We start from the raw sequence: 72,089 nt of genomic DNA, 5'->3' as shown, positions 1-72,089 counted from the left end.
GTTGCCTTTCCAGGGAGTCCTGCTGGGCGATTGCGAAATCTCTTAGCACAGATCCCTCCAGGGCAGGGGCTGGGCATACCCCACAAAGATGGATGACAGGTCATGAGTTCTTCACACCTTTATAGGTTTGGTTCATTTGCATATCAGGGTTAATTCTCCAATTAAAGCTTCAGTTTAATGATGTAATTTCCCCTCTGCTGGCCCCCCTTAGAAGCTCTTTGGATTATACTTTTTGGGCCTAGGATGGTCTGGGTGACCTTGGAGAGCAGGCCCGGAGAGGCTTTGTTATGTCTACCTAGCACAGGTGAGCAGAAATAAGCAAGCTACAAGAAACCTCAGAGTTACACTCTAAGCAGTACAGAATCAGGAAAATATAAAAGTTAAAACCTAGGCATCGCATCGAACAATGAGCAGATGGACCGAGCTGCCAAGGGGTCTTGGGGTGACTTTATGATGTGTATCCCATATTGCTGCCCTATGCCCAGAAATTAATTTTTGTGCTTTTCTATGCCTTTAAACTGAGCCTGAGAGGGGGAAGGAAAAACTGAACAAAACTTTTCCAAAGCAGTTTGCAGCTTGTTCAAGGTCACACAGAGATAGCGACTGTTTTTCCCAGCTGCAGCAGGGGAGTGAGGAAGCATCCGGCTTGCTGCTTCCCGGTCAGCTTTTGGCAAGTTTTTCAGCTTTCTTTTTTCCTCTGGAGAGAGACTGAGAGTTGAACTTTTTTCCTTCCCTGGAATTTCAGATTTTCTCCCTTTTTCTGTGGACTGCTTCAACATCAGAACACATCGGGAGGACTTTCCACCAAGCACAGAGGGCCTGGCCCTGGGCCAAGCCCCAGCTCTGAGGAGACCAAAGGGAGGACTCTAACACTTTCTCAGGTTTTTTCTCCATAGCAAAATTTTATTATTTAGCATTATTTTCCTTTTCCCGTGTGTTTGGTAAATATCTCTTTCACTTTCCTTCAAGGAAAATTTTTTTCCTGAACCTGGTGGGGGAAGGGGTGGTTGTACCTTCTCTCAGAGGATATATTTCTAAATTTGACCAAACCGGAACACAAGGTGAAAGTATCACAGGTGGATCTGGACTGGCAGCACAAAGGAGAAGTATTTCCAGCTCGTTGGGCCCATGATGCCTCTGGTCATCAGGGATGAGATGCAACGTACAGATGGGCTCGTCACCGAGGGGTGGACTTGACCATGGACAGTATCTCACAGGTCATCCACAGCTGCGAGACCTGTGCTGCAATCAAACAGGCCAAGCGGGTGAAGCCTCTGTGGTACGGTGGATGATGGTCTAAGTATAGGTATGGGGAAGCCTGGCAAGTTGACTACATCACCCTTCCCCAAACCCACCAAGGCAAGCGCTATGTGCTGACCATGGTGGAAGCAACCATAGGTTGGAGACCTACACTGTGCCTCATGCTACAGCCCAGATCACCATCTTGGGCCTGGAAAAGCAAGTCCTGTGTAGACATGGTGATGCCTTAGGTTTTAACTTTTATATTTTTCAAATCCTGTACTGCTCAGTGTGTAACTCTGAAGTTTCTTGTAGCCTGTTAATTTCTGCTCTCTCATGCTAGATAGACATAACAAAGCCTCTCCGGGCCTGGTCTCCGAGGTCACCCAGACTGTCCTAGGCCCAAAAAGTATAATCCAAAAAGCCTCTAAAAGGGGGCAAGCTGAGGGGAAATTACATCATTAAACTGAAGCTTTAATTGGAGAATTAACCCTGATATGCAAATGAACCAAACCTATAAAAGTGTGAAGAACTCATGACCTGTCGTCCATCTTGGGGTACATTTTGGCAATAGCCTCTGGCTCCCCAGGGTGTACCTTTGAAGGTCTTTCAAATAAATACCTACCTTTATTCCCTTACTCCTGTCCAGTCTCTGTTTCTAGGAGGCCTCTTAAGGCATCAGTTCTTTGGCACCTCCAGAAGGGACAACGAGGCTTCTGAAAATCCTCTGGGACTCAGATTCAGCTCAGCTCCCCCCCCCTTTGTGGCACCCGGGGGGGGGGGGGGTAGTTGCTACAGTCCAGGAGGCAGAGGAGCCCCAAGAGCCCAGAAAACTCTCCAGATCCAGCACAGAGGTACGTAACTGAATAAAGGTGGTATTCTGTTAGCACCTGTGTTGGGTGTTAAGAGATCTCTTACAGTTTGTTTAGGGACTTGAAGAGTCTGGAGGGGGTTTCATTTGGTGTTTCCCCCTTTAGTTAGCTTGTCAGCTCGTGAGAGCTTGTCAGGGAACTCGTGTGAGAGTTCCAGGGAATTTAATTTTCCCTCTGTTGGTTTGTTGCTAGGTTCTGTCTAGCTCGCACTCTTTGGCATCCAGCCAGGTGGTGCAGCACCTTGGAGGCTTGAAACCTATTTCCAGCCACAGTTTGAATCCCCGGGGTTATGGGTTCGAATTCTACCTTCTCCAGTTTTCTCTCTTTGCTTTATAGAGTGTTTTTAGATCGCTTTGCTTTATTTTTGTGAATTTTCTGTTTATAAGCATAAAACCATGGGCTGTAATATTTCTTGTATGGGGAATGAAATACCACTAAACTCGCCTTTAAGTTTAGTATTAGAAAACTGGGGGAAATTGACTGGCAACGATAAAGCCCTTACAAAAGCAGAATTAATTAGACTTTCCACACTGATTTGGCCAGCTTATAGGTTAGATAACCGGCAAAAGTGGCCCCAATTTGGTAGCCTAGATGAAGAATTAATATTGAGTTTAATATCGTATCATCGAAGAGACCACTGTTTCTTAGAACTAGCGTATGCGAAGCTCTTCTTGGCTGCATCTAAGTTACAAATATCTAAAAGAGAGCATATACTGTTTTTTAGGAAAAAAGAGGAAAAGGTTAAGAAGTCTATGTTGGATCTGACAAAGGGGGAGGACGTGGAGATGGATCTAATAGCTCCTGCATTGAGAATGCCTCCCCCCCCCCCCCCCCTCCTCGGCCGACGTGGGTCCAAGGGGCGGGAAGGGGGGGGGGGAGGGAAGAGGCAGCTTTAGATGGGTTCCAGCCGGTGAAAAAGGAGAAGGGGGAGGCGGACTGGCCGCCCCCGCCGCCTCCCGCGGACCCGGGAGACTTCCCGGCCGCAACTCGGGCTCTGGCAGGGCCACATTTGAAAGAGGGTGAAGACTGGTGGCGGCTCTGGAAGGCGCTTGTGTCTTCAGTGGCTTCTGCCCAGAAGCCGCCCGGCTCTCTCTCTCCCCCCTCCCCTCCGGTCCCTCCGGGGGGGAGGGGCTGAGGGGAGGGGACAGCCAGAGTGTGCAGGCTACGGCACCGCCCTTAGAGGTGGAGCCGGAGGGCAGAACCTTCCACCAGGAGGGCGGGGAGGGAACCTCCCGCAGGGGGGGTGGCGTTTCTCCCTCTCCCAGGCATCCGAGTCTCCATGACAACGCCGCGCGCCGAGCAGCTGGCTTAGAGGATGACGTCATCGAACCGCGCAGGCCCAGGGACACTGCTCCGCCCCTGCGGCGGAGCAGGTCCCTGACAGTGATACCAGGTACCAGAACGGGCCGGGGCAGACCTGACACAGCCGACTCCACAGAATCAGACAACTCTCACCCAGGCAGTTCCTCTGAAGAGGAAGATGAGATAGCTGCTCTAAGCAGGCGAAAGAGGGGAAAGATAGCAAGAAAAGCAATAAGGGAGCGAAGCCCAATTGCTAAACGGAGCAGAGTGAAAAGGGAGCCAGTTTTACAAGCCCCTCTGAGACAGGCTGTGGGTAATCAAGGGCCAATCTATGTGAAAGTTCCATACTCCCTCATAGAGTTAGAGCAATGGAAGTGGGAAAATATAAAGAAAATCCAGACAAAGTGGCTACTTTGGTACAAAGAGCAATTCAAACACAGAACCCTGACTGGAATGATTTGGCAGCTATGATAGTGACATTGCTTGATCCCACTGAAAGACAGATGGTAAACAAAGCTATATAAACTCTGTGGAATCAGGCATAGCTAGCGGGATGTTCCAAGGTATGGTTGCAGAAATTTTTCCAACAGATGATCCAGGGTGGGACCCAAATGTGCCAGCAGAAATGCAAAGATTAAAACGGTATTGTCATGGTTTAGTATAGTTTGGGTTTTTAGTAAAGAGGGCATCAGCCACGGAAGAGATTCTCTTGCAAAGAGGTGCTTACAGCTTCCTCTATGACCTGACAGAACCTATCAACTGGCTAGTTTGAATACTGGCAACTTTTTAAGCCACTTAAGAAGCTTGACATGCCTCTGTGATCCACATTTAAGAGCGAACAGAGCCAGGGAAATCTCTCTTGTCTTCCGGCTTTCGGACAGGTAGCGGGGGGGGCCTGCAGGCGGCCCTGCGGGGCCGGGCCGGGCCTTGCTCGGCCCGGCCGGGTCGGCTGTGGTGCGGCCCTGTTCCATCCGTGGCCCCCCCACAGCCCTGCTCCGTGCAGGTGGCGTGGCCCGGCTCCCCACCCCCCCTCCAGTGCAACCGAAGATTCATCTGAGGCCGATGCCTGGCAAAGATCATGTGACCAACAGCGATAAGCAAACTCCAGCTGCAAGGCCCGGGTGAGATTAACCCTTTTTTAGTGCTGTAAGTTTCCTCCAGAACAGATGAAACCTGCAGACATCAATCCTCTCCCGAGTCAGAGGAAGAGGGAAGGTGAAGGCACGTGAAAAAATGCCATAAAGACACCAATGTCAGTGAAGAAGGAAGAGCTGAAACCCTGAGGGAGGAGAAAGAGGAGATGCTTCAAGCTTAGAAGCTGAAATTCTGTTGTAAAGCTATGGTGATGGACCATGATATATCAGAGTACCCGTTGTAATTTCATGAAAGCATGGGGGGTTGGAACGTTCAAACTGTAGTTGTGAGCAAAAGTACCTGTGCTGAAATAAGCAAATGACAGTAGCTGTAATTTGATGAGGACTCTTGCTCCCAGGGGAGGAGGAGGGCCTCTTTTCTTAGAGATGAAATGCTCCCAGAGATGGGTGAAGAGAATCTTTGTTTCTGAACAGCTCAACCTTAAAATGGTACCCCCTTAGCTAAAGATTGAACCCTCGGAAACAGTTGTGGGGAAAGCTGTAAGTTGAGGGAAGGGACTTTCACATGCAAGCAGAGAACCAACCCGGGCGGCTGTATTGCTGTGACATTGAAGCCATGAGAGAACTGTTTCTTGTGGAGATGTCTCCATAGCATGAGCAAGAGAGACTCCTCTCCCTAAGTGAACTGAAAAAAAGAGATTATTATAGAGGTGGTAAAGTGACTGAAAATCTCAAGGGCTGTCTTTTTACGTTGTCAGTGGGAGAAGGGAGAAAGGGGGGGGAGGAGAAGTGTTCTGAAGGTTTAGTCTGATTTTTTTTCCTTCTTTTAGGTCTGTTAATAAACTTCTTTATATTCTTTTAAGTTTTGTGCCTGCTTTGCTTTCTCCTAATTCTTATCTCACAGAAGCAAAATAAGTAAGTAATGGATATTTTGAACCAAACCACTACAGGTATCAAGATCTCATAGTATATGGGTTAAAGCATGGTGTCCCTAAAGCTCTTAACTGGGCAAAGCTTTATGAAGTGAAGCAAGGTCCTAATGAAACTCCTACTGATTTTTTGAATAGGTTAAGAGAAGCTGCTACCAAATAAACAAACATAAATCCTGATACAGCCGAAGGGGAAAAGCATCTGGCTTATTTGTTTATAGGTCAGGCTTCAAATTATATAAGAAGAAAGTTGAAAAAGTTAGAAGGGGTTCAAGACATGAGTAAATTGTTAGAAGTAGCCTGGAGAGTGTTTCGAGATAGAGACTCAAGTGACAAAGGTAACCCCTGTCCCAGGAAGAAGGATAGTCAGGAAAAGTCATCTAAGAAAGCCTCTCCCCCTAGGGACAAAGACACATGCGCTTATTGCAAGGGCATTGGAAAGCTGACTGTCCGATGTTGAAGAAGAAACCCTCAGTTCCCCAGCTCCCATTGGAACAAAACTCAGAATGATGGGGACCAAAGGCTTCTCTCCCAGCAGAGCCTTGGGTTATAGCCAAGCTGGGGAAAGATGATATAGAATTTCTGGTAGACACCGGCGCAGCATATTCTGTGTTAAATACTTTAGAAGGGAAACTGAGTCATGAAACTATTCATGTAGTTGGGGCAACAGGGGTAACCGAAACACAGCCTTTCTTCCAACCTTTGAAATTTAAACTCAGGAAGCACTGGGTAACTCATCAATTCCTTTATATGCCTAACTCCCCTAAACCATTGCTGGGGAGGGATTTACTGGAGAAATTGGAAGCTGAAATTAAATTCAAAAAAGGAAAGGGAGTACGAGTTATCATTCCAGAAACTAAATTTGTCGAAGTTGCTGCACTTTTTATAGAGAACTGTTGCAGTGGGGATCCTGCAACATACATATACCAAACCAGGAGTCCCGTGGAAAGGAAATATATATGGACAGACAGATTCTTGATAGCTGTTTCAGAGAGATATTTATTTCTCCAGCCGCATGGCCGGAGCTCTGCCGAGGAACTGTTACAGTCACAGGACCAAGGGTCCTTTTGCCCGCGCAGGGGAACACAAACCAACCAATGGGGAACGAGGCTGAGCAGGGGCAGGGAAACCCCGTGTCTGTCCCCTCAGGGCCCCTCTCCCAGGGCTACACAGCAGGGAGAGGAGACCCCAACACCTCACCCGTTTTATTTTAATAAAAGGAGAATGAAAACAACTGGATAAACATAACAAGAACAGTTTCAAAACAAAACAAGCCACCCTCCTGAGTCTTTAAACGTCCAAACAGATTCTGTAGAACATCTTAGGGCTGACAGAAGGGAGGCAGAACTCTCTGAGCATGCTTTGTGGGGAAACTGAGGCAGGAGAGGGTTTAACTTCTTCCCTCCCCCTTTTCATCCCCCACTCGGCATTGGAAAGGGATTTTTGGGGAAACAATTGGCAAAAGCATGGTTTTGTGAGGGAGAACATGGATGAAAAAACGGATTGGGAATACACTGGGGGTAATAGGACATAGGTGTGAAAAACGAGGTTCACTCTCCTGTTAGAATTTAAAGAGTTTAATATAAAGACAATAAGAGACACAGAAAATAAAGCAAAGGGATAACGGCCAGGTGCCTTGGCGCTCTGCCAAGAGCACACCTGATGCTCGAGGTGAGTCCTTTTTATACCATTTTTACTGTCTGTTCTCTATTCATATTTAAACTTTTCCAGGAACTGTTCTGCATGGCCACTCCTTGGTTCCGCCTTTTTAGAGCATGCGTAGTCTTCTGCCTTGCGGATTTATTTCTTTTGATTCTTGGGGTTGGGCCCGCTAGGTAAGAGTCGATGGTAGGGTGGATCTCTTAATTCTCCAGACAGTCAGGGCTGATTGCAGCTTTGGGCCTCTTTGCCCCCCGGGCAGAGCGGTGATAAGGGCTCTCGGACTCTCCTGGCCGGGCAGAGCAGCCTTTGGGTCCTTTTGTTCCCGGGACAAAGTGTTGATTAGCAGCTTCTCGGGCCTCATCCTCTGCTCGCTTGGAGGTTATCTTACTTGCTCACACTTGCTAACATTCTTGCTAAAACGAGAGAAAACTACATCCACACAGCAAACAGCATTTCTAACATTATATAATATCTACCTTAATACTTTGCGAGAAGCCAATACTATATGTTTATAACAATCCCCCCTTTTTCTATTTTATAAATCATTTGGCTTGAGCAATATTTCTTTTTTCTTGGCTTCTAATGTCTGTTCGTTCTTTTCACAGATTAATTTGGCTTCTTCGAGAGGGTCTTTTATATCACTCTGTCTTTTTAATACCATAATTTTTTGTGCTGTTCTAGACATAGCCAACTTTGGGTCAGTAGGCATTGCCACAACTTGCATGCCTTGAACTACGCTGGTGATTAGCCGAATAAAGCAGGGGATCAAGCAAGGGAGAAATATTAGACCAGCTGTAGCACATAAGAGGAAGAAGCCTAGCTTCTTCCACCATTCTTTCCCCAATATGCCATCCCACCAGTTAGCTGTCATCATCGATTCCCATTTTTGGACCGGTACATGGGCTATTTTTCTGATATTGTTGGCGATATCTAGAACGGCATCTCCATTGTCATCAATTTTTAAACAACAATCCGATGTATTGAACTTCCTGCACACACCCCCTTCTTCAGCCAGTAAATAGTCTAAAGCCAGCCTATTTTGATATATTGCAGCTCTGGTTTGGCGTTGCTGGCTGACTATTAATTTCATAGCCCCAGCTGTTTCATTGGTTATGATTTCTACAAGAGCTTGGAGTCTGATGATACGATTCAGCATGTAAATTGGGGTTCGATATCCCCAACTTCCATCTTGTGCCCAGGTAGCTGGCCCATATTCGTTCAGGGGGCCATTCCTCATCTTTCCATTTTTGGAATCCTTCAATTAAATCTCTTTTATTTCTTTTGAAGTCTTCATAGACAGGTATTCCTAATTGATCTCCCTTTGGTTCTGGTAAAAGGAAAAACCCTGGTTGAATGATTCCTAGTGTACAACTCCCTTTCTAATGTGAAGGGAGTCTTGGGTATGCACTTGTCTCGGTTTTGAAAGACAGGTGTCTGCTAAGGAAGGCAGAGGCCCCCCTTGAAGTGGCAGATATAACCCCTTTTCCCTCCAAGTTATTATATTTTGAAATCAAGAGCCTTTAGGCGAAGATGTGGGAAATAGGAATAACAGTTCTTTACTATATATATATATATGTATATAACCAGTCAAACGAAACAACAACAACTATGGCAGTAACAGCAATCACAAACCCAGTGCCAGCCTTCTCGGCTGTCAGGCTATTTCCCCTCGGGTGCAGTTCCGCTCGCAGCCGGCAGGGGCGCTGGCGGCTCCCGGTGAGCAGGGCAGGTGCGATGGTTCCCCCGCGGCTGCAGGGGGCGCTCCGGAGCGAGCTCGGGACACACGCGGCACCGGTGCTCCGGGGATCCCGGGAAGGGATGGAACAAAGGCTTCACAAACCGCTGGGCAGTTGATCCCGGGCTCTCAGGAACAGCAGGCTGGAACGGCAGGGACGAACGCAAATCCCGGGTGGCAGACGAGATGTATCCAGATGGGAAAAACCCACGGAGGCCCAGGCAGGCAGGGCGAGCAGGGCTACAGCGTAGCGAAAGCTCGAAGCAGCGGCGGAGCAGGGCAGCCACAGCTCGGTCTCCAGCAGGGCAGGGAAAGCGGCTTTTGGGGTCCCGGCGTTGTTTCCAGCAGGAAGAAAGAACGGCCAAAAAGAAAGAAGCAGCAGCTCCTTTCTCTGCAGCTTCTCTCTCCGGACGCTCAGAGCGAACTGACCCCACACCCAGGTGTAGACAAAGGAGTAGCCAGGTCCGCCCCACTCCCCTTTTGTCTTTCTTAAGTACAGCTATTTGTCCCCTAGCAACATGCATATGGGAGAAAATTCCTTTAACAGAGAAAAAAACAGACTAAACTAAAACCCCAACAGCACTTTTCCCACATATCTAAAATAAGCCATCTGGTGCTTTCCAATAATCACCTTCTTGTTCCCAAATTTTCTGTAATCTAATATTTTTCCCCTTTATGCATACAAATACCTAATTTGGACAAGTCATAACAGTGACTGTTGATATGGGTATGAGTAATAAGAAACAAACCCCGGTGTCTTTCCATGTAGAGCTTTCGATAGCATTTGTAACATGGTCTTGCTGGTGTCCCGAAAGGGACCAGGATAAGTGACAAAAGAAGGAATAACAGAGGTCCGGCATGGCTTATACTCCCACCTCCCTTGCCTATGAGGTTGCAACCCATAGCAGGTGTATTGGATCTTTTTGGTGGCGAGTACAGTGGCCAACCCGGTCTTGCCCTCTATTTCCTTGTCACTTCCTTTGTAGCTTTTAGGCAAATTTCTTTTGGCACCTTTTTTAACTGTTTGTATCTTAGGTATTTCCCATTCAACAGGCACTGGTAATTCCCATCTGCAGAGCAAAGTTATTGCTTTTGTTGCTTATGATTTTGTCTGGATAAGGGGGTTGATTTGTGCTTGACACCTTTTACAACTAGGGTGTCGATGATGTGAAATGCCAATTTCCCTCCAGATTAATTACTTATATTTGACCTGGCTGGCATGCCCCGTATTAGAATGATTCAAACAGGGTATATGATGTGGCACTGATGGAAGTTGTGATTCTCCCCCTTCTCAATACAAATCACAGGCTAGAATCAGAATATGAGAGTTCCCTGTTTGATACAGTCCCAACCCTTCCTGTTTGAAGTGAGAATATTCTTCTCCAAGATGTCCCAGAATTTGTCCAGGGGGCACTGATATAAATTTGGCTTTTACTTCTCAGTTAGGTGTGATTCTTTGCATATCCCTAGGATTATTTAGATTGTTCTAGTTTGTTGCCACCTGGCCTCTGTTTAAGAATCAATTTGATGTCACCTGGTTTGGATATTACAGTCCACTCTTCAGGTTCTTTTACAGGTCCTTTGATTATGCTGGCATGGATCCACCCTCGTTCCTTGGTCCGGATTGCGGCCTCAGTCGTCAGCAGTACCTGAAAAGGACCCTCCCATTGTGGAGTCAAAGATTGTTCTTTCCATGTTTTTACCAGTACTCATTCCCTTGGGTGGATATTATGAATTTTGAACTCCAAAGTTGTGGTTTGAGGGATCATTCCTTTCAGCCACAAATTTTCAAGTGTTCTGGCAATTGTGGTGACATATTTTTTGACACTTGCTTCTCCCACTTCATAAGTGGCTGTTTCATGTTGAGTGGTAAGGAAGGGTAATCCGAACATCATCTCATAAGGAGATACTCCCAGATCTGACGTGGGCTGCGTTCGGACTCTCAACAGAGCCAAAGGTAAGCATTTTACTCATGACATTTGAGTTTCAATCATTAATTTTGTTAAAGTTTTTTTCAAAGTCTGGTTCATTCTTTCTACTCGGCCTGAACTTTGTGGGTGCCAGGGGGTATGTAATTCCCATTTTATTCCCAAGGCTTGAGTTATTTGTTGTAAGACTTTGGATGAAAAATGTGTTCCTCTATCTGAGTCTATTTTATTAACCATTCCATACCTGGGAATAATTTGTTCCAGAAGGGTTTTGCATACTACATTAGCTGTAGCTCTGGTAGCAGGAACTGCTTCCACTCAATGAGTTAGATGGTCTACTATTACTAATAGGAACTTCCATCTTTGTACTTGAGGAAGTTCAGTAAAATCTACTTGGATACATTGGAATGGTCGCAGAGCTAACTCGCGGCCTCCTAATGTTGTTTTTCTCATTATTTTCCTATTCACTCTTTGGCAAGTTATACAGTTCTCAGTTATTTGTTTTGCTACCCCAAAGATTCCAATACACCCATAATTTCTCAGAAAATGATCACACAAAGCTTGAGTGCCCCAATGAGTTTTTTGATGCATATCTTCTAATATTCTCTTAGTGAGTGGCTTGTTAAGTAACTGTCCCCCATCAGGGAGTTTCCATTTTCCAGATTGATCCTGTTTTCCCCCTATCTTAAATAATTCTTTCTCTTCTTCTTTACTAAATTTGGGGATTTCCAATTCTCCCCTTTCTGGGGTCAGGATTAACATAATTCGTTTAGTCCCATTTTCTGCTGCATCTTTGGCTTCTTGGTCTGCTAGATTATTCCCTCTTATTTCTGGGGTCATCCCTTTTTGGTGTCCTTTGATATGCACTACAGCTATTTCTTCAGGCAATTTTAATGCCTCCAACACTTCTGAAATCAGGCCTTCATGTATCAGTTCCTTCCCCTTTGAATTTAGTAAACCCCTTTCTTCCCAGATCTTTCCAAAGGTATGTATTACCCCAAAGGCATACTTTGAATCAGTATAGATGGTCCCCTTTTTGTGTGCTAAATGCTCCAGTGCTCTCTTTAGAGCGTATAATTCACAAGATTGCGCCAACCAATTTGAAGGTAGTTTTCCTTTTTCGATGGTCTGCATATTTATCCCATCGACTAAGGCATATCCTGACATTCTTTTTCCTTGCAAGCATCTGGATGAACCATCCACATATATTCTTTCCCCTTCTAAGAGGGCTTGTTCTTCTAGATCTTCTTGAACTTTTGTTTGGTATTGAATAATTTCCAAGCAATCATGTGCCAGGTCATCTTTTGGTTCTCCATACAGGAATTGGGCCAGATTGAGGCTTTTGCTCGTTTCTATAGTTAGATCATTACTGTCAATCAGAATTGCTTCATATTTTAGTATCTTGGAGTCTGTTAACCATTTTTCAGCTTTTTGATTTAGCACATTTCGGACCGCATGGGGTGTGTATACAATCAGTTTACTTCCAAAGGTGAGCTTACAGCTCTCCTCCACCAAAATAGCAGTAGCTGCTATGGCTTGAATGCATACTGGCCAGCCACGGCTTACTGGGTCCAATAGTTTAGATAAATAAGCTATTGGTCTTCTCACCCCTCCCCATTCCTGGACTAATACACCATGAGCTACTCCATTTTCTGCATTCACATATAAATGAAAGGGTTTTTCTAGTGAGGGTAAGCTTAGGGCTGGTACCGAGGCTAGTTTCAACTTCAGTTTTTCTAATTTATTATCATCATCTTTGGTCCATTGTATATTGTCTCCCCCTGTTAATTTTTCATATCAAAATTTTACTGCCTGTGTATATCCCTCAATCCATAGTCTGCAATATCCCAGTAGCCCCAGCAGTCTCCTAACCTCCTTTTTTGAAGAGGGAGGAGGGAGGGATAAAATCCCTGTAATTCTTTCAAGACTTAGTTTTCGGCTACCTTTGCTTATCAGGTGGCCAAGATATTTTACTTCTGATTCCACAAACTGTAATTTCCTTTTTGATGCCCTTAGTCCCTTTTCCCCAAGAAAATTTAGAAGCTTTATAGTAGCTTCTTTAACTTTAATTTCATCTTCTCCTGATATTAGAAGATCATCTACATATTGGATAATTTGTATTCCTAGGGGAGTGGGGAAGGTTTGTAATATTTCTCCCAAGGCTTGCCCAAATAAATTTGGGGCCTCAGAATACCCCTGTGGCAGTTTAGTCCACCTCAATTGGTTCTTTTTCCCCGTGTTTGGATCTTCCCATTCAAAGGCAAAAATATTTTGGCTTTCCTCTGCCAGTGGGCAGGCCCAAAAGGCATCTTTAAGATCCACCACATTAAACCACTGATGTTGAGGTGGAATTTTACTTAAAAGAGTGTAGGGATTAGGAACCATAGGGTAGCAGGCCCGTGTTCTTTTGTTTACTTCTCTTAAATCTTGCACTAATCTATAATTTCCATCACATTTCTTTCTGGGAGAATAGGGGTATTATGAGGGGATTTACAAGGTTCTAGTGTCCCATCCTTTATTAATTCTTCTATTACTGGTTTTAAGCCTTTTCTCCCTTCTAAAGATATAGGGTACTGACGTACACGAATGGGACATTCTTCTTTTTCAATTGTGACCCTTATGGGGTCAATATCTAGTCCACCCCTATTCCCTTCCCCAGCCCAAACTTCTCTGTTAATTTTTCTTTCATCTTCTTGGCTAAGTTTTAACATTTTGGCCATTCTCCCTTCTTCTGGTATGACTCTAATCCCCAGCTGGATTTGTAAATCCCTTCCTAATAAATTGCTGCCAGCCCCAGGAACTAACAAAACATCCCCTATCCCTATTTTTGTTTCCCCTTCAATAACCACATCTTTAATGACAGGGACCTTAAATCCTTCCCCCTTTGCTCCTGTTACTTTTACTATATCATTACTTACATCACACCCTTTTGGAATATTCATCACACAAGTCCTTTCTGCCCCAGTGTCAACTATAAATTCTAATACTTCCTCTTGGGGGCCTACTTTTAAAGTTATCAAAGGCTCCAGATGGTGTTGGGGAAGATGAAACAGGAAAGCCTTATAAATATGATTGCTTGACAAAAGATTTTGGGAATATGAAAACTACAGGCAACATCGAAATGAAAGCCACTTTTGAAATACCAAGTCTTAGTTACTGAACAACTGGAAAGCAATGGTATGGCCGACTGAAGGTAATCCCCTCTTGATTGAACAATACCCTCTGCTTGCAGGCAGGTCCAAGGGTCAGAGAAGACCCTACTAGCTCAGCAGAAGGGGTCCAAAGAGTAGTTTTTAGAAGTTAAGATGTAACACTCTATGGTAATATAAGAACTCTTATAGGCTGTATGTAAATGCTATAGGATTTGTATCTTGTATTAGATTGGTTAGTGACAATTAGAATATTCAGTACAGAAGATGATTTATTGTATTGTAACCAGGACTTCACACACACTCTACTCACTCTCATTCCTCTCTTACTTATCTCCCGCTCGTCCCCGCTGTCCCAGCTCCCGCTCTGCCCGAACCGCCTGCCACACGGACTGCCGCCATCACAGCCTGCCACGCATCCCTGATGACGCAACCCACGCATGCGCAATTGCTGCAACCCCCGGACCAGCGATATCACTCCGCTCACACTCCGTCCGAACCCGCACCGAGCACCCCTCAAGCACCTACAGTCTGGCGCCCAACGTGATCGAAGGCACGGTTCAGCTTTCTCCATCTGTGGGAGACTTCTCCATGGACGGTAACTAAAAGACCAGTTATAGCCACCTAGAACGTGTCGTGAGCACGGCATACCGTTGCTGCGCATCGTAAAAGCCGGAGCTCTATAATTCTGCCGAGGCAGCCCTCGAGCACGGGGATTACCTGGAGCTCTTGGAGGGAATTGCCTGGCAGTCCTCGAGCACAGGCGGCCACTGCTGCGCAGCGGCTCCCTGGAGCTCTTTGAGGAAGTTTGCCGTGGCACCCCTCGAGCACGGACACGCTGCTAAGCAGTGCTGACCGGAGCTCTAAGGAGGGACCCTGCCGCGCGCCCCGAGCACAGGCGAGTAGTGCTCAGCACCGCCCGCACTGGAGCTCTCAGTGCGGACCCACCTGTGAGGTCCTGAGCACGGAAAGCCGTTGCCAAGCGACGCCTAAAACCGGAGTTCTGAGGAAGGACCCAAAAGCAGCGTCCTGAGCGCCGAGTGGAGTGCCTGGCCAGCCCCCCACGACAGACCTCTGACTAAGGACCCTGCTCCTGCGACATCTAAGTGAGTATCATACTGGTCTAAAAATGGGACAAACCCACTCTGCCCATGACAGAGATCTCTATAAGCAACTTAAGCATTTACTTATAAGCTCTGGTTCAAGTCAATTACCTAAACAGGAGCTAAAAAATCTCTTAGAATGGACTCTGATTAATTTCCCAAATGCTGACCGTTCAGCAGTCTACACCAGAGACTTTTGGGACTCAGTGGGAATCAAATTATTTAATGCCATATCACGCTGGGACAAGAGTACCGCAGAACTCATCCCGGCTTGTGCAGCGTTAATGGAACTATTCGCCGCGCCCCCCCCACCGCTGCGCAGCTCCGCCCCGCCCCCTCGCCCGCCGCCGCCTCAATCGGCCGTGCCGGAGTCACGGAGCCAGTCCCCCGCGGCCCTGCCGCCTCCTCGCCCGCCGCCACCGAGATCGGCTGCGCCACTCCCGAGCTCTGCCGTGCCATCACCGCCCCCGCTGGGCCCCATCCCCACGCTGCAGCCGCCCCCGCCGGGGTCCCCCGACACCGCGCAGCCGTATCCCTCCGCCGCCCAGCAACATCCCTCCGCGCAGCGCAGCCTCGCCTCACAAGCCGCGAGCAGGGAGGGAACGGGGAGCAATGATGCAGCTCCAGTGGCAGGGGAAACGGAGAGCCCCTCTGCCAGAGCTGATGCTTTAAATCTAACACAAGTAAACCCTGAAAAGCAGCCAGATTTGTTTGCAATGAGCCCCAGAGTCCCGCCAGCGAGCGGCGGGGATCTTGCAACCCAGAAAGAGAAAACGAGTTCTGAGAGTTTGTCAGCGCTACCTTCTGACTCAAAAAATCCTCCAAAGTGCTCAGATTATTCTCAATTAACAGATTGGCATGAAATAAGACTCCAAATCTGTAAAGATGAAAGTCTTAGTCTATTAGCTAAGCCTGTGATAGCTAGCCAACAGCCTGACAGTCCTAAAACGTGGGCTCCTATCCCCACTCTCGAAATTAAAGAACTAAAAAGGGCTGTAAGATACAGTGGCATTTGCTCACCGTATCTTAAACAACTGCTAAAAAGTACCCTAAAAGGAATACATCAAACTTTAAAACGCATTTTAAATCAACAGAAAGGGGGAAAAGCCCAGGCTACACCTCAAAGAAGGTTGAATAAAGCCTTGTATGTTTTTAATTTCTTGAACAGCTCTGCAGAAGAGCCTGACCCCCTCATTTTCAGACATTTCTTAAACAACAAAAAAGCAAAACTGAAAGAGCACCCCCCAGTTTTAATTAAGAATTTAGCGTCAGGAAAAATAGAAAGACCATATGATCTTATAATGTGGGGAAAGGGATTTGCATGTCTCTCCACAGGTGAAGGAACCAAGTGGGTTCCAGCAAAAAACGTGAAGCCATACCACTCATCAAAGCCTGCCGACGCCTCCACACCAGCCAGTGACCCTGCAAGTGGAAGCCAGGAAGCAAGCACCCAGACCTGGAGTGCGCAGAATCACCAGAAGAAAGCGATCTGCCAAAAACAGCTCAAGAAAAGAATGGAGTTTTCTCATTTGCGCGCGTGCATGTTGCTTTTATTCTTATGTTTTAGTTTTTGTAGTGAAGCTTTACCTGTAAATCAACCAAGGACAAATGTTTGGGTTGCTTTTAGCCAAGTCCGCAGGCTCCGACACCATCTGTTTATCCAACAAAAGCCCTGACAAACCTTTCTCAACTTATTGAGTGCCTTTCCCAGAAGGTTTTGGTAATGTTACTTTTGATAAATATTGGCCATATGATAATCATCACATTTCTCCAACTCCCAGCCATAGACACCAAACTTACATTGATTATCTTTTATTAGCACATGGGCATGGCTGTGAAGATTTTGAAGGATTATACTGTATGAACTTATCCGATCATTCTGTTTCTATTCACAAACAGCTACAAAACCTAAGGGATCTAGCTAACCAAATTACAACAGATGACCCGTCTCGGCTAGACAGTTTGTTTGATGGTTGGAGCTTTGCACCTTGGCTAAGGGAACTCTGTAAAATAGGCTTGATTATTCTAGTAGTAATAATTATAGTTTTAGTAGCAGTACCTTGTATACTTCAGTGTGTGCAAAAAATGACGAGTAGGACTATGTCTAATATCTTAGTTGTTCATCAGAACGGGGGCCTCGCCTGTTGGGGAAGATGAAACAGGAAAGCCTTATAAATATGATTGCCTGACAAAAGATTTTGGGAATATGAAAACTATAAGCGACATCGAAATGAAAGCCACCTTTGAGATACCAAGTCTTAGTTACTGAACAACTGGAAAACAATGGTATGGCCAACTGAAGGTAATCCCCTCTTGATTGAACAATACCCTCTGCTTGCAGGCAGGTCCAAGGGTCAGAGCAGACCCTACTAGCTCAGCAGAAGGGGTCCAAAGAGTAGTTTTTAGAAGTTAAGATGTAACACTCTATGGTAATATAAGAACTCTTATAGGCTGTATGTAAATGCTATAGGATTTGTATCTTGTATTAGATTGGTTAGTGACAATTAGAATATTCAGTACAGAAGATGATTTATTGTATTGTAACCAGGACTTCAGGCACTCTGACACTCTTATTCCTCTCTCTCTCTCTCTCTTTCTTTACTTACCCGCTTGCTCTCTTGGGCCTGCTCCGAGCTGCGTCTGGCAGCTCTAAGCAGTGCCCCTATACCCACGCCCTTTGCAATAAACCGCATGTTCCAAGATCTGACTTCAGAGATCTCTCGTCTCCGTCCGTCCCGACCGTCCGACCCACCCCAGAGCTCCCGCAAGATGGTATTTATCCCCCAAAAAATAGAGCCCATGACTTCCTTATTTTTCTTCTGTGTGTGTCTCTTGAAATATTTTCAGATCCCTCCAGACATATATATCTTTTGAGCTTCCCTTACTAGGTCTTGTAATGGTTTCTTATACCAGTCTTCTATTTTTTCCAATTTTTCCTAATATCTGGCCAGGCATGTGTGACAAAGTTAACTCTTAGCAGAGCTTGCCCTGCTAGGGACTCCGGGTCTATCTCAGAATATTGTTTCATATTCTTTCAGAGCTTCTCCAGCCACTCAGTTGGGGTTTCTTCCTTCCCTTGCTGCCCCTCAAAGGCTTTTCTGTCATTTTGTCCTCGGGGTGCCCCTTCTTTTATTCTCTTGATTATCAAATTACGATAATCATTCATATGTCCCCTCCCAGCTTCATCATTTTGGTTGTAGTTAGGAGGTGTAATGGGCATTTTCTGATTCCCGGGTGGACCTTGTTGGTTTTCTCTTTCCCAAATTTTTATTCCAGCAATTCTAATCATTTCTCTTTCTTCTTGGGAGAATATTATTTTCATTATTGATTGCATTTCTTCCCAAGTGAAAATGTTGGGACCTAAGAACTGGTCCAACTGTTCAGCTGTACCTATGGGGTCTTCTAATAATCCTTTAATTTCCTTTTTGAAATTCCTAACCTCTGTAGAGGTTAGAGGAGCATTCACAAAGCCGGTTCCCCCTCCTCCCATAGGTACTTCTCTTAATGGAAATAAATGAATTTCTCGGCTTCCCTCTGTTTGTTTAGCAATGGAGGGATTGTTGGGCTGCCTCTGAGCCTTAATGGCACCTCTTGTATTCTGGTATGGTGCTCCTTCGTTAAGAAGAGGGTTTATTTGGGAAGAAAGCACCAAACTCCCCTGGGGAGGAGGGGCAGATTCAGAGTCCGGCGCTGAAGCCGAATATTCTGCAGTGCAGAGAGTGGGGGTGGGGTGTGGCAGTGAAGCCAAATACTCCGGAGCACAGGAGGCGGGGACCGGCACTAAAGCCGGGTTTCTCAAGGCAGGAGAGGTGGGGGCTGAAGCCGGGACGTGTGACGTTCCTCTTGATTCAATTGAGGCTGCTGGGATTCCCGAGATTCCCGGGAAGGGTGGGATCCCCGGCATGGGCGGGGGCAGGGCTCCCCCCCCCCCCCCCCGCTCCATTGGGGCGGGAGAGCTGCCAGGGGAGAGGCCCCCGGAGCCGGCGGAGGGGGGGCTGATGGGGGAAAGGCTCCCGGAGCCGGGGGGAGTGGGGCAGCTTCTGGTGCTGGCGGCGGGGGCAATACTTCTAAAGGGTCCCACCCTCTTTTCTCTTCTGTTTGCTTTTCCTCTGGGGTTTCTGATATTTTAAAGACTTTGGTTCCCAGAGGTTTTGTCATTCTTGTCCAGCAAGAAGCATATTCTCCCTCCTCAGGGTGAGGTGGCTCTTTTGAATTTACAAATACATTTCGAGCCTGGCAAATCCATGCCTCATCAGACCCATATTTTGGCCAGTACACATGATCAGATCTGATTTCCTTTTTTACCCACTCTTTCATGCAGAATTGAATCTTTTTTACTTTATCTTTTCCTTTTGTGGAAGGATCAGTTTCCCAGTTCGCGAGTTTGACCCCAAGGGGACTGTCTTGGGGTATATCCTCTGGCACCCTTGAACTTATTTTATTAGGTAGTTGTCCCATTTTTCCAGGAGTTCTCTATTCCAACTTACTCAAAATACCAATTTTATCCCCCCCCCCTTTGAAATACTAATTCATTCCTTTAAAATACCAATCTTCACTGCTGTAAAGTACTACCCACCCTTTCACAGTACAAAAAACAAACAAAAAATGTATTACGGCCCACCTCCCCAAAAACAAAGTTAACTTCTAATTACACAGTCTTTCATTCACACATTCACTCCTTTTTAATATTTGTTCACTCATTCTTACTCACAACAGAATAATAAGGTACCTCTTTCAAGTCATTTGTTAGTATCCACCCATGGGTATGAAATAATCCTTAGGATTCTGGGTGCTCTTGGATTTCCCTCAACCCAGCACTGTTAGCATCCAACCCCAACTCCTCTTGGGGTACTTTTAGACCCTGGGTGCTCTTGGAGTTTTCCTCAACCCAGCATATGGGGGGGTAGCTCCCACTTTGCAACCCCTTCCCTGGGACCCCGTCCCAGTCACCCCCGGGAGATTCTTTCACTCCTCTTATCTCTCGCTTCGTCTCCTCGCTGGCCGCTGTTCTCGCGAACAAGACGGAACCGCAGCACTCAGAGACTGCCACACTCGCTTCGCAGATCTGGGGGTAACCAGTCCGCATCTCATTCACACACACTCATCTCCCGTAACCACCCCCTTTTTGTTTGGACAATACTTACCAGTCCTGTTTCTTTTCCAGTGTCTGTGGGATATTTGTCGAGAGCGCTCTCTTTCATTTGCTTTATTTTTGTGTCTTTCTTGTCCTCCGGGTGTTGCCCTGCTGCCACCAAACCGCGCCAGAGGATGCTAAGCAAGGGTCCTGCCAATTTGGGCAGGAGGCGCCTTACCCTTTGCTTCTTGAATCCTCCCACGCTTTTCAGAGGCGAGGTGTAGATCCCGGGCGAGGCCCCAATTGTGAAAAACGAGGTTCACTCTCCTGTTAGAATGTAAAGAGTTTAATATAAAGACAATAAGAGACACATAAAATAAAGCAAAGGGATAACGGCCGGGTGCCTTGGCGCTCTGCCAAGAGCACCCCTGATGCTAGAGGTGAGTCCTTTTTATATCATTTTTACTGTCTGTTCTCTATTCATATTTAAACTTTTCCAGGAACTGTTCTGCATGGCCACTCCTTGGTTCCGCCTTTTTAGAGCATGCGTAGTCTTCTGCCTTGCGGATTTATTTCTTTTGATTCTTGGGGTTGGGCCCGCTAGGTAAGAGTCGATGGTAGGGTGGATCTCTTAATTCTCCAGACAGTCAGGGCTGATTGCAGCTTTGGGCCTCTTTGCCCCCCGGGCAGAGCGGTGATAAGGGCTCTCGGACTCTCCTGGCTGGGCGGAGTAGCCTTTGGGTCCTTTTGTTCCCCGGACAAAGTGTTGATTAGCAGCTTCTCGGGCCTCATCCTCTGCTCGCTTGGAGGTTATCTTACTTGCTCACACTTGCTAACATTCTTGCTAAAACGAGAGAAAACTACATCCACACAGCAAAAAGCATTTCTAACATTATATAATATCTACCTTAATACTTTGCGAGAAGCCAATACTATAATATATGTTTATAACATAGGGTAAAAGGGAAAGGTGGGATTAGGAAAGGGAGACTGTAGGGGGGGCTTACAATGGAGATATTGTCTAACATGACTACGATTTTTTGCATATATACTGCCTTTTACAGGAACACCATCAGGCCCAGTGACCTGCGATGCTTGTAACCCTTTTCTACCTTGTATAATTTTGAATTCCACCACCTCTCCATCTCCCAAGCTTGGGATGCATTTTTCAGGGTTATTCTTTTTAATAGCAGTTCTATGCACGAATATGTCTTGCTGGTTGTCACACCTTGTTATAAAACCATAATTTTGCTTAACATTATACCATTTTACTATCCCTAAGATCTTAGCTGCTATGATCTTTTCCTTTTTCCGAGTGGCTGCTGTTTTCTGTCTCGCTGTGTCTTTGCTCTCTCTTTCGGTCGCTCCCATGTTGGAATTGTCGGAGCTGCTGGGGCTTGCGCGCTCTTCCCGGGGTCGCGTTCGGGGCTGCGCGGGCCGGGCCGGGCCGCGCCGCTCAGTTCTCCGTGCGTCGCCTCCTCTGGTCGCAGCTTCGCTGCCGATGCCAGCCGCTGTACCCATGTCTCGGCCGGGCCCCCAAGCGACGACCCCCCCGCGCCCTGCTCCAGCGCGCGTCTCGGCTGGGCGCAGCTCCGCTCCACCGCCACCGCCGCCAGCCGCCGCCTGCGCGCCGCCCCTCTCGGTCGGGCGTTCACGGGGCTCGGTCCACCACGCGCTGCGCGCGGCCGGGCGGGCACTGCCGGGTCCCGCCGCGCCTCGCTCTGCTGCTGACACTGCGGCTCGCTTGGCTCCGCCCGCACACGGGAACTGCCTCGCTGCTGCTCGCAGAGCGCTCGGTGCACGTGGCCTGGGTCGCACGGTCCCTGCGCCAGGCTTCCCTTCGCCAAGACACAGCTGACATTGCTCAACAGTCTCGGTAACTAAATAATATTCACGAAAATATTCTTCCATCGGCATATATTTTGACTCCAATATTAACTGTGTCCAAACGGTTTTCCAAAAGCCCTTCGTAAGAATTAAATCCCAAGAAACATAGAAAAAGTTCTTAAACAACCATGCCAGGAAGTGCTTCAGTTCTTTTTGAGCTTGAATCAAGCTAAAATTTACAAATCGTTGTTCAAGAATCATTTTAAGTTTAAGATAAATGTCCATATGCGGCTCTGAGAGCCAACAGTCTTCCCACGGTTCCTCCATAGTTGAGATATGGAATAGCAAAACAAAACCAAGAAGAGGAATCCAAAGTTTCCAGGGTTTACTCACACAAATCAGTTGCTTAGGAATCGGGGATCGTTCTGCCCTCAATTCCCCACCATTATGTTGCAGTGGGGATCCTGCAACATACATATACCAAACCAGGAGTCCCGTGGAAAGGAAATATATATGGACAGACAGATTCTTGATAGTTGTTTCAGAGAGATGTTTATTTCTCCAGCCGCATGGCCGGAGCTCTGCTGAGGAACTGTTACAGTCACGGGACCAAGGGTCCTTTTGCCCGCGCAGGGGAACACAAACCAACCAATGGGGAACGAGGCTGAGCAGGGGCAGGGAAACCCCGTGTCTGTCCCCTCAGGGCCCCTCTCCCAGGGCTACACAGCGGGGAGAGGAGACCCCAACAGAGGACAGATGTGGTAAAATCCCCATTGAAGTTGAAAATGCTGTCAACCCAATTGTGTGAGCCAGTGATGCTCCAGGAAGATCCAAACAGGCAGAACCAGTGAGCATTGCACTCAAACCAGGAGCCACACTGGTAAGGCAAAAACAATATCCTTTGAAATTAGAAAGTCGCAAAGGACTGGCACCTATAATTGAAACATTCCTCTATCATGGGTTATTAGTGCAATGTGAGTCCAGATATAACACGCCAATCCTTTCAGTAAAGAAAGCTGATGGTAAGAGTTATCGGTTAGTCCAAGATTTGAGAGCCATTAACAAAATTACAGAGGACATACACCCAGTGGTAGCCAATTCATACACACTTTTGACCACACTGACAGATGAATTAGGGTGGTTTACTGTTGTGGACCTGAAAGAGGCCTTTTCCTGCATTCCTGTGCATACAAACAGCCAGGAGCTTTTTGCTTTTGAGTGGGAGAATCCCGAAACAGGAAGGAAAAGTCAACTTACTTGGACAGTCCTACCCCAGGGTTTCAAGAATAGCCCAACAATATTTGGAAAACAGCTAGCAAAGGAATTGGAAGATTGGAGGAGACAAGAGCCAGGAGGGGTTATCCTTCAGTATGTTGATGACATCTTGATTGCAGCTAAGACCAGAGATGACTGCATCCAATTCACTGTAAGCTTGTTAAACTTTTTGGGACAGAGTGGGTACAGAGTTTCCAAAGACAAAGCACAGATTGCCAAGGAAGCAGTAGTTTACTTGGAACTTGAGATCTTCTGTGGACACCAACAGCTCAGCAAAGAATGGAAAGAAGCCATCTGCTGACTTCCAGAGCCCCACACCATGAGAGAGATGCAGGCTTTTCTGGGGATGGTAGGTTGGTGTCATTTGTGGATAGCAAATTATGGGTTGTTGGTGAAACACTTGTATGGAGCAATAAAAGCAGCTGAAAATGGCATTATAATTTGGACTGAAAGCACAAGGGCTGCATTTAAACAGCTGAAACTCTCTAATGTCAGCTCCAGCACTGGGCTTACCAGATTTGACTAAGCCGTTTGAACTTTTTACACATGAAAGACTGAATGTGGCACTGGGCGTATTAGTACAGCGCCTCGGAAGCCAACGGAGGGCTGTGGCCTATTTTTCCACGCAGCTAGACAATGTTAGCCAAGGGGGGCCTGGGTCTTTGAAAGCCATGGCGGCTACTGTCATCCTGATTCAAGAGGCCCGGAAACTCACCCTTGGACAACATATTGTAGTATGTGCCACATGCAGTAGCAGCAGTACTGGAACAGAAAGGAGGACATTGGCTGTCCGGCAACCGAATGCTTAGATATCAGTCACTGCTGTTAGAACAGGATGATGTTACCCTGAAAACAACTTCTGTTGTTAACCCTGCCATGTTTCTGTCCTCTACCTTAACTGACGATGTGCCTGAGCATGACTGTTTGCAGACAATCGAGGAGGTCTATTCCAGCAGACCAGACCTGAAGGACATGCCCCTAGAAAATCCAGACTGGAAGCCGTTTACAGATGGGAGCACCTTCATGAGAAATGGTAAATGAATGACAGATTATGCAGTAACAACCCAGGACAAGGTGATCGAGGTGAAGGCCCTGCCAGCAGATGTGTCATTGCAGAAAGCTGAACTGATTGCATTAATGAGGGCCCTGGACCTAAGCAAAGGAAAGAAGGTAAATATATGGACTGACTCTAAATATGCATTGTGTTGTCCATGCCCATGGAGCCAACTGGAAGGAGAGAGGACTGTTGAACGCTCAAAGTAACCAGATCAAACATGCTGAACAAATCCTTGCCCTCTTGGAGAGCATCAGAAAACCCACAGAAGTAGCTATCATGCATTGTAGGGGTCACCAGAAAGGGAAAACCACTCCAGAATTGGGAAATCGCTTTGCTGATGAAACAGCAAAAGAAGCTGCAGAAAAAGGTATTTTTGCAGTAATTCCACAAAAAGAGATTGATTTGTCAGGGTTCACCCCAAAATATGATCAGGCAGACCACAAGTTAATTAAGATTCTTAAGGCTGACATCACAGAAAATGGATGGGTTGTTACACCAGCCAATCAGGTTGTAGTCCCCCCTTCAATTCTTCGAGAGCCAGCTCAAAGAGAACATGAAAGCACACATTTTGGGGTTGAAAATCTCCTGAAACATCTGAAAAAGGTAGTAATAGGAAAGGGAATGACAGATATTGTACAATCAGTAGTGAGCAGGTGTGAAATCTGCTGCAAAAACAATCCTGATACAAGGAAAAGAGTTGTGTTAGGAGTAACAAAGGCAGGGGATCTTCCTGGAGATTACTGGCAAATAGACTTTGCTGAGTTACCATGCAAAGAAGGATACAGGTACATACTGGTGTTGGTTGACACCTTCAGCGGATGGCCTGAAGCTTATCCCTGTCACAGTAACACAGCCAAGGAGGTGGTGAAAGTTTTGCTTAATCATATAATACCAAGGTTTGGGGTTCCTTTGGGTATGTCCTCGGATAGGGGACCCCATTTTGTTGCAAATGTAATTCAGGAAGTTAGTTGGATTTTGGGAATTGCTTGGGATCTGCACACACCTTACAGACCCCAAGCAAGCGGTAAGGTGGAACTCATGAATGGGACCCTTAAGGCACAAATTAGCAAAATTTGTCAAGAGACATCCATGATGTGGGTTCAGGCCTTGCCTATAGCTTTACTGAGGATCCACATACAACCGAAGCAGAGGGATAACATCAGTCCCTATGAAATATTGTATGGCAGGCCATATCAAATTCCACATGTTCCAGGTGAAATTCACATGAGGGGGAAACTTGATTTACAGAGATATCTAATGGCTTTAGGTTCCACTTTGCAGAAACTCCAGAATTACATTGTGTTATCCAGACTGGACACTCCTGCACATCCCTTCCAGCCTGGAGACTGGGTCTGTGTTAAGTGGTGGGACAGTGACCCTCTACAGGCCAAGTGGAGGAGACCAGTCCAGATTTTGCTGACCACCCTCACCGCAGTCAAAGTCGCTGGCAAAGGACCCTGGATTCACTACTCCACAGTTAAGAAGGCTTCTGCTCCTGAAACAACTGAGAAAACAGAGACTGATACAAACAAAGATGATGTAGTTTAAATGATTTTTTCCTGTGCTTATTATCTACACGGTAACCCTGGCTCAGGTTTGGAACTAAATTTTGCATATGATTCTAGTCCAAATTGTATCCAAAGACATTCATTTGGATACAAAACTAATAATTGACATGTAAACTGAAGTGAAAAGATCAACAAAATTTGTTTACAATTTGAGAACTAACTTAGATCTTACATTGGATAACATTCAAAGCTGATTGTATCTTCCACACCCTGGTTTCATGGTTACCAAACTGACCCTGGATTAAAGATTTTTTATAATGACTGTAATTATAATTCTTGTTTATATATAATATTGTTAGATAGATATATACTGCTGTTAGACACATATTATTAGTAGATATTTAGAATATTTAGAATAGAGTTTCGACAAGGTAGAGACTTTGTCAAGCCTCTAAAGGGGGGGAATGATGCCTTAGGTTTTAACTTTTATATTTTTCAAATCCTGTACTTCTTAGTGTGTAACTCTGAAGTTTCTTGTAGCCTGTTAATTTCTGCTCTCTCATGCTAGATAGACATAACAAAGCTTCTCTGGGCCTGCTCTCCAAGGACACTCAGACCGTCCTAGGCCCAAAATGTGTAATCCAAAAGCCTCTGAAAGGGGGGGCAAGTTGAGGGGAAATTACATCATTAAACTGAAGCTTTAATTGGAGAATTAATCCTGATATGCAAATGAACCAAACCTATAAAAGTGTGAAGAACTCATGACCTGTCATCCATCTTGGGGTCCATCTTGGCAATAGCCTCTGGCTCCCAGGGTGTACCTTTGAAGGCCTTTCAAATAAATACCTACCTTTATTCCCTTACTCCTGTCTAGTCTGTTTCTAGGAGGCCTCTTAAGGCATCAAGCCAGCAGTGCCCTGGCAAACAGGAGGAGCAACTGTGTCTTGGGGTGCATCAGGCACAGCATTGCCATCCAGTCGAGGGAGGTGATTGTCCCGCTCTGCTCTGCACTGGTGCAGCCTCACCTCAAGTCCTGGGGGCAGTTTTGGGTATCACAATATAAGAGAGATATTAAACTATTAGAGAGTGTCCAAAGGAGGGCAACGAAGATGGTGAAGGGCCTTGAGGGTGATGCCTTTTCCTGGTCTTAAAATCAAGAGTCAAACACGGTTAGAAGGGGAAAAGGGATTTTACCTTGATATTTATTTTAAGGATCCTTAGGTGCACATGTCCAGGTCAAATGCACCGAAATGCATCCCGCAAAAATGCCCACCCCAAAAGATCTGGTATAACATTATAGGTCTTACTAATTAGCATATTGTCTTGGGGTGACCTTATGATGTATATCCCATATTGCTGCCTATGCCCAGAAATTAATTCCTGTGCCTTTCTATGCCTCTAAACTGAGCCTGAGAGGGGGAAGGAAAAAACTGAGCAAAACTTTTTCAAAGCAGTTTGCAGCTTGTTCAAGGTCACACAGAGATAGCAGGGTTTTTTTTTCCCCAGCTGCGGCAGGGGAGCGAGGAAGCACCCGGCTTGCTGCTTTCCACTCAGCTTTTGGCCAGTTGTTTCAGTTTCTTGTTCTCCGGAGAGAGACTGAGAGTTGAACTTTGTTTTTCCTTCCCTGGAATTCCGGATTTTCTCCCTTTTCTACTGGACTGCTTTCAACCTCAGAGCACATCAGGAGGACTTTCCACCGGGCACAGAGGGCCTGGCCCTGGGCCAAGCCCCAGCTCCGAGGAGACCAAAGGGAGGACTCTAACACTTTCCCAGGTTTTTCCTCCACAGCAAAAGATTTTATTATTTAGCATTATTTTCCTTTTCCCGTGTGTTTGTTAAATAAATAGTTTTATCTCCTTCACTTTCCTTCGAGGATAATTTATTTTTTCCTGAACCTGGTGGGGGAGGGGTGGTTGTACCTTCTCTCAGAGGATATATTTCTAAATTTGGCCAAACCGGAACACATATCTATCAAAAATTCTCCAATTAGAGGCTCGCATGAACCCCCCTCCCCAAAGAACCCTCTCCTGGATGGTTCTTAGTTTACAGAATGTATTCTGGAGGGGACATTGGGGTCTGGGGCACACTGATCCCTAGCTACGAAGCTTCTAAAATGTTTAGTCTCTCAGCTTGACAAACAAGTCCAAGAATGTAGGCAAAAAGCACTAAGAATACAGAAGTTGGAAAAAAGGTATAACAGGGGTGTAAAAGAAAAGGCAAAAAATCTTCATGGCATCAAGGGGAAGCCGTACAAGGAGCGGCTGAGGTCACTTGGCTTGTTCAGCCTGGAGGAGACTGAGGTCAGACCTCATTACCGTCTACAACTTCCTTGTGAGGGGAAGATGAGGGGCAGACACTGATCTCTCTGTGGTGACCTGGCCTGAAGTTGTGTCAGGGGAGGTTTAGGTTGGATATTAGGAAAAGGTTCTTCACTCAGAAGGTGGTTAGGTACTGGAACAGGCTCCCCAGGTAATGATCACAGCACCAAACCTGACAGAGTTCAAGAAGTCTTTGGACAATACTCTTGGGCATATGGTGTGAGTCTTGGGGATGGTGCTGCGCAAGGCCAGGAGGTGGACTCAATCCTTGTGGGTCCCATCCAACTCAGCTTATTCTGTGATAAGTATTCCTAGGAGCCAGCAATGTGCACTTGCAGCCCAGAAACCCTGTGTCCTGGGCCGCATCCAAAGCAGCATGGGCAGTAGGGCGAGGGAGGGGATTCTGCCTCTCTGCTCCGCTTTGGTGAGACCCCACCTGTAGAGCTACCTCCAGCTCTGGGTCCCCAGCACAGGAAGGACATCAATCTGTTGGAGCAAGTCCAGAGGAGGCCACCGAGATGATTGGAGGGATGGAGCATCTCTGCTGTGAAGAAAGGCTGAGTTGGGATTGTTCAGCCTGGAAAAGAGAAGGCTTTGGGGTGACCTATTTGTGGCCTTCCAGTACCTGAAGGGAGCCTACAAAAATGATGAGGAGAGACTATTTACAAGGGCCTGGAGTGACAGGACAAGAGGGAATGGCTTCAAACTGAGAGCAGGTTTAGATTAGATATTAGGAAGAAATTCTTCCCTGTCAGGGTGGTGAAGCACTGGAACAGGTTGCCCAGAGAAGCTGTGGCTGCCCCATCCCTGGAAGTGTTCAAGGCCAGGTTGGACGGGGCTCTGAGCAACCTGGTCTAGTGGAAGGTGCCCCTGCCCCTGGCAGGGGGGCTGGAACTAGATGATCTTTAAGGTCCCTTCCAACCCAAACCATTCTATGATTCTATGGTAGTGCTGCCTGGGCAGAAAATCTGGTTGTGAAAGTACGTCACGTAGGTGTTCATGTACTCAAGAGTCAGGCCACCGAAGAACATCGGAACAACCAGCAGGTGGATCAGGCTGCTGGGATTGAAGTGGCTCAGGTCAATTTGGATTGGCAACATAAGGGGAAGAGATGCAACTTATAGTTGCAGGGGTCAACTTGCCCATGGACACTATCACACAGGTTATCCATGAATGTGAAACATGCGCTGCAATCAAGCAGGGTCAAGTGGTTAAAGCCCCTGTGGTATGGAGGACAATGGCTGAAATAGAAGTATGGAGAGGCCTGGCAGATTGACTATATCACACTCCCCCAAAGTTGTGACAGCAAGTGCCATGTGCTTACAATGGTGGAAGCAACCACAGGATGGCTGGAAACATACCCTGTGTCCCATGACACCACCCAGAACACTGTCCTGGGCCTTGAAAAGCAAGTGTTATGGCAAAATCCCACACCAGAAAGAACTGAGTCAGATAACAGGACTAATTTCTGAAACAACCTCATAGACATTTGGGCCAAAGAACATGGCACTGAGTGGGTGTATCACATTCCCTATCATGCACCAGCCTCTGGAAAAGTCAAAAAATACAATGGACTGTTAAAGACTACACTGAGAGCAATGTCTGGTGGGACCTTCAAACACTGGAATACACATTTAACAAGACACCTGGTTAGTCAACACCAGAGGATCTGCCAATTGGGCTGGCCCTGCCCAATCAAAACTTTTATGTACTGTAGAAGGGGATAGTTCCTGTAGTGCACATTAGAAACATGCTGGGGAAAACAGCCTCGGTTATTCCTGCATGTACATGGTTGTCAGCTGGGGTTAAACCACACCACCTCCTACACTGTTTCCTCTCCCCTGTATTGTATTTTCAGCAGACATTGGGTAAGTTGAAGTCCCCTGCAAGAACAAAGGCTAATGCTTGTGAGACTACTCCCAGCTGCTTAGAGTGGTAGTGTGTACTTCAGGAGGACCCAGAGTATCTTAAAATGTGTTCAGAGGTATTGCTATATATTTCTGAAAAGAAAGTAGCTAACCAAGCTTTCCATGTATCTCCATCACAAATAAAGAAAAGTTCCCAGATATTTATTTCTGGAATTGTACACCAGGTATTAAAGTACAACAAATAGAAAATAATGCTAAAAAAAAAAATAAAAATCAGTGTTTATGTACAAATATTAAAACCAATGCAACAATAGCAACTTCCTCTTGAACATCTGATATTAAAAATCATGTCCCGATTGTCACGAAATTTGTTGTTATGCACAAGGTACTTTGAATAACTGGAATCTGTTTTATTAAGAGGACTATAACCATACCTTCTGTATTTTACAATTGATAGTATTTTCCTTCTTCCAATGAAAAATAGGAATAAAAAAATAGTAACCTTGTCATTATTTTATAAATTACTGTATTTAGTTTCCCCATCTGTAGACAATGTGCTTGTAGTGCTGGGCAAATAGTGTCCCTGTTGGTCAGTTTATACATTAGTTTACATTCAAAGTTGAAATACTTACCTAAAGACTTTGGTTAAATTAAGTACTATCATTATGTTCTATGTGATCTGATGTTTTCATACATTTTTGATCCTCAGTTTTAAAGGTTAAAACCAGGAAACAATTACACAATTCATTGACCTAATAGTACACAATTTAGTACTTTGACCATGGCAAGAGGAAAACTAAACCTTTAAAAACCTAACATGAGAAGATGACATATGAGTAACCAAAGTAAAAGTATTGCTATAATCACAGCACCAAGTTACACTTCTAAATGAATCAGCTATCCCCTTCAGATTCCCTGTATATTAAAAGGATACATTTACCAACACTGCAATTGCCCATTATGGATTTTTGGTTTGTTTGTTTGTATGAAAAACAAGTATAGCAGATGACAAAGAATTCATCACAGTTTGTTATAAGAATTGTGCTTCACCCTCAAAGAACCAAGGCAATATAATTTCTTCATATGGTTGCAATTCAGTTATTTTCATGCTGACTTTCAATAGACAATTCTTTTAATAAACAGTAACAAGTTCTCCATTTTAAATGTTTCAACTGAGAGAAAAATAATTAAGTCCAGCTTCTAAATGAAAAATTCAATAAATAGCTATTTTACATGGATAAAGTCATTGTGGTACAAATTTATGAATGTCACATCAAGCATGCACAAAAATGTTACTATACACACAAGTAGTCAGAAAATATTGAAATAGATATCTAAAAAGATATGAAGAATTAAATATTTACAAAATCTTGCAAATTATTGCCTCATTTTAACAAGGAATTAAAAGTAAACGATAACAGCTAGCTAGCCAACAAACTAAATAAGATCAGCATTTAAAAATCTATTAGACTAGCTGAAATTAATTTTTCTCCCATAATTTTCTGAATTTTGGTCAAAAGTCTTTATTAAATAACTAAAGTGTCCATTCAACTTGCTGACAACCCAAGCCTTAGACAAGTCTCTGTCTACATTAAGAGCCCAGCAATGCATAGATAAATTGAATATATTACTGCATCAGCTAATGAGAATGGGCATGTTCATTTAAACACAACTGTTATAAGCATTCAGTCATCTTTGTATGATTTTTATACAGATCAGCCACTCACTGTAAACCCATAGACTTGAATGTATAACAATGAAGGATTATGACCAGTATTTTACAAAATTACATAAAATATGTTGATTCATTAAGAAAAAAAACAAGGTACACAGTTCAGCACAAAACACAGCAACAAGAAGCTGACAACTTGGCTAAAAATGTCAGAGTACAACACAGGGCCAAGGCTATCCATTATTTACTGTGTACTTACTAGAATTCCATCTTTCAGATGTATAAGTTAAGAACTGATTACAAAATTATCTTTACTTTTGTCCACTGTGCTAAACTAATTTGTTTTAATATGATAAATGTGCTATTGCATAAATGCTTTAAAGTAATCTTCATTGCAGTGCTGTAAAGAAAACTCCATACACTGCATCCGTAACTCAGGATGTCAATGCAGTTCACAGTAAGCATAATAAATACCCTCTTCCCTCTCAAATATTAAAGTCACTACTTTCTAATTATTCAGCATAACCTTGAAGCAACTATTACAAATATCAACAATGCAAGCTTAATCACTTTAATAATCAAAACAACTTTGTGGCAATTAAATTTGTAATATGAACAGTGCAAAGAAAAAGCATGGAGGGAAAGGGGTAAACCTACTGATGTTCTCCCACAAGAATTAGAGCTAACATTTTCAAGAAAACTTCATGAATGGCTAAATTGCACTCAATGGTCAAAATAAAAATTTATTGAGGTTAAATAGTTGCTTTTATGGGAAACATTTTTACTCATCCTTTTCTATTTGACCAAAAGTGGTGAAGTGCCATTTTTGAGCTAATGACTTGCTAAACAAATAAATGCAATCCATACTGAAGAAAAGCTTTCAAATACATACTTCAAGGTTCTACTACTTCTATATAAACTAGATAGTCCCTCAAAACTGTAACACTTTGAACTGCAGTGCTCCAAACAATTTGTCTTCCAAAATGCAGACTGTTTGTTTAGTGGTAAATCCTAAGGTGTGCAGACTGTAGCTTTATACATCAGCTGTCTTAGGAAAGTTAAGTTACACAGGTGCATTAATCTTCAAAGTTGTGGACAAAACTCATCTGACTAAAACAGTCTAAAATATATCTGTTTAAGCCAGTAAGTTTAAAGTACACAGATACCTCTGGCAGCATAATTACTTCTGTGTAAGGTAGCCATGGCCTATAATTTTGCAACAGCCTCCAAGTGTAGGTCTTCATAATTTATTCATGTTATGTCCCTTGTGCTAGCTTCCACCAAGATGAAATTGCTGTTTTTTTAAACTGAAGTGCTCTAGTTTAGTATCACATGAGAGAAGGTTCCATTTAAAAAACATCCTTGTATGTTTGCACAGTTTAAGTTAAAGAAACCCATCCCTGTCTTTATAAGATAAAAAAAAATAAAATGCTACATTGAGCAGGGATCAGAAACTGTACCTGTAAACACTGTTATTACACTGCATCCATTATGGCAAAAGTAACTTTGACTAAAAAGCCACTCCAATCAGTTTAGAACTTCCATGCTGGTTTTGAAATGGTGGCCTCTCTCTACAGGCTTTAAAATAAATTTGAAACAGAGCTTAAAGCTGCACCACAGAGTTCTCTTAGTTCCAAACTCCGCTGAACATTTCCACATTTATGGACTGAAAAAAGAAATTACTCTTGGTAAATCAAGATATAGTTCTATACATAAAAAGACATCACTGATGTCAAAGTTCGAACTTCCAGTGAAAGACTAAGCAAACCTGATAGCTCCCATCAAGTTTACTACTACTGCATAAAGTACCCATTCTTTGTTTAGTTTTCCACAGTCATTCTGAGTGAAGGGCAGTATGTTGGTGAAGAGTATGGGTATTTATAAAACCATTTGTCTCATTTGCAGATAGACTGCTGAAGTCAGCCACTGAAACAGCCATTTTGGCACTGGTAATATGGTGTGCATGGTTCTCAAAGTCCACACCAAGGTTATTTACAGAGACATCATTCATGAAAGATTCTGGGACAGCGATCCCCATTTTCAATCTCTTTGCAGGTCTTTCTGTCTCCTCACTGCACATGTTCCCTGGGTTTAACTCTGAGTGATAAAAGCCAGTCTCAAATAAATTAAAACAATCACTTTCACCATTGCTAGGCAAGTTAAGCAATTCTTCTGTTCCAACAGGCACACGATTAACTGGTGCTCGGGGTAAGCTGTCCATGGGAGGGAAGGCATCATCCAGGCAGTTCACATCTGAAGTGTGACAGACTGTAGCTACACTGTTTGTCAGTGCTGGAAAAAAAGATGAACATAAAATGTAAATGAAATAGTTGTTTATATAGTTACAACAAAAAGTTTGTGGGTTTTGTTTGGTTTTTTTTCCCTTGATTTACCTGTCAACTCGTTGGCAGTGATAGAATTCAGAATGCTTAGCTGTTGATCAGGAATGCTTTCTGTTCGAGTATTAGATGTTAAGGCTGAAGAATGTACTGCTCCACCAAGAGCTTCTGCTTCATCTACCAAACGATCCATGTAGTCCCTTTAAGAATATGGCATTCATAATGGGTTATTTAACAGGAAAACAAGGCCTAAAAATGATGATGGATTTATTCTCAGTTGCCATAGCCACTGCAGCTTTACACTGCAATGATGGGAAGAAAAACTAATCTTTTACATTTACAATTTGCAACAGAAAACATATTCCAAGGACATTTTACTTACGTAACTCCAGGATGATGGTTATACCTCTTCTTTCCAAATCTTGTTTGCTGAGCAAAGTAATCATAACGTTCTGACTTTTTCCACATGTAATAGAAAGCCACACACTCAGCAACTGTTCTGGTTCTTACCTAAAAGAAGGCAAGAAGAATTGATAAGATAAATGCAAAGCATTATGTTTTTGTCATCTCCCCAGTCCCCATATTCCTGCAATATTGTTAGTTTTACTTTTCTAGTATCTGTAACAAACAAATTAAATCAGAAGACCTGAAAAAGAGATCTACGGTTTCAAATTTCTTTACCGAGAGGGTGGTCAAACGCTGAAATGGCCTTCCTAGAGAGGTAGTTGAGGCCTCAGCCTGTCATTGTTTAAGAGGCATTTGGACAATGCCCTTAAAAACATGCCGGAACTTTTGGCAAGCCATGAAGTGGTCAGGCAGTTGGACTAGATGATCGTTGTAGCTCCCATCCAACTGAAACAGTATATTCTATTCTAAATAATTATCACATCTGTTCTATTGTATGCATTATTGTTGTTTAGGTTTGTTTTTTAAACTAGATTGAAACTGTATCTACATCTGAAGTATTTCAGTTCATAACCTACATAGTAATTTTTTTAACTATGGGACAGACTCTCTTAAGAAGTAAAATGCTGAGCAAATGAATTACCCAAGAGAAATGAAGCAGAAAAGACATTGGGTACTTGGAAAATTCTGATCCATAGTGACAGATCAACTCATGTTTTGTTGCACTTTGGAAAAAATATTTTTAAATAATTTCTTTGTATCTCTGGTGAATTACTGTTTACGGGTAAGGTCCATTTAAAATTTGAACCACCCAGATATTTAGCATAGGACAGGTTAAGCCAAGTGTTGAACAGGATTATCTAACTGTTGTTGAACAGCAACCACAACCCTATGAAGTTTACCTGAAATACAACAAAAGCACCAGTCTCCTAAAGAAAAAACTTGTTGTGGTTTAAGCCCCATCAGCAACTAAGCACCACAGAGCTGCTTGCTCACTTCCCCCCCTCCAGTGGGATGGGGGGGGAAGAATTAGAAGGGCAAAAGTGAGAAAACTCATGGGTTGAGATAAAGACAGTTTACTAATTAAAAAAAATGCTAAAAAAGAGGAAAATAAAACCCAAGAAAAACAAGCAATGCATAAAAACCCAACTTCTCACCATCAACCAATTGATGTCTGGCCAGTCCCCAAGCAACAGCAGCCCCCACCCACCAACCTTCACCCCCAAGTTTTATTACTGAGCAGGATGTCATATGGTCTGGAACACCCCCTTGGTCAGTTGGGGTCAGCTGTCCCAGCTGTGTCCCCTCCCAACTTCTCGTGCACTCCCAGCCTCCTCGCTGGCAGGATAGTCTGAGGAGAAAAGGCCTTGACTCTATATAAGCTTTGCTCAGCAATAACTAAAACATTAGTGTCTTATCAACACTGTTTCCAGCACAAGTCCAAAGCATAGCCCATACTAGCTACTATAAAGAAAATTAACTCTATCCCAGTCACAACCAGTACAAAGCCTCAAGGTGGTATCAAAACATACAGGAGATGTACAGAAAGTTTGGAAACACCCATACTGACAACTGTACCAAATGATACATATACTTGATAAAAAAAAAGTCCAATTCCTATTCTTCAGGCACAGAGGAGTTAATCAGAAGCAATTCAGATCAAAATTAGAACTCCTTTGTTGGTCAGAAACCAGAGTACTGATGGATGACTACACTTTCTGAAAACACAAAGAGCTAAGCCCATTTCTGTAGAAATTACACCTTCTGAGTGACAAAAATAATTAAAGATGCATTTTCCCCTCTCACAGCCATGGTATGAAAATAATACACCTCTAGGAGAGGCAGACATTTTATCTAAATTATAACATAACTGCATATATGGAATTAATATAAACAGAAGTTGATTTCAAAGAGAATATATTGACTCATGTTGCAACACCTAGCTTTTCCAATGGCATCAGAGGCAAAATTAGTGTGGAAACACCAAGCTGGTTTTAATATGTTGGCTCTTATTTCACTCTTTTGCATAGCTTCTGAAAAAGGCATTGCTTTTACAAACATTCAGCATCATATCATCTACCAATTCTTCCATTTAACTGTAAAATACTAACCTTGTTTTTCTGTATGAGATGAAAGTCTTTTCCATAAATCAGAAGTGCATGTTCAAAGCTTCTGCATTCTTCTTCTGTCCATGCTGTCATCTCTTCTAGACAATTGCAAAAGTAGCATGATAAATTTATTTTCACTCACTAATCTGTGTGTTGCTAATGCCTGAACATCCACACACTCTAAAAAAAACTCCAACAGTTCAGTTATTTAGACCCATGTTCTTTCCTCTAATGTACAGATATTCTACCTGAAATCTAGTATTCCTGTTTATAGAGACTCATAAAAGACTGATTACTGAAGTATTTTACCCTGGAGAGCAAAGGACATTCAAAATACTTAATAAATTATTTCTTAAGAAGTTTGTCATAAAAAAACCCCCAAGTTTTGTTAAAATCATTATTTTTCTGAATATTCCTTTTTGCATCAGATACAAAGAACAGTGACTGTTGGGAAAAAAAAAAGAGTGAAGGAACAACCTCTGACTTTTTAAAGACAGAAGTGAATTTTAGTTTTACGAATTAAACAAAACAAAAAAAACACTAAAAAGGAATAAAAGCTTTAAAAAAAAGTAGCTCAAACTATTTGAGTAGGTCAGTTTTGTCTCAAGTATTGTTGCTTCCCTATCTTGATTCTAGCTTTGTGTCTATATATAACAAAGGAGGGATATTTCAGGCATCTTACATTCATAATAGTGATCTGTTCAGTTGTCATTTAAAGCCAATGGGGGTGGAGAACAAAAACCAACCAACAAACACATTTCAAAACATTTCTGGGAGCAGACACTGGAACAAAGACCTTGCTGCTTTCAGATGAAGGTGATAATCATTCCATTACAAGTCCATTAATTTTGCACTCCTTACTACAGAATTCTCAACTTCAAAGAGAAGATCCCCATGTAAAGCCTCACTGTTACGAAATTATCTTGGAAGATGTAGATTTTTAACTCCTATTGAGAATAGCAGTGAACTTCAGTGGGTATAGATCATTGCACAATGGTTATTCTAAGAGACAGGCATCAACAGTATTATCATCCTGCACCATTTTAAATGAGGATATAAACCCCATTTGACGTGGGGCCTGGGAGAGGATGAACACTAGTCCTTAGGACAGAATTTGGGTCTCTAACACACAATCTCTCATAAAAGAGCTTTCTGAAACACTGCTCTGATATTCCTTATTGTTTCCTTCAGTTTTATCTTAGATACTTAAGCTTTCACAGCACCAAACTCATAAACATTCTAATTCCCCTTGGATCGAGTTCTGAGTAGGGACTATCTGCCAGAATACAAACTTATACCAGGGTTCATAGTCCATTTCTGATTTATGGAACATGTGTCAAACTACAGGACAAAGAACTGTCTTTGCTAAATGATACACTGATTTTTATTTAAGGGAATAATAAAGTTAGGGATAAACAAGATTGTTTTCCACTGTAAACTCAAGCAAAACTCTCCACATTCTACCACAGACCTACAGAATTATACAGTAGAACCAGTTTAGGGTTGACATAGCACAATGTTAGCACAGTGATGAAGAGTGAGACTCACTCATATTATCAGCTATGTTCTCCTGATTCTCGTATAAATGTCATCAGATTATAATTGATCATAATCTCAAAAAGGTACTGTAATGTGGGGGAGAACTGCCTTATGGGAGCAAAATTACAACTCCTCCCCCTTCTCCTCAGTCTATATCATTCTGAAAATGGCAAAAAAAAAAGGAAAAAAGAAGGAAAGAAAAGATGCAAAATCTGATCCTGCAACCTTTATACGAACTGTAAACTTCCCTAGCAGAAATCTCCATCTGGCCAACAGATTATACCTAATCTGAGTTATATACACCTAATGGGAATTATTGAAAAACACCTGAAGGACAACGCAGTCATCGATCACAGCCATCATAGCTAACAGAGCTTCATGAGGGGAAAGTCCTGCTTGTCAAACCTGATTTCCTTTTATGACAAGGTTCCCCACCTAGTTGATCAAGGGAAGCCAGTTGATGTCATCTTTTTGGATTCAGTAAAGCTTTTGATACTGTCTCTCCCAGGATCCCTCTGGAAAAAATGTCCAGCCCACAGCTGGATAAACACATCATGTGATGGGTGAGCAACTGGCTCATGGGTTGGGCGCAAAGGGTTATAGTTGATGGGGTGAAATCAGACTGGCCGCCTGCCACTAGTGAGATTCTGCAGGGCTCCATCTTAGGCCCTGTGCTCTTCAACATCTTCATAAACAAATTGGATGCAGGACTGGAAGGGATGCTAAGCAAGTTTGCATATGATACAAAACTGTGAGGAGCTGTTGGCTCCCTTGAATGCAGGGAGGCCCTGCAGGGAGACCATATGAAGTTTAACAAGGGCAAGTCCTGGAATGTGCACCTGGGAGGGGACAACCCTGGATGTACAGACAGAATGGGGAATGAGATGCTGGAAAGCAGTGCCACAGAAAGGGACCTGGGGGTCCTGGTTGACAGAAAGTTGAATAAGAGTCAGCAGTGCCCTGGCAGCCAGGAGAACCAAATGTGTCCTGGGGTGCATCAGGCAAAGCATTCCCAGCCAGTCAAGCAAGGGGATCGTCCTGCACTGCTCTGCACTGGTGCAGCCTCACCTTGAGTACTGGGGGCAGTTTTGCTCATGACAGTATAAGAAAGATATAAAGCTAATAGAAAGCGTCCAAAGGAGGGCTATAAAGTTGGTGAAGGGCCTTGAGGGGAAGCCGTATGAGGAGCCGTTGAGGGCACTTGGCTTGTTCAGCCTGGAGAAGAGGAGACTGAGGTCAGACCTCATTGCAGTCCACAACTTCCTTGTGAGGGGAAGAGGAGGGGCATGGACTGATCTCTTCTCTAGTGACCAGTAACAGGACCTGAGGGAATGGCTGAAGCTGTGTCAGGGGAGGCTTGGGTTGGATATTAGGAAAAGGTTCTTCACTCAGAGGGTGGTTGGGCACTGGAACAGGCTCCCCAGGGAATGGGCACGGCCCCAAGGCTGCCAGAACTTGACAAGCATTTGGTTGGATTTTTGGGGTGTCCTGTGCAGGGCCAGGAGTTGGACTTTGATGATCCTTGTGGGTCCCTTCCAATTCAGCATATTCTATGATTCTATGAGTAATCTGTGCTAAAGACATAATGGAAAAGGGATGTGCTTATTAATCTTAATCTTACTCGTGTTTTCTACCCCCTCCAAAGACATGTTTCTTAAAAAGCAGATACTATCTCTTACCCTGAGATGCCTTTCCATTTGAGCAGTATCTCTCAATTGCTTCTTTAACATTATGGCTACTCTTGAGAAGTTCATATAGTGCCTATAAAATAGAAGTTGTCTTTAGAAAGAGTTAAAGTTTCCAAATATCCTATCTAAATTTCTGAAACAACCCTTTCAGTGAACATATCTAATGTAAAAAGAGGATATATCTTTATACAGGATGAAAATGTTAAAATAATCAAAAGCAAAACCATCCAAATGTTAAGGCAAGGTTTAATTAAGCAAATGTAAAACATTATATGTAATAATTACGAAAGCTGGATTTGTCAACAGCACGTCAACCGGAAACATCATAGATCACACTGCCAACATTCAAATACTCAATTTTAAGCATGTGTTTAAAATTAAAAATAAGATCCTGACCCCAGTACCATCCAATTAAAAAAAATATTGCTGCCTTTATAATACAAGGCAGAGAAAGAGAACACATTAATTACAAAGCAATGTGTCACAAATGGAACAGGATATAAAATATACTTGTTCATTGTCACGTGTATGTAGTCCTTCAGGAATTCTGCCAATCATATTTTCATTTCCTGCTCTTAAGGAGGTTTCAAAAAGGTATTCTTTAACTTTACTTTCTGAGATCACATCAGGTTTCCAAAGTAAATGGTCTTCATTTTCATAGGCTGTTAAAACAGAATTCATTTATGGCAAGTGTGACATTTTTAAGGCTAGAACATAAAAAGCTATTTCACAAAGAACAGGAATACAGAAGTAATCAAATCAAGCACTGTCATGCCACTTTCAAATTGCAGCTCATTTTTTCCCCCAAAAGCTTTAGTTTAGAGAGAGACTGCAGTGTGGTATGGTGAAGAGATTCAGGTTCCATGAGGATGAGATAAGGGACTGGCTCTTGAGACAATCTCTACAGAGGAGCAGCTTGTTGACAGCTAGATGATTCAAGTCAAATTATGCATATGTATTAATCTTCATATAAAAAAACTAGCAAAGCCACTCAGTTTTATTCAGCTGTTTACAACAAATAAGCTATAGTTTACAATAAAATGTGTACTTTAATATTTCAAATATTGCATATAAAATAAAAAAAAGAGGTGGCAGCTAACTGGTCATTTTCTACTAAAATTTGCTAAAACTTACTGTCTTGGGGTGACTTTGTGATGTGTATCCCATATCGCTGCCCCATGCCCAGAAATTAATTTTATGCCTTTCTATGCCTTTAAACTCAGCCTGAGAGGGGGGAGAAAAAAACTGAGCAAAACTTTTTCAAAGCAGTTTGCAGCTTGTTCAAGGTCACACAGAGATAGAGATTTTTTTTTTCAGCTGCGGCAGGAGAACGAGAGATAAGGGAAGCACCCAGGTTGCTTTTCTTTCCAGCCAGCTTTCGGCAGTTTTTTTTCCTCAGCTCCTTTTCCTCTGGAGAGTTGAACTTTTGTTTTCCTGGGACTTCGTTTTTTTTTTCCTTTTCTCTCTGCTGGACTGTTTCAACATCAGAATACATTGGGAGGACTTTCTACCAAGGCCTTGGCCCTGGAGGTGGGCCCACCACCCCGTCCCAGCTCCAAGGAGGGGGAGAGAGAGATCTACGGAAGGACTCTGAAATTTTCCCAGGTTTCTCTCAGCAGATCGAGAAGTTTTATGATTTAGCATCATTATCCCTTTTCCTGTGTGTTTGTTCAATAAATAGTTGTTATCTCTTTCACTTTCCTTTGAGGAAATTTTTTTTTTTCCCAAACCTGGTGGGGGAGGGGTGTTTATAGCCTGCCTTCTCTCAGAGGATATATTTCTAGATTTGGCCAAACCGGCACACTTACTTAACAGAATGGAAATCTAGGTCTCAATGTGGTAATTTCTTTTTCCATTCACTAACAACTGAATGCTGTTAACAACTTGTATGTTCCATATTTTACAAGCAATCAGGATGTATAGTCCTCCTTCATAGTATACTGAAATCATGTATGCACCCCTCAAGTAGCTTATTTGAAATACATTGGAAATATTTGAGAGTTGGCCTGAACCCTTGTCTATGCATACATTTAGATTCTAGATTAAACTAAATCCTTTATTCTGATCAATAGATGTGTTTACACATAATGCTTTATGTACTCTCTTGGCAATACAAATTAGAGTTATTAAATTCAAACACACCCAAGTATAACGGCAGTTACACTAGAGGAGATGAAGAAGATTCTCAAATCTCTCATATAACTGCAGGAAAGAATATTAAGCTAAGGTGAAGAATAAAATTACATCTCCTAAAGTTCTGTTATGACTTAAGAACATTGAAAGCTTTTAAACAGACATGTTACAAGTGTAAGGTTTATAGAAGAGCAAACTGCTTTCTAGCACAATTCCAATAGCTGGGACTTCACAGCAGAAATATAAGCTCCTGTTTGCCATCACAAACTCTTCAGGGAGTACAAAAAAGGCTTTTACAGAATCCTCCACTCTCTCCAACATTGCTGAGCTCAGCTTCAATCTCCATTATCAAGACAACCCAGCACTTTTTTGCTGGAATCCATGCCTGATATTCTCAAGAGGAACTCCTCAGGCTCTCCCATCTGGTAGCTACCTCTTTGCTCCTGGCTATGCCAGTGAACAATACTCTCTCTGGTTCTCTCTAGCACCAGCTTGTTCCAGAGAAAGTTGTCAGATTAATGCCTTCCTGATCATCCTCTGGTTATTGGCCCTTCTCTAGTTCTTGACCAAGGAGAAGTCAAGATGTGTAAATAGTAAAAGGACTATTCAGATAAAACTGGTTTTCACTCTTCTATTTCTTACAACCAGTAAGCATCATGCTCAAATCATAGAAAATAGAAAACTTCCATAGATCTCTTAAGCAACACAAGAGATGTTCACTTGCTAATGCTTCCAGCCAGTGAAGGTTTCTAAAGGTACCAAATGAAACTCTATTAAATAAAGTTATTTCTTCTACTCTGGCACAATTTCAGTTTTTAACCTAAATTTACACAGCAATAACATCATACTTAAAACATCTTTTTTTTTTAAAGACAAGGTATATCGAGACCTACATCATCTGCTCATGCTATGGAAAATTCAAATAGTTCATTGCTTTGTTTTTCATAACCATTTTGTAACCCACACTGTCGTGCTTGCTAAAAAAGAAGCAAAGAAAAATACTGAAGATCTTCAATGTAAACTTACATGTTCATAGCCCAGTTATGATACCCTGATGAAAATATTTACTTCTTGACCCACAGTTTGTCGCCTCCTAATATTACTAGATACTTCAGAATTAACAGTGTAATCCACTCTCCTATGTCTTCTCGAAAATATCCTCTCAAAGTTGTAGAATCACACTTTTAAGATATAATTATGTGGTTGCAATACTTCAGTTGACTAGGGGTTTTTTGGTTGGTTGGTTTGGTTTTTTTAACTAAGTCATTGAATTTATCTTATAAATTTAAATAACATTTTTCCATTAGCTGCTATGTATAAATATAAGATAAAAACTAAAACAGAATAACTTACCCTTTTCATTATCACTGTATCTGCCAAGGTAAGGTGGAATTTCAGCCTGATACTGTGAACCAAGCATTATTTCCTGAAGATGTAACAAAAATCATAAGAAAAGGGTATTACCTTAATATTCTGTGCATGGAAGCATTACAAATTCCATTAACATGGGATTTTGCAGATAATTTCAGAATTAAGGTACTATTTTAGATATGTACTATAAATTTTAATGCATTTTTTTAATAGTAAAAGTTTTCTTAACTTTTTCTTAAGATATAGTTATTACCTTTCTCAAATCTTCAGATGAATTACCATTGTCTGCCTCTATGTCTTCACCATCTGATTCCTTATCTCCATCACACGTAGTGTTTGCTTCAGACATAAATAAGTTGGTTTTAGCTAGGAAGAATTTTCAGTTCAAACACAGAACTACAAGATATTCTTTACTTTTGAGAGGAGCCCTGCTTTTATTCTGGAAGACACTCATCACCAGTCTGTTGATCTACATTTCTATCAAACTAGAATTAAGTTAGAAAGCATTGGTGATTTCATATTGCAGAACTGAAACATTTACCATTGTTGCAACTAAGACAATATTTCTAATAGTCAAAAGGAAATTAGATCATTTTTCTTCATTAATTTTCTTCAATAAATGCTTACACCTTATAGAAAAGGTATGAGAAAAACAGAAAACTTCCAGGGCTATGACTTAGCCATGGGTTAATCACAAAGAAAGTAAAGTTGAAGGCAAGTCTTTATTACCTACTGAAGCCTTTCATCTGAAGTTTTAATTGACATTCAAAACATTCCTTTAAACAAGGCTACTTCAGCAAGGACTAAAGATATAGTAGATACACAGAAAACAGAATAAGCAAAAGACAACAAAAGACTGCTTACTCCTCTTTAATATTTTTTTTCCTTAGGAAGAAATACAGCAGAGCACTCCAAGTAATTCAAATACAGTACTCCACAGAATAACTCATATTTTAGAATTTGGAACTCTGTGGTTCTGGGTTCTGAAGTAAATCTATTTTTTTATTTTATCCCCAGCAGAATGGAATCTATAGTTCTGATAAGATAAAAGCTATTTCATATTCTCAATTTTCAGTAATAACATGCTCACAAATAGGGTTTCAATTTTAGCTTCATCACAACTAAATAGAATCATCAACATCAAAGACAATATCCAAGACTATAGACTGAGGCTCCTCTCCTGTAGTCATTACTAGAATAACCAGTCTCTCTTTTTGCTGTTAGAAATAGCAGGCAAGAAGCTAACATGAATGCGTGAAACAGCAATATACCTGGATAATAATATGCAATTATTTTTTCCAATTAATCCAAATTCAACAAAATGGCCTATGTGTTAGACTTATCTTAAAATTGAATGTTATCTTAAGAGAAATGGACAGGGATCGGAAAAAAAAAAAAATGGAACTGTCAAAGCACAGAAAACTGACATTTCCCTCCCTGACATGGTAGATATTTGATTTTAAAATGCCCAATCAAAATTTCTAATAGAGAAAGAGCAACATTCTGATAGAAAAACCACGATAGCTGAAAGCAAAGATGACTGTTTCTTAATCCTGAGTAAGATGAAGGAGCTAATAATTCTTTCCATAAAGTTGCCACACTTTCAGTGTCATATTCATTAACAGTTCACAAACAATGTTTAAGTGCCAGAGAGATTGGGGTTTGCTTAACTAAAAAAGGGCACTATAATTTTTAAAGGTTTTTGTATCTCTCTCAAAAATGCCTTACATTACACAGTCAGCAGCATGCAAAGGGCTACAATTGCTGATGATTGAGACAGCACATGCCCTTTATCATCCCCTTTCTCTAGAGGGATGAAATCCCCCAGAAAATGCTCAAGATACTTGCCACATTAAAATTGTGATTAAAATCCTCCACATTGTCTATTGCAGTTCATTTGTTCACTGGTGTACTAGAGTTGGAGCAATGAGGAATATCTTGCCAAGGTTGGATAATTGAACCAATGGGTCTTGGATCTTTCCCATAATAGTTCCACAGGTAGTAAAATTTTGGTGGTCATGGGTTAATAGGCCCCATCCCATATAAAAACACTTTGGCTCATGAAGTCCTATGGAAAACCATTGAATGTGTGAAGGGAAATAATCACAAAGAAACCAAATTCCAGTTCACATCCATAGGCTGAATAGAGGAGTCACTGGCTTAAAAGTAGCAGCAAAAATTTTAGTAGAGAAACACTAATTTAAAAGAACATGTTACATATTCATGCCATTCACCAATGTACAGAAAATTACAAAGAGTGTTCCTTGACATACATTAACTATTAATTATGAAAAACGACTGTATTTTTAGAAAAATTAATTGTGCTTCTGCTTTGAGCTCCATATTAAATATAGGTCTTTTAGGTAATCAATAATACCAACCAAAGACAATATTCATGTACAACATCCTGCAAAGCACTGTTTCTCAATCCCACTCTGCAATTTTGATATTTTAAACTAGAAAGCTATATAGTTCATAGTATATGGTAAGACTTTATGAGTACTATTATAAAATTAGGTTTCCTACATCTTAATGGCCGAGGAAAGAAGTCAGTAGCCTCATGTGAAGTAACTGATGGTGTCAAGTCATCAGCAGAGGACTGCGTTTCTTCATCATCACCTGACAAGAGGTCTTTAGCTATTTCCTCCTGTATCATTAAAATAAAAAAATAAAACTTCAGACTATTAAATATAGACTGGTGAGCATTTAGATTCAACAAATTGCAAGTCTCATTAATTAAAATGAATTATTTTACCATAAGCAATTTTAGCAGACTGCTCACTATTAAAAAGCTAATCCACTTCTAATTCTCAGAACAAATATAACCATTCATTTCAGAGTTGAACACAGAGGTTTATTTCCCCCTTGTCTATTAAAATAAATGCACAAGTAGTAACCTCTGCAAGCATCAAATCTCAGATGTTCATCCAACTGCTTTTAAATAAAAAAAGTGAGTGGAAACATTTAAAATTCTGTCATTCTTTATATCACAGATACCCCTTAAATTCAGGGGGGAGGTGGGTAATGGGTGAACAAACAAAAACCCAAACCAAAGCCAGGCATTTTCATAGATTTTTCCTGAGAAGAATTACAGATAATAAACAAAAGATAATAAAGTGGAAAGTGGGGGGGGTGGGCGAGCAAGAGCAAGCAAAGGGGAGGGCAAAAGAAAGGGAGGGAGCGAGAATGGGCTTCCTCCACTACCAGACATGCTTGAACCCCTCTGTATAGTGATTAGGGAGGCAAAGAACTGTATTAGACAAGAAGCCAGCTACATTTCTGTAGCCTCAACACAATGGTGACTCCTAATGAGAATCAGATGTGCAGAGCCATCATTATACTCTACTTTCTGTGGAGTTTATAATTTCATCATACTTATGGAAAGCAAAAAAAAAAGACACGTACTTACTACCTACAGATTTTATAATACAAACTACTAGCTGCATGCCTTATAGCCAATTATCAGATTCATCTCAGAATTCAAAGTTAGCCTGTGAATCATAAAAACTGTAGTTTTGAGTTTCTATATTCAACAATGCGATACATATAGTAATTGCACAGAAAACAATCTCTCTCTCACCCTCCAAAGATGATATTTTTACAAATTATATGCATTTGAAAGAAACATTCCAAAGCATCCAGTAGTGCACTTTTCAAGTTATCCACAAAGGTTTGATACATGACATGTATATTCGAAGCCAGAATTATTATTTCTGGACATTGCATACATTAAAATAAAATACAGAACTTTTCAGAAAAAAATCCCACTTGTATAAAATAAAAAAAAAGGAAATCTATTTAAAGTTCTCTGAATGTTTTAGAAGAACCATTACCTTATTCATTTCTCAATTGTAATAATATAATGCCACTAAAGTTGCTATGCATTTGTGTGATAATTATAATTAAATTCAGATCCTAAATATCTTTGAAAAATAATTAAAAGTACAATCACAGAATCATTTAGGTTGGAAAAGACCTTTAAGGTCATTGAGTCCAACCATAAACCTAACACTGCCAAGTCCACCACTAGTACAGTAACTTAATTGTACGTTGAAATTGACAAAGATATGTATATTGTAACATCAAGAGATAGTGAAATATAAGTTAAGGTCACACGGATTTCTACTTTTAAACCGTAATACAGGGAAAAACAGTTTTGACTTACTTTATCTAGAGTCATATCTGGAAGCTCATCTGCAAGTTCACTTGGAGAGCTACCCACACTGGAACCAGCCATAACTGGAATTGTGGGTTCATAGCCATAGAATGCCAGCAAATCTTCCAATGGCATGTTTCCTTCCTATTACAAGAAGATTTACAAATATTTCAACATATTGCCAAATACTTGTAAACAATTCAGGCCTAAAAGGATAAGACATATTTTGAAAAACAAAAGTAAAAAACAAACAAGAAAAACTTAATTGAAAGCAGGAATCTTGATTAAAGATCTAAAATATTTTCAGGCATGAGACTGAAATAATTCATAACTGTGTCTCTTGGCATATAATGAAGTCCCATTAAACTATTGAAGAAAACCATTTAGTGGATGAAACTAAAGAGTAATTATTAAAAATTTGCTCCTTATCTGATTCATACTGTAGAACATGATTTGCCTATATTTCTTCAAGACAGAAGATAGACTAGGAACATTAACAATCCCCTTACAAGAAAGAAATGCAGAAAAACTTGAAAACTTTAGTCCTATATAGTTACAGCTGCAAGTGTGCAAAACACCACAGAAGTAAACCAATGTAGCAATCTTTTATCCCTCCTTTCCATCTTCTGCATATTTTATAATAACTGTAGAGAAGGTGGTGTAGTTTAACCCCAAGCAGCAACTAAGTACCACACAGCTACTCGCTCACTCCTCCCCAGTGGGATGGAGATGAGAACTGAAACGGTAAAAGTGAGAAAGAAACTCATGGGTTGAGATAGACAGTATAATCATTAAAAATAAACTTTTTTTTTTCTTAATGCAAGGAAAATAGGAGAAAAAAGAACCACAACAAAACAAAGAAAGAGGTATATAAAACCCAAGAAAGACAAATAATCCAAATGAAAACAATTGTTCACCACCAACCAACTGATGCCCAGCCAGTCCCCAAGCAGTGGCTCCCCACCACCATTCAGCCACTTGGCTTGTTTGATCATGGCATACTGACACTGAACCGTGCCATAAATCAATTAACATTTAACATTCATGGATAACCTGTGCAGTGGCATCAAGTCAAGTCCACCTCTCAATCATGAGTCCATTTGTATGCTGCATCCCTTCCTACATATCCTGATGTGCCATGGGCCCATCAAGCTATAAATAGGTCACCCTTCTGTTCCCAGTCCAGATCCACCTGAGCCACTTCAATCCCAGCAGCCTGATCCACCTGCTTATTGTTTCAATGTTCTTCAGTGGCCTGACTCTTGGGTACATGAGCATCTACATGACGTACCTTCACAACCGGGTTCTCTGGCCAAGCAGCAATATCTTGCCACAATGCAGCAGCCCAGATGGGTTTATCTCTGCACTGCCAGTTATTCTGCTTCCATCGTTGCAACCACCCCCACAGGGCATTTGCCACCATCCCTAAGTCATTGTAGAGATAAAGCATTGGCCATTTTTCTCATTCAGCAATATTTGTAGCCAGCTGGATGGCTTTCACCTCTGCAAACTGACTTGATTCACCTTCTCCTTCAGCAGTTTCCACAACTCGTGGTGTAGGACTCCACATGGCAGCTTTCCAACTTTGATGTTTTCCTACAATATGACAGGATCCATCTGTAAACAGGGCATATGGCTTTTCATTTTCTGGTAGTTTATTATATAGTGGGGACTCTTGAGCCCGAGTCACCTCCTTTGGCAACACTGAAGTTTCGACCAGTTCACAATCACTTTCAGAATTCCTGGGCGGTTGGAGTTTCCCATTCAAACCCATTGTGTGATCAGTGCAACCCACTTACTCCACGTAGCATCAGTTGCATGATGTGTAGAGGGGACCCTGCCTTTGAACATCCAGCCCAACACAGGAAATCGAGGTGCCAAAAGGAGCTGTGCTTCAGTATCAACTACTTCTGAAGCATCTTGAACTCCTTCATATACTGCTAATATTTCTTTTTGAGGCTGCCTCTTCTGATTTGCTCTCCTGCTTCTTGTTAGGAGAAGCTTCTTCATCTCTTACTAAACAAGTTGACTTCTGCTTCCATTGTTTCTGCCTCTTTGGAATAGCCAGGGAATCTTTTTTTTTCCCCCAAATAGTCTATCACTTCATCAGGATTCCGCACTTGTTCAGGACTGAAGTTCCAGACCATCGGAGGTGTAAACCTTTCTAGACACCTGTCCATATTCTCCCATGTGCCTTGCCACCCATAACCACACTGCCACAGGGCCTGGGTCATATTCTTAAATAGCTTGTTAACCTCATTAAAAACTGAAGCAATATTCCTAAGAAATACAAATAGAAGTATTTAGACTACCCAAGGATGTTCAAGATACTGAAGTTATTGTAACAAGGGAGAAAACATGACAAAAGGTGGTGGTGAAGGTGCCATTCTGTATTACCTCCACAAAAAAAATCTCTCAGAGGAAGAAGTATAATTGTTAATTGTCTCCATGAGATGGTACCTGAAGTACATTAATGGCTTCAGTACAGAACCCAAATACCAGATTAAGCTCAAGGCCAGTGTTTTAATAATAAATCTTGCAGGCAAAACATCACTAAGCACTACAGAGCATAGCAAACTGCAAAATCCAACACCAATCTTTAACACGTACAGCAAAAAAAGAGAGCATGGCATAGATCAGACAAGCTAATATCAAGAACAGATAAATCAATATCATGACCAGCAAATGTTAACAGATGTAAATTCTTCCTAATATGTTACGGTCAAATATGTTATCTCAAATCATTTGTGCCCTGTTGTGGCTTAACCCTGGATGGCAACTGAACACCACACAGCTGCTCCCTCCCTTCCCAATGGGATGAGGGGGAAAGAGAATTGGATGAGTGAAAAAGAAACTTGTGGGTTAATATAAAGACAGCTTAATATTTAAAAAGACATAATAATTTTTAAAAATTGTAAGGAAAAGAAAAAATAAAAAGAGGGGGGAAGTAAAGCCCAAGAAACACAAGTTATCCAAATGAAAACAATTGCTCACCACAAACCGACCAATGCCCAGCCAGCCCCCGAGCAGCAGGGCAGTGTGAGAAGCAGAAAAGGCCTTGGCTCTGTGTAAGCTTTGTTTAGCAATAACTACAACATCAATGTGTTATCAACACTGTTTAAGCACAAATCCAAAGCATAGCCCCATACTAGGTACTATGAAGAAAATTAACTCTCCCAGACAAGACCAGTACAGAAAGTAATAGGAGAAAAACAGCTAATGATACAGAAGCAAAAATCAAGAGAAAGGCTTGGTTTATAACTTCTTTTTTCCAACAGCTTTTGATCCAATTATTTTACTAAATATCATCATACTTGCATCCTAACACAATTAATAAAACAAACCATGGAAATTTTTTTAGTTACCTGATTCAAGTTATCAAATAATTAGAAATATTTTCCAATAATTTATACCTTTAAAAATTATGTTACCTTAAAAAATTTCTTGTTGAACTTGTACACTGATTAAATTACTTGTTTTCTTTAATCAACTAAGGTCTTAATTCTGCAAAGACTTTACACAATGGGTAAATGCAAATTCATGTCCAAGTCTTTCCAGGATTGGGACATAAAGTACTAAAGTGTTTAAGATGAGTGGCTCTCAGTTCTTTTTCCTTCTTTTATAGAAGCAATAAGATCATATTGTGGAGTACCAACTCCATTTTAACCACCAGACTTGGCAAGCTGCTTCGCTATTATAACTGCAAGTTCATAATTAGCAAAAATATAATTGTAAAAGGTAGCAAGGCAAAACCAAAACAAACAAAAACCCCAGAAGTTAAGAAAATTTGTTTTTAAATGGACTACAAAAGCACAGCCTCCTATTTAATGCTAAAAATTACACTTTCCTGGAAGTCTGTTGATCAAAATCTGCAGTTATGCTGAGTGGTGTAAGTGGGTCACTGAATGGTAATGCAAGCAGCATCAGTTTGTGGCTATTTAGCATTCAGCAGGCATTTAAAACGGGTGATGCACTGACACAGATGAACAAGAGGTAGAAACAGAAAAAACATGTAATTAAAGAATGTAAAAAAGAATAGGAAAAGCCAAGGAGCATGCTGGTCATTTTGTACACCCAGCAAATGCCAAACTGATGAAACTGAGACATGGAACTACAATTTATGTAGCAAATGAATGTGAAAAATGTGTAAAACAGGACTGTGCTTCCAGATTGGAAAACCAAAATCTGACCAACAGAATGAAACACAGCTAGCTGTCACTTAATGTACAATTTAAACTTATTTCCAACTTATAAAACTTAAAAGTGACAAGTGATATTAGATAAGACTTTAAAATCTGCTTCAGTAATTTCTTTTCCAAAGTGAAAAAGTTATTAAATGAAAAAGATGAATCTGAACTTAACACTAATAACTTTGAGAAGCTAAGGTCAGCCTTTTTGTGAGGAAGCACTGCTATATCCTAACCAAACCCGATTTTTTTCTTTAAAAAAAACCTCCAAAGGCATTTTGCAGAAAATTGCATTATACAATACAAACTAAAGAACAGGTTGAATGTTCTTTTCACTAAAAAGCTACTACATACATGGACATTTAGGAGAGAGCAAGTCACTCTTACCTTTTCTAAATCTTCAATTTCAGAGCTGAAATTTTTGTTTTCTTCCATAATTTCCTCCTCTTCGTCAAGAGTTCGTTCATCATCATAATCATGTACCAGCATTTCAGCAGAAGGGTCAAAGTCATGATCCTCAGAGGATAAAGAGCCAACTATCAAAAAACCCTAATTTGAGTAATTTTTTTTGTATACCAACACATGAAATTACATCACAGGAAAAAAATAAGGTTGCATGAGTCTTTACATACATAGTTAGAACTCTCAGTGGAATAAATGGAACAAATTCTTAACTACCTGAAAAATTCAACTATTTTAGCTGGCCTTCCCTTTTTGTATTGTAATAGGTGGTTTTCTCTCTTGCAGTATAGAGTACTTGGGAAAAGTATCTAAACTACTGAAACAAAGTTTCAGAAAGTACAATACCAAATTAATATTTTACTGAATAAAAGATTGTTTTAAAGATCCTGGAAATCATCATTAAAGTATAACATCCACATGTCACAAGATTTCAGATGCTGCAAGACACTGATTTATAGACTCATTCTATTTATATCATTTATATGGTAACTAGCATAGCTTTTCACTAATTAACAGCTAACTTAGGTTGCAAACTAGTTTCCTAACAACAGCAAAATAAGCAGCAAGACTCACTTCAGATTAGTCTCACAGATGAGATCTTTTAATAAAACTAATTTAATTCTTAGCAATTGATCTAAAAAGGAAGAACAAACATAGCAGTTTCAAGAAATATAGAGGGAAATATACCAGAAATAACAAAACATTTCTAATGGATCACAGTAATTAACAAGTCATTATGACAGCTCCATGGTCCAACAGACACTTTTTCATTACCCAAGAAGATACTCATAAGTCATAAAAAAGTACTGTTGTTATTTTAAGTGCATTTGTTAGAAAGCACTATATTAAACAAGTTTTTAAGATGCAAATATGCTGCACAGCAATGTCAGTGTTCTACAATGAAAATTACTGAAATGCAGGGTTGTTTTGTTCTTCAATGTTCACTTTCTTAAGACTTTCATGATGGAGAAAAGAAACAGACTAGGATATTTCTCTTTCACCTCTGGTTTCCCCTTCTAGTTCTTACAAACTAGTGCTCAGCCAGTGCCAAGAGCAGGTACACAGAAGCAAATGCATTCCCCAAATATTTCTCATGAGTAGCCCTGCTAATGTTAAATAGGCTTCCATGTGTAAATATTCCAAAGAACCTTAACAGCAGTTAAAACCTTAACAATTACATAACATCATGATTTTAAATGTTTTCTGATATTATCTAGAAATCAAAAATTTACACAACCCTGCAGTTATCAGGAACAGAAGTGATATCTCTCCAGGCTACATGGTTTTACTGAGATGCTGACTTAAAAATGCTACAAAACTTTACTTTCATTTTGGGTTCTGAGCAGCCAATTACTAACTGTGACCAGAGGTAAGGGAAGAACTCCACAGAGCACATCTCTTAAAAATCAGGCAGGCAGTTAGTTACTGAAAATGAAGCGTTAGGAGAGCTACGAGGCAACAGAAGGTAAGTTTGGAAAGGAGGAGGAAGAAGAGAGCAGCATGCAGGCAGCAGGCTAGGTACTGGGGCAGAAGGTGGGCAAAGACGAACCTGGGCTCGAACTCCCAAAAGAAGCCTGTGGGGAGAGAAAAGTGAGGTGAGACACGGGCTCCATCCAACCCAGCAGCAGGTAGGGAGTTTCCATTTCATGCCCCCTCCCATCCCCTCCCCATCAAGAGCTGCTCCCTTCCCCCGCCAGCCCCCGCCCTACTCGCCCCTCCATCGTGTTCACCCTCTCCTATCCCTCCTTCTCTCGTTCGTTCCCTGCCTGTCGCTCTCCTTTTTTCCTCCTCCCCTGGCAAAAGCCCCCCAAGTAACCTCGCCTGACCCGGCGCTCCCACTCCTTCCGACCCCGGCGGGACATGACAGTGGCAGGCAGAGGGAGCCGGACCAGCAGCCTCTTCCCCGCTGCCAGGCCAGGGCTCGCTTCTCCTCCCTCCCGCCGAGCGTTTCTCCATCGCCCGCGCTGCGGCAGCGCCGCCGCTGGCCCGTCCCGCACCCTCCATGGCTCGGTGCGGCGACCGCGCGCCCGGCCACGGCTTGTCGGCCGCCCGCGGGCGGCGAACTCGGGACCCGCGCTGCGCGGCACCCGCCGTGCGGCCTAGTCGCGCAGGATCCCAGTGTCCAGGCGTTGCCAGTCACCTCGCTGGCCACCCCGCGTCGCCGAGCCGTCCCAGAAGCGCATTACGGGGATGGTGAGGCGGGTGATGAGGGCCCGCCAGCAGCGGGACCCCGCAGGGAACCAGCCGAATTCCGACGCCCCAGCCCGCTTTCCCCGCTCACCTCCGCCATATTGGGACGATCGAGCTGAGCAACAGCGTTGCGCCGAGTGCCCGGATGAGGCCGCTAAGCCAATGGCAGCCGCCGAGTTCCAGCCGGAGACAGCCAGGGAGTGAAGAAACTGAGGGATCGGCAGGACTGAACTGGGGCGGAGGAGGTAGTGTCGGGACCCCGCCTCCAGCACCGCCGCGGCCTCCCGCCCTGGCTAGCGAAGGTGCTCTGCCTGCCCGGCCCGGAGAGGGCGCTGGACACCCGCCGCGGAGCCTAGGCTTGAGGGGCGCGGCTCCGGCCGCTGTCCTCTCCTCGCCTCGCCGCCCGCCTGGGGAAGCCTCGGCCAGCAGAAGCTGCCCGTCACGGGGCGAGGTGAGCGGCTCCGGCCGCTGGGGCCCTGAGGCTGGCTGGAGCCAAGGTAACTCGGACGTCCCCTGGCCTCGGCGCCGTGCCGCACCTGTCTGAATCAGCTTGTCTGTGACTGCCGCGACTCGCAGTCCTGTTCCGGGGCCGGGAATGCTGTGCGGAAACATTACCCTGCGGCCAAGTAATACCCGGGTTTGTGACCTACTCTTCACTCCGTATTGAGCCCCTTCCTAAGTGCTGGTGTGGAGTAGTTATGCTTACACCTTACATCCTAAGTGTCTGAAGCAGAAAACAAAATGTCAAAGCCTTCAAACCTTGCTGTTGATGATTGCCTGCTGTGGGTTAAACAGCGAAAGTAAAATTTACTTTGCAGTGGATATTGTATCTAAAAGTTGAGGCATTTTATGTACAAAGTAATATCTATTCCATTTTTAGTGGTTATTTTTTGTCCCAGTACACAGGAAGTGGGAATTTGGCCGTTTTCAACTTGATCCCAGGCTATAAATACTAATGCTTTTAACTTTAGAATTACATGTTTCTGCTTTTGGCCAAAATAGCATCTGCCATACTTGCTATATCGAATATTGATCTGCTGGAGGAATGGTGTGCATCACAGTGACACTCAGTTGCAATAGTGCCCCAGACTGTGTCCCATCCTGAGAATTTGGGAGGCTAAAGGCTGTATCCTGAAGTGAACAGTTTCTAAATTGGGTTTGCAGACAGTGCAGAAATTCCAAGCTAGTTTCAGTACTTAAGTAATGAAGCTCCCTACGGTTTAATTTATTCTGTTGTTGCTCTGAGAAACAGAGTAAATTAACTAGTGTCATGTGCTGCACTGCTGAGTCTAGCCTACTTCCAACTGTCCAAACAACACAGCAGCCTAAGATGTAGACATACCTGCTCTTGATATACCTAGGGGTAAGATGTTTGCAACATAAAAATCCCAAGACTTTGCAGAAACACATTTTCTAGGAAAGTTCTCACAGTCACAAGCAGCTCCAGCAGTACCTCATTCTCCGATCCCTGATCTGTCTGCCTTTTTCCAAAGTTGTATATACAGATTAGAGAGTTATCAGGTAAAAATGATCAGAGACATACAGGCTATGTCAGAGCGCACTGCACGTGCTCAAAAATTAAGGAAGATTTAATACTTTCCACCTTTGATCTGGAATGCCATTACAAACCTTATCGAGTCCAGAAACAAGCAGGAATCAACTCCGGGAACAAGGAGGCGAGCACGCAGATGTGAATCAGTGTCAACACTACTGTCGATGCCACAGACATCAGTTGTCTTTTTGTGCAAGAACTGTGGACTGAGTCTTTTGTAAAAAGTGGGAAAGTTAATGGTGTAAATTTTGTATATAAGAGTGTGTTTGAAGTTGTGTTACAGATCAGAGATTTCTATGTGGGATAAAGCTGTTGAGAATGAAGCTCAATCAGGCATTACGCTTGTGCCTTATCATCTCACTGATTGCCTTAAGCAATGGAGCTTTCCCAGTAAAACAACCAAAAGAAAATGTCTGGGAGACTTTGGCCAATGCATCAGGCCTAGATACCATTTGTCTAACTCATACAAGGCCAAAGAAGCCATTCTCAACATGTTTGGTCAATCTACCAGCAGACAAATGGCCACTTTCCAAACATGCTAATCTAAAACTTTCACGATTTGGTTCAAATCCAGTGGAAAGTTGGGATGTTTGGACCAAATCCCTTCCAGAGGCTCCTTACGAACCTCAGGAATTGGAAATTCTTGGTTCAATAAAAATGGAGTTTTGTGTAGTATTCAGTTCTCCAGGGTTGAAACAAAATAAAGACAAGATAACAGATGTCACTCCAAATTACGAAATGTATAGAAATGCAACATCTTGGTGCAATTCAACAGTAAAAATGAGCATATCGTTCAACCAGGCTCCATTGCAATTGCCACGAGGGATGTTTCTCATTTGTGGGGACAGAATTTGGCCTGCAATTCCCTCAAATGTCAAAGGCGGTCCATGCAGCTTTGGAAAGCTTTCTTTGCTAACGCCTAATGCAAAAATGATAAAAGAACATAAGAGAAGGGAGAAAAGATTTGTTGAGCAATATACATCTGATTGTAATGACAAATTTGTAGCTTGGAATTTTGGACAAAGGTTTTCTGCAGCTCTCCTTTTACCTGGTGCTGCTGCAGGAGCAGCCTTAAGACAATTGGATCAATTAGGCTGTTGGCTAAGAATTCTCATGCTGTCTCTCTCGCACTGAGCGATATGTTAACTGATGTTCAGAGTGTGAGACAAGCGACTCTGCAAAATAGAGCAGCAATTGATTATCTTCTGTTAGTGCATGGACATGGATGTGAAGCATTTGAAGGTATGTTTTGTAGGAATTTGTCAGATCATTCGAAATCCATCCATGAAAGTATACGGCAATTAGAGGATGGAATTGTAGAGGAATTCCTTGTGGAGTGGGGGCATAGGATACCCCAGGAGAGCTTGGGCATCCCAGGGCTCTTGCAGAAGTACCCCTGACGGGGCCTCAGGCTGAAGATAGGCTTGCAAGGCACCTGCTAGCCAGCAGCCTTGAACAGCCTTGGGAAAAGGTATACACTGGTCAGCTGCCCTGCTGCTTAGAGGCTTTCTCATGGGAAAGGGGCGTGAACTTTGGAAAGTATAACTTGGTGAAGGTAAACAATAAAACTGGAGCATGATGCTCAAATCGTATCAGTGTTCGTGTCGTGTCTCAGGCTGGCTCTCCGGCACCCGGGCCCCCCCCCCCCCCCCCGCCGCTAAATGGAATAGCTAAACTTGGAGAAGAAAGCGGATCATTGTTGAATGATTTGTTCAATTGGTTTGACCTTACACCCTTATGGAGAAAAATTTTGAAGATAGGTTTGTATGTTTTAACTATTGTTGTAATTCTTTTAGTATTTGTACCTTGTATACTCCACTGTGCTAGACGAGCCATGAACAAAGCTGCCAAGGAAGTGGTTTTGGTTCAAAGAGGAGGGGGAGATGTAGGAACCCAGAGTGCCGAGAATATTTCTCTGCCTGTTTTTAAGGGTTCTTACCCCCCTGAACAACACTGTTTTAGCCTCCAACCTTGGAAAAAATTACCAACAGTCAGACAAGAACTAGAAAATACAGTGGTGTGAATTAGGTGATAGACTACTGTGTAAGATTGTCACAGGGTGAAAAATTTAGAGGTTTTGGGCTTCTCTTTGTAGTAAATAGATAATAGTAAAAAATATCAAAATGGAGGATTGTTGTTGTTCTCTAAACCTTCTTCTTCTTCTACTACTCCATATTCTGCAGTAAAAGTAGTTAGGAATGATTGGATAGAAAATTCCACAGTTCCTAGTCGTGTTACTGAATAATTGGTAGGAAAGTGAAAATAGTATACATTTTTAGTAACTACTGGTTAAAATATCTTTAAAAGGCTATGTAAATCTTGATAGAGAGTCAGATGAAGCTTTCACTCCTGCTTTTTTGTGCTCTATGCTGTACCTGGGACACGCTAGTGGCTCTGTTCCTCTGATAAGACTTAATAAACAACTATCTGGAAGCATTGAAACTCAAGGAAAAGTCTCGGTTTATCTTTGAAACTCCTTGCAAGGACTTTTAGAAAATTCTCTCCCATCAGGAGGGACTTGATTTACGGCACGGTACAGTGTCAACCCACTAATGTTCCTTAGCACTTTTCAGTTTTGTTCCCTCCATGAAGAGCAGACAGATCTCCACTACTAAAGAAGTAGTAAAGTAGGTATGTTTATTTCCAGCGCTGGGACGCACGGGGGATCGCTCCTCCAAAATCATGCGTGCCAACAGCTGCATTCGGCTCGGTATTTATCGGGTTACAAGTTCCATATTCATTAAGTTTCGCAACACGCCTATACATATTCATCACCTAGCCCCGCCCAGCCTCGCTTCGTATTATAATGAACCCAAAAGTCATTTACATCCGCGTTGCGCTTGCGTAGTGTGGTTTGGTGGCTTTGGTAGGGGTCTTCCGAGGGTCTTTTTGATGAAGTCAGGAGTCTTCATCATCCTGAACTTTTCACCTTTCTTCCCTACGCATGCTCTTTTGTACCCCTGGCCTGGGTTTAAGCTTCGAGACTGGTTTGAGCTAGTTTTGGGTTGAGCGCAGGATGTCTGTCTGAGACTCCCTCTGCCCTTATCAGTGGTCTCTTATCTTTTCTTCCTGCCCTGGTATGCTGACCAAGCTGGATGCATTGTTCCTAACAAACTAATTCTCCTGCTTCCCATCCCCCTGATTCAGTCCCCCCTTTTCTAAAAAGTTAGTAAATTCTTTTACTAATACTTAAATTCTTTTTCTAATGAATTTTTTTGGTAGGCATCCCTTAATGTTTTTCCGTGTGCGTTTGACAAAGTAGTTAGAACTGATAACCTTTTTAGTACTCTATAGTTCCAAATTAGTAACGTGATAGACAGCACAAGGCAGACACTAACCAAGGTTAGTAAGACAATGATGGGGTGACATAACGTATTTAGGATGCCTGTTGCGGTAGGTGACCACCCGAAAAGCGAGTCCCACCAGTTATGGCTTGCGTCTTGTTTTACTCTTTGCAAGATTCTGCTGATTTCTTGTGTGTCATAATGGACGGTGATTAAGGTCTTTTCCCCATTTCTTTGGATTTCTCTCAAAATCTCCATTAGGTCCTGATGTTTCACTAATTGCTTTACTAATGTTAGGTCCATCCCAATAGGTGTGGGTAGCAATTTATGGTAAATGGTGTAGTTAGACCTTATTAATTGATGAGACACAACTGGTGCTAAATACGAAAAGTCACACCCAACAATTTTGGCAAAATTACAAATACAAAAATTAGAGTGATTCATGGCAGTTACATTAATAACATTGTCATCTATTATCATAGAAGTGCAGATAGTTCTTAAGCATACACAGCCTTGACCAATATATACAAGTACAGTTTTTGGTGAAGTGTCTGGGTGGATCTCAAAGTGACAAATGCCTTGTTCTGCATCAAGACATATGTCTCTGGCATCAAGTGTATTACTTTCACAGAGAAATCCTTGTTGTTCCCGTGTGATGCAAGATTCTAAATTCACTGTTTGCCATTTTTCTCCTACCATCCGAGCCCATACTCTATGTTCAGAGGGGTAAAAAACTGTCCCTTTATGGTTTAGTCCCAATGCAACAATAGGATGAATTACATAAACTGTGGCATTCCATATCGTAAGCACAAAGGCAGTAGCTATGTTAGTCATTGGGTCATAGGTGAAATTTACCAAGGTCCACCAGGATTGGAGCTTTCTTTCTAATTTAGTAGCATTGTTCCAAACAGCCTCTCGGATTTCAATAGGAAATACACCTCCATTACCTTCTCTTATGATTAAGGAAGCTGTGGACTGCATCCATAATTGAGCTTGTATGCAGCTAAGGGCTAATGAGACGTTGTCTTGAGCTGTGCCAAGTGTGTTTAATATCAGTTCGTGGTCCAGGTTGCTGAGTTTTGCTAGGTCTGGGAGTATTTTTGAGACTTGCCACTGGCTGTTTCCTAATGCTAAGAGGGAGGATTGTAGGGGCTGTTTTAATTTGGTCAGATCACTGGTCGCTGTGGCCAGTTTGTTCATCAGTATCTCTGAATCAATCCCATTTATGACTCCCAGTCCTGTTCCCAGCATGCCAGTCAGGCCTCTCCGCATTCTGCCTTTGAGGGGTGTTTGCTTCTGTAGCCAGGCCGTCCATCCTTCAAGGGATGTTTGAATTAAAGGGGAGCAGGCTGGTTGGATTTCAGAAATGTTAATTTGCATTAGTAGTTCTACATGCTTAAGAGACCATTCTGGATTAAACAGCAGTAATTGCTGGCCTGTGTTCCTCACTACATAAGGGCCAATCTCATAAACTTTTGGCTCAGACTTAAGTAATGTGACCTGGGTTTGGATCTGATTGTCAGAGTGGGTAGTAGGCCTAGCCATGGCATTTATCTGGAATTTGAATGAGAGTCTATTGCTGTCTTGGCCCCAAAGACAAACCACTTCCACAGTCTGTACCAATGTAAAATTATACCAACAATCTGCTTCACTTGAATAACTACAGATCTCACGGTGTTTGTCTGTAGGAGTAGTTGAGACACTGATTTGGGTTGCTTTTCTATGAGTAGTCCCGTTAACCATTCGGCATCCTATCTTGATTTTTTCTCCTACAGTCCCTTGGAGCTGCCAAGTTCTTTGTTTTTTCCATTCTTGCTTTGTATACACTTGGTTTCCGTGCATGACTACAGTCAACAGGTTTAAATCTTTTATATCAGAATATCTCCCCATGAGTCCAGTAACCCACATAAAGGCTTGGGACCATATGTCCTCTCTCCTATGAATAACTTCCCAGCTGAAGGTTACAATTATAACTGTGAGAAAAACAATTTTCTGGGTTATACTTGCGTGCCACCCTGACATTTTCATTTTGTTCGGGTGAACTTCAATTTCAGTTCATCATCCCCAGGGGTCACTTTCCAAGGGGCCTCTGGAGCCTTCTTTACTCGGGTATGGTGAATCCAGGTACTCTGTTCTCTGATCTTAATCGCGGTGTAAGTGGTGAGGAGCACCTGGAATGGTCCTTCCCACTGTGGTTCCAGAGTCTTTTCTGTAAGAGACTTAACATATACATAATCTCCAGGCTGAATGTCATGTACAGGACCGTCCAAACCTCGACTTCGGGTTCCAGCCACATGTTTTCCAATTTCTCTAAGCTGTTTATCTAAGGCAATCATGTAGGTGGTTAGCGTCTCTTCCCCTATTTGGGTAGATATGCCTTTCTGTACCCCATATGGTCTCCCATAGAGTATTTCAAAGGGACTTAACTTTTCCTTAATTCTGGGCTTGGTCCGAATTCGTAACAACGCAAGTGGAAGAGATAGGGGCCAGGGTAGGTTAGCTTCTTGCCCTAGTCTCACAATTTGATGTTTAATCAAATGATTCATTTTCTCTACTTGGCCACTCGACTGGGGGTGGTATGGAGTGTGGAGTTCCCAATCGATGCCTAAATGTCGGCTGGTTTGTTGTACCACCCTTGAAATAAAATGTGGTCCCCTATCTGAGGACATTGTGGCTGGAACTCCGAAGCGCGGTATTATTTCTTGTAGTAACACCTTGGTTACTTCTCGAGCCTTAGCAGTCCTGGTAGGAAAAGCTTCTGGCCATCCTGAAAAAGTATCTGTTAGCACTAATAAATATCGGTACCCCCCTTTTCTTGGAAGTTCTGTGAAATCAATTTGCCACTGCTGTCCAGGCCCATGACCTCTCCCAATCTGGCCCATTTTTGGTTTGGGGGTGTTTCTGGGGTTAGTCTGGAGGCAAAGGTTGCACTGTCGAGTTACTTGCACAACAGTTTCGTATAAGTTTCTAGCGATAATTTTCCCAATTAAGTAGTTATATAAGGCATTTGTTCCCCAGTGTGTTTTCTGGTGTTCTTCTCTAACTACGGCCCATAGCAAATGAGAGGGAATAACTACTTTTCCTTCTGCATTGATAGCCCATCCCTCTTGGTTAAATGTTCCCCTTTCATCTTTAATCAATTTCCTGTCTTTTTTATTATATGTTGGCTTACCCTCTAGGGAAAGTTGTCCATCTGGGATCAAGGCTCCAGTTATTGTTACCTCACCTTTTGCTGCCTCTTTTGCCTCTCTGTCCGCCAGTTCATTTCCTTCTTCCAATTCTGAGCTCACCTTTTGATGCGCCCTTATGTGCATGATTGCTACCTTCTCAGGTAGCTGGACTGCTTCTAACAGCTGCATTATTTCTTGTGCATGTTTGATGTTCTTTCCATGCGAATTTAACAGTCCTCTTTCTTTCCAAATGGCCCTGTGTGCGTGCACAACTCCAAAGGCATACCTTGAGTCTGTATAGATGTTTATTTTCTTTCCTTTTGCTATCTCTAAGGCACGGGTTAGGGCGATTATTTCAGCCTTCTGTGCAGAGGTGTTTGTTGGCAGGGCTCCAGATTCTATCACCTCGCGGCAGGTGGTAACTGCATACCCAGCATGCCGCTTTCCACTGATGATGTAGCTGCTCCCATCAGTAAACCAGGTCTCTGTGTTGTCTAAAGGGGTATCCTTTAGATCTGGGCAGCTGGAGTAGGTAGCTTCGATAGTCTCCAGGCAATCATGGCGTACCGGTTCCCCTTGATTTCCGCTGAGAAAGGAAGCTGGGTTGACAATGTTAGTTACCACTATTTCCACATCATCTTGTTCTACCATGATGGCTTGATATTTCAGGAACCGTTGTGGGGAGAGCCAGTGCCCACCTTTCACTTCCAGCACCACGGACACCGTGTGGGATACCAGCACAGTCATTCTCTGGCCCAAGGTGAATTTGCGTGCTTCCTGGATGTTTAGCACGACTGCTGCAACAGCTCTGAGGCACCCAGGCCATCCTTTGGCTGCTGCATCTAGCTGCTTAGAGAAATAGGCAACTGCTCTTCGGTATGGGCCCAGGTCCTGTGCTAGTATTCCCAGGGTGATCCCTTGCTTCTCATGGGAAAATAGAAAGAATGGCTTACTCACGTCTGGAAGCCCTAGAGCTGGAGCTGACATGAGGGCATTCTTCAGCTGGCTGAAGGCCCGCGTGGCCTCCTTTGTCCACTGGAGAGCTCTGCTTTCCTTTGTAATGAGTTCATATAGTGGTTTCACGAGCAGCCCATAATTGTAAATCCACAGTCTGCACCACCCTGTCATCCCCAGAAAAGTCCGTAACTCTTTCACTGTCTGGGGTTTCGGGGTTTGGCATATCGCTTCTTTGCAATCTTGCCCCAAAGTTCGTTGCCCAGCACTGACTTCATAGCCCAGATAGATCACTTTTTGTTTCACCACCTGAGCCTTTTTCTTGGATACCCTGTACCCTTGGAGTCCCAGGAAGTTTAAAAGGCTTACCGTCCAGGCTACGCAAGCTTCCTCTGTTCGGGTAGCTATTAGGAGATCATCCACGTACTGCAATAGCTTCTCTTCTCCTGGTGGGGCTTCCCAGGACTCTATGTCTTTTGCGAGCTGTTCTCCAAACAGGGTGGGGCTGTTCTTAAATCCCTGAGGCAACACTGTCCATGTGAGCTGGGTTTTGCGCCCACTCTTAGGGCTTTCCCATTCGAATGCAAAAATTTTCTGGCTGGCTTCATGGAGAGGGAGGCAAAAGAAGGCATCCTTTAGATCTAAAACGGTAAACCAAGTTAGCTCTGGTGTTAAACATGTTAACAGAGTGTAAGGGTTTGCCACCACAGGATAGAGGTCCTCAGTTATCTTGTTAACAGCCCGTAAATCCTGTACCACCCGGTAAGACCCATCAGGTTTACGGACAGGCAAGATAGGAGTATTGAAATCAGACTGGAACTCTTTTAGCAATCCCAACTGCAAGAATTTTTCAATTATTGGGCCAATTCCTTCCCTGTCTTCCCTTTTAAGGGGGTACTGTTTAATTCTAACTGGTTGTCTCCCTTCTTTGAGTTTGATCTGTATTGGGGTTGCATTTTTGGCTCTCCCAGGTACATCTGTGGCCCAGACTCCTGGGAACACTTGCTCCATTATCTCTTCCCTGATTTCCTCTGCAGGGTCTTTGGTTGTTAATATTAGGCTCAGTATTTCTACATACTGTTGGTCATTTACCTCCAGAATAACTTCCCCATTCCTAAAAATAATGGTTGCTTGTAATTGTTCTAATAAATCTCTTCCCAAGAGAGCCTTTGGAGAATTGGGTAAATATAAAAACTTGTGAATACCCCATTGTTTCCCAATTTTATATTTTAATGGTTTAAAAAAATAAGCTTTTTCAGATTGGCCAGTTGCTCCATGTACCACAATATAGTCATCCCCCACAGGCATTAAAGCTTTATTTAAAACTGAATATGTTGCCCCTGTATCCACCAAAAATTCTATTTCTTTTTCCTTTTCCCCTAGCTTCATTATAACCAGTGGATCTGCTAGGGTGGAATCCCCCAGTCCTCTTCAATCTTCTTTCACGTGTGCAACCACCCTCCCCCTTCCTCGGTTTCCCTTGTTCTGGTGGTCTTCTTGTCTTCTTTCTGGGCACTCGTTTTTCCAATGACCAAACCTCCCACAAATCGCGCATTGGTCTCTACCTAGCCGGGGTGGGCCTTGTCTGGGAGGTCCTCGTCTGGGGGGTCCTTGTCTAAGCTTTTCTCTATTCCCTTCTTTTACTACTGCTACTAATTTCCTCATCCCTTGCTTGTAACCTTCTTCTCGATTACTGAATACCCTCCAAGCTGCATCCAATAGAGTTTCCAGGTTCCTCCCTTCTGGCCCCTGAAGTTTCTGCAATTTACGTCTGATATCTCCTGTGGATTGTCCTAGAAACAAAGATACCAGCTGTTGTACCCCTACCTCAGTCTCAGGATCCAGCGATGTGTTACGGCGCATTGCATCCCTCAGACGATCCAGGAATTCGGATGGTGACTCGGAAGGACCCTGTCTTATTGCGTACAAAGCTGACCAGTTTAGGGTCTTGGGAATAGCTCTTTCCACCCCTTTTGCTATCTATTCTTGATAACCTTTTAATTTCTTTAATTCAGCTGTTCTATTCGGATTCCAGTGTGGTTCCTGGAGTGGGAAGTAATCTTTTACATCTAACTGTTGTGTTTTGTAATAGTCCTCTGCCAAGTCTCGAGCTGTTTTCAAAACTAGCTGTCTTTCTGTCTCTGTTAGTCCACCCAATAATAATTGTATATCAGCCCAATCTGGATTATGCTGTTTAATTATAAGTCGCAAGCGCTCAGCAGTACCTACTGGATCACTTCGGTAATTTTTGGCAACGTTATACCATGCATCTAGGTCAGCAGTAGAGAAAGGTACTCTAATTAACATTGTATCCCCATCAGGTGCCACTGCCTCTCTCAGAGGTGCCATCAGTACCTGTTTCCTGGTTCGAGATGAGACAGGACTGCCCGGGGGAGAGGAGGTTGGCATTGGTGTTCCTTCCGAGTCCGCATCCTCTTCCTGTCTCCTAAGGGGAGGCTTAAGCAAATCGGTTAATTCATCATCATCTTGTCCCTGAGCTGTTGCTTGATAGACTTTGTCTGACCTTGTGCATCTCTGGCCGATGCTGCATGACGAACAGCATCGTTTGATTCTTCTTCGGCCCTTATTATTTTCTTTTTCCAGAGCTAACACCATAGGATCACTGGGGGGTTTGATTCCACAATCTCTCTGCCATTCAGGGTGTTTTCGGAGAGAAAAAAATGCTTCGGCATAGGAAACTTCTTCCCATTTACCTTCCCGCCTCAGAAACAGCATTAACTGAAGCAAGGTATTATAATCTAAAGTTCCATTAGATGGCCATTTGGCTTCATTTTCTAATTTATACAGTGGCCACCACTGGGTACAATATTTTATAAGGGTTCTTTTATTTTCTGTGCCTCCAGCTCCTACTATCTCCTTCCAATGTACCAGAATACAGCCCAGCGGGCTTGCTCTGGGGATTTCTTTACTTTGTCTGGTTCCCATACTGTGCCACCCCCTCCGGGTCACCTGTATAGTGTATAAGTTACTCTTTATAAATTCTCTTGTGCCTTCTGCCAAGCCTGCCTTGCTGCTGCTTGAAATCCCCTTTTTCCACACTGTCTCTCAGTTCTTTCCCAATTTCTTCCCGAAATTCCTAAATCTCAGGTACCAAATGCGACTTCCCACACACAACCTTTAAAATCTCAGGCTCAAAATCAGCTTAATAGCACTGAGAACACAGGCTCTGCCGTCTGGCAGAAGAGCAGTATCACCTCCTCGTACAAACTTTACACTGTATTAATACCCATGCGACCTGCCATCCTCCCGTTGAATAAAAGGTTCTGACACATCCACAAAAACAAGTGATTCCACGTACTCTTTCAAACTCTAAATTCTCTGCCACTAATCCTTCTGCAGAGGTTCTCCCAGCCACGATTCTAAATTCAACAAGCAAGCACTCCCCCAAACAAATGTCTCAGTATCACACTCTCAAACGACACACGGCAACACGCACGCTCCCGATTTACAAACGAATAGGTGACCTAATACACATCTACACACATAAAAGCAGTCCGACAACAACCAATATCCACATAGACATATAAGCAACACAACAGCATTCAAACCAGCTACTAGTAGCAAAAATGTTCGCAACACTCGCTTGTAACAGTTTCAGGGTCCCGCTTGTATTTTCCGACACGGTAACAAGTTCCGGCGGGACCCCCCCTTGGAATCACCCGATCCGCTCCCAGGATCGCTAGCGGCCGCTCTATCGGTCGGCGATTCCCCCTTGCCGGCTGCAGTAGCGGGTTGCTTGCAAGCCCCACCTTTACCCTCACAGGGACTGCGCTGAACGCGGGACGTCTCCTCACGGCTTACCAGCAGCCCTGGCCACGCGTACGACTTACAGGCAACCTAAATGCAAAACATACCGTTTATCCGCAGTTCCCGGTCGTTGTCTGTCCGCCGCAGTGAGCGAGCCGAGGGGCGGAGATCCTCCAGGAAAGCTCTGGGGCGTGCCTAGGATGTCCGCTCCTCAGCCGATCCTGCAGCCGGACAGAGCCTGGCTGGCTCACCAAATGAAGAGCGGACAGAACTCCACTACTAAAGAAGTAGTAAAGTAGGTATGTTTATTTCCAGCGCTGGGACGCACGGGGGATCGCTCCTCCAAAATCATGCGTGCCAACAGCTGCATTCGGCTCGGTATTTATCGGGTTACAAGTTCCATATTCATTAAGTTTCGCAACACGCCTATACATATTCATCACCTAGCCCCGCCCAGCCTCGCTTCGTATTATAATGAACCCAAAAGTCATTTACATCCGCGTTGCGCTTGCGTAGTGTGGTTTGGTGGCTTTGGTAGGGGTCTTCCGAGGGTCTTTTTGATGAAGTCAGGAGTCTTCATCATCCTGAACTTTTCACCTTTCTTCCCTACGCATGCTCTTTTGTACCCCTGGCCTGGGTTTAAGCTTCGAGACTGGTTTGAGCTAGTTTTGGGTTGAGCGCAGGATGTCTGTCTGAGACTCCCTCTGCCCTTATCAGTGGTCTCTTATCTTTTCTTCCTGCCCTGGTATGCTGACCAAGCTGGATGCATTGTTCCTGTTTAGTCGGCTGCTTTTTCCTTCTGCCGGAGAAACCCCGGGATCCCAAGCCGGTCTTTCCCTGCCGTGCTGGGAGCTGGGCCGTGGCAGCCCTGCCCCCGCCATTGTTTCGAGCCTTTGCTACGTTGTAGCCCTGCTCACCCTGCCTGCCCAGACCTCCAGGGGGTTCCCACTGCAGCTCCACAGTTTGGATACATCGCGTCTGCCACCCGGGATTTGTGCTTGTCCCTGCCGTTCCAGCCTGCTGTGTCCCGAGGGTCTGGCCAGACACCGGGATCGGCTGCCCAGGGGGTTTGTGAAGCTTCTTTGTCCCATCCCTTCCCGGGATCCCAGGGCACCAGTGCCGCGTGCTCCCTGAGCTCGGTCCGGAGCGCCCCCTGCAGCCGCGGGGGAACCATCGCACCTGCCCTGCTCACCGGGAGCCGCCAGCGCCCCTGCCGGCTGCAAGCGGAACTGCACCCGAGGGGAAGGGCCTGACAGCCGAGAAGGCTGGGACTGGGTTTGTGATTGTTTGCTGTCACTGCCATAGTTATTGTTGTTTGTTTGACTTGTTATACACATAGAGATATATAATAGTAAAGAACTGTTATTTCTATTTCCCACATCTTTGCCTGAAAGCCCCTTGATTTCAAAATTATAATAACTTGGAGGGAAAGGGGGTCGCATCTGCCATTCCAAGGGAGGCTCCTGCCTTCCTTAGCAGACACCTGTCTTTCAAACCAAGACAGATAGCAATATCCATAGTGCAATTATGTTCTGTGCTGTTACAATGCGTTTTACCTCCCAGTGGTTTTCACTGAGTACAGATCAAGATAAAGAGTGAGGATGGTGAAGTAAGCTTGTTTGAAGGGGATGGAAAGGAACAAGGATTGCACCGCCTCTTTCTCAATTAGCATTTTTCTCCAGAAACGGGGGACAGTGTGATGGGCTCTTAAAGTGTAGCTTGGAAACTGAACTACCTCATGCTTTTCTAGAGTCTGGTATAGCACTGCATCATCCGGAGCTTCCACTGGAGCCCAGTGCTTTCTTTCATGGGTGTGCTTCTGCTCTCTGCCTCACTTCCATGAGCAGAAGGGCAACATAAGATTGCTCTTTCCATTTTACAGGGATTCTGAATTAGAGATAGCTGAACAAAATATGCATATGCATGTATACGAGTCAAATAGCTACATCAATGCAAATGCAGTTTTCCATAGCTGATGGGCATGCAAGAATGTATGGAGTTCTATATTTCAAGGTGTCTTTTCTCTTGAATTGGAATCAAGAAGATGGGACAAAAATCTGCCTAAACTGTTCCTTCTGAAATAATGGAACAAGATACATTTTGTATCCATACTTTGAATATACTTTATCATCCACGTTTATCTCAGATTAAAAAAAAAAAAGGAAAAAAAATGTTTTGCAACAATCAAAAAAAGAAAGAACTAAAATTAATTAAAATATAAGAATAAATCCCAAAACCAATAATGAAATGAAGCTGAACAGTTATAGATGAGGAATTGTAAGATAAAGCATGTAGAAGCTCTAGAAGAAAATTTCTTGTGATCTGTAGCATTTTTCTCCTTTACCCTTAAAGAATGATAAAATTAAGTACTAAGTCTTTTGTCTTTTACATTCTGCACTCTTAGGTCTATGCTATCATGGATACATCCAACAGATGTATGATGTTCAGAAAATACCATTACCATGTCTCCTGGTTCTGGCCAGGACAGGCTTAATTTTTGCAGTAGCCAGGAGGGGGCATAGCCAGGACCCGGAGGTTATTCTATACCACCTCACGTCATTGCTGGGGGCAGGTGGAAGGGAGTCTCCTCTGAGGAGAAAGGGTTCCTTCCGGTCAAGTAAGCATAGCAGAGGGAGTGGTGGGGTGGCCCCAGCTCCGAGCTGGAGGGGGTGGTGAGGGTAGCGTGGCAGAGGGAGTGGCCAGGTATCGTCTATTGTTGGGGGTTTATGCTGTGAGCAACACCGTTTCTTTTCTTGTACCCTCTGTCATTAGTATTGTTGCCATTGCTGTTTCTTATTTCGTTGCTGTTTCCAGTAAATTGTTCTTATCTCAACCCATGATCTTTACCTTTTGTGCCTCCAATTCTCCTCTCCAGCTCACCACAGGGGGAGGAGTGAGCAAGCATCAGTGTGGTTTGGAGAGTCTCAGTGGGACCACTAAATTGGGGAGTACCGCTCCTAAACTACGCCACCATGTTTGATGTCTTGGTCTTGTATTTGGGTGGCATAAATGTTGTGATACTTTTTCACTTCAGTCCACACTCCTTCAATAAACCTGTTACCCAAATCCCTAGATTAATGGCATGAAATAACCCTTTTCTGTAGGCATAATAAAAAAAAAGTAAATTCTGTTTGTTCAGGAAATGAAGTTGGTCTTAGACCCTTAGGCTGTATCTCTACTAGTAAATTAAATATGCTCAAGGATGTTTCCTAGACATTAAAACCACCAAAAAGCACAGAACTGCACCCATGTCTGCTAGCAAAACCTCTCCTTCCTTCAGACGCTGCCTGTTGCAGGTGGACTGTTAAACACAATAACTCCTGAAGGGTACTGAACAAGGAGGCTGGTGGGAGCAGGGCACAAAGCATGTGGGGGTAGTCCTAAAAATTTGATGTTACAGATGACCATGTTCTAGCACTACTTAATTTACTGGAAAAGCAGAGAGTATGTTGTAAAAATACAGGTCACCATCTCCTGCAAATGTATACTCTGCGCTTTGACATGGAAAGAAGGAAGGAACCCCATTACTGACATCACTTACTACTGCTAATCACATTCTTGTTCAGATACCATGGTTTTGTGTCACTCTTGAGACGGACATGACATACACACACACCCCGACAGCTCCAAGCAAAAAAGCTCCCTTTATTACTACACAGCTTCTTTTATACAATTTCTTAGCATTCATGCTACATGTTCATTGGCTATTAGCTTTTATCTGTTTACATAGTTTTAAAGCATAGCAAGCATAATTTCAACCAACCATCATACACCACGATGTGAACATGCGATGGTCACGCAGCATGCTTTTCTACCCATAATTCAGTTATGTCTCTTTCCCACAGTCCTCTACTTAGCCAAAGTAACAGGTCTGAGCCATGATTTTACAAAGGCAACAAGGCTTTCATTTTATAAGGCTTTACCTATATGCAACAGTTTTGAGGAGCATATTTGCAGTAAAGAACAGACACGCAAAGTAAGTTTTTAAATCCCCTAGTTTTATCTATCTTCCCGTGCTTTTTCATGAGTCCAAGTAACACAGCTTTCTGCAGTACCAACTGGACTTCTGTATAATGTTGTCATGATCCAGTTATTAAAGTTATTAGAAATGCCTCTGCCCAAATTAAGGTGCAAATGAGACCATGTGCCAATTGTATGGGTTTTATTTGATAGTAAATATGAGAGAGAGGGAGAGAGAAAAGAAAGAGATAGAAAATGGGGGGGGGGGGGGGGGAAACAGAAAGAGAATGACAGAGAATTAAGGAAAATATCACCACTCCGTGGATCGCAACAATGTTCTGTTGATCCTCTCCAGCTGGTCTTCTTGGTGGTGAAAGTTCCCCAAAAAAGCATAGAATCCGATGGGTTAATATACACTCAGGCCAGGTGGCAATGTCCAGGTCTGTTCCCCAGGGGGGGCAGTCTCTTGCAGCAGACTCTGGATCTGTTTCATCATGTGCAATCCTGTGGTGCAAAGCCTCTGGGGAGTGCTTTGGGGGATTTTTGATGGATTATGACACCCCCTCAGCTGCTTTTCACGTGAATGTCCTGTGGATGTTGCCTGTGGGGTTGGGGGTTCCACAGCTGGGCCAGTTTCTGTAAGGGAGGATGGGTATTAAGTGCCTCTGACCAGAGGTTACACCCAAAACCTCCTCCCCCCACCTCGTTTTGGGGGGAGTAAACCTGGCTTATGTGGGCTGTGGTCTCCTCCACCCCAAACACAGCCAGGGAAGAATCTCTGCTGTGTTTGGCTCTCTTGTGGATGCATTCCTTTCCCTCAGCCTTGTTTGTTTTTCCCTATGCCTGAGATGATTGAACAATAGAGTCCCCTTTATCTTATCTAGGCAGCTTAACTTACAGTCCAAAGTTCCAGTCAGGTATCTTCAGGGAGGCTTCTTTGGTTGTAGCTTCTTTATACAGTTTTTGTTATAATGGGCAAAACTCTTTCATAACAATGTTTAAGGCATGAATCATTTCAGTCCAACAAATGTAAGAAAGGTAGACTTTTAAAAATAGTTGCATTTGCTTACATCTCATGCTAAATTTTCAAAGGGAATAGCTTCCCTTACTTCTTTCTCAAGACTTTTAGTATTCTGCTATTTTTATAAAAATAGAAGTTTAATTTTGTCCTAAAGAACATAGAGAAAAAGTTTTAACTGATTTATTTTTCA

General features: G+C 43.0%; 1 protein-coding gene across 1 annotated transcript; it reads right to left on the bottom strand.

The window, feature by feature from the left end:
* Positions 1-33,446: 33,446 nt before the first annotated feature.
* On the bottom strand, positions 33,447-54,305 carry LOC116437381 (mesoderm induction early response protein 3-like). The gene is made up of 13 exons (XM_032095048.1): positions 54,282-54,305; positions 53,550-53,574; positions 51,926-52,074; positions 47,361-47,495; positions 45,722-45,842; positions 43,449-43,534; positions 43,178-43,250; positions 40,202-40,353; positions 39,683-39,764; positions 36,468-36,562; positions 34,334-34,461; positions 34,006-34,151; positions 33,447-33,904 (listed from the first exon to the last, which is right to left on the bottom strand). The coding sequence occupies exons 1-13, from the start codon at positions 54,288-54,290 to the stop codon at positions 33,447-33,449; spliced, it is 1,659 nt and encodes a 552-aa protein (XP_031950939.1). The 5' UTR covers positions 54,291-54,305.
* Between the last annotated feature and the right edge of the window lie 17,784 nt (positions 54,306-72,089).

The sequence above is a fragment of the Corvus moneduloides genome, chromosome W, assembly GCF_009650955.1.
Source record: "Corvus moneduloides isolate bCorMon1 chromosome W, bCorMon1.pri, whole genome shotgun sequence".
Taxonomy (NCBI): Eukaryota; Metazoa; Chordata; class Aves; order Passeriformes; family Corvidae; genus Corvus; species Corvus moneduloides.
This window is presented reverse-complemented; position numbering and strand designations above follow the sequence as displayed.

Coding starts and splice junctions, on each gene's coding strand:
- LOC116437381 (XM_032095048.1), bottom strand. Junction 43,251..43,448: donor CATCTGAAGATTTGAGAAAG/GTAATAACTATA, acceptor TTACATCTTCAG/GAAATAATGCTTGGTTCACA. Junction 36,563..39,682: donor AAATGGAAAGGCATCTCAGG/GTAAGAGATAGT, acceptor GCAATTGTCTAG/AAGAGATGACAGCATGGACA.